Genomic DNA, 72,089 nt, shown 5'->3' on the forward strand with positions numbered 1-72,089 from the left:
ATGATGATGTTAATGGTGATTACGATGATGATGATGATGATGATGATGAGCAACATGATGATGATATATTGTAAAATTTATTTTTTATTTATTGTATTTGGACTTATTTTTAAGTGATGTAAGTTATGTTTGTATTGATGGTATTAATTAAAAATAATTATTTTGTTCATTTTTATTTTTTATTGTATTAATTAGTTCATATTCAATAATTAAAAATAATTCAGTTATATTTATTCTATAATGTTTATTGATTTTAATTTTTTATTCTAGTTCAGGTATCTAGCATGCCTCGACGTGGTTCTATATTAGGTTCCAGGAGTCATAGGACCATTTCATCTAGATCAAATGACCCTTCATCTGGGTCGAATAGCCAAGCATCCATTTCTCATCAACCTATTCATCATGAGTTGCATGATTGCTATAATCCTACTTGGAATGCACATCATACTCGGCAAAATTATGGGAGGAGGGATGATTATCAATCGTATAAGGGTTTTCTCTTTCAAGATTTACTTCAAACTCAAGAAGGTTTCCCTCAAGATCACCCATATACTTTTGGAGGATGTAATGTTGATGGGGGTTATTATGATTGGAGGGGCAAGGATGTTAGGAGAGGTGAGAGAGTTGAGGAAGGTAGAGGAGAACAATATGAGAGAGTAGATAGTGATAATGATGAAGATGAGGGAGATGATGTTAATGCAAAAGGATTGGGTGATGAGGGAGACGATTATAATATTAGAGATTCAGAGGATTGAGATGACATCCCATCAATCCACGGTTCAACATCTTCTCCATTTAATCATGAGCAACGGGTTCAAAACAAGGGTTTTGACACACATAAGGACCCAATTACAAAAAAAAAAAAAAAGAGTGCTTCATTTATATGAAACAACAGAGTAAGTTGAAATTTATAAGGTTATAGTGTTTCATAATTATTTTTTAAGCTTTATTAATTTCATGAATCTTTGTCATTTTTTTAAGCTTCAATAACTCATTGTGTGGGCATGAGATCGAACTTATTTTGAGGTCAAATTTTAAAGGACAATGGCATAATTGGGAAAACATTGATTCAACTTATAGGGATGAACTCTTTAAAGAGTTTAAGGTATGAGATTATACATTTTTATTTTAGACATAATTATATGCTGATGAAATCAACTAGCATTGTAGGAGTGGGCATATGTAATAGGACAATATGACTCTATGAACTCTTTAAAGAGTTTAAGGAATGAGATTATACATTTTTATTTTAGACATAATTATGTGCTGATGAAATCAACTAGCATTGTAGGACTGGACATATGTAATAGGACAATGTGACTCTTAATCTTAATATTGTATTCATTTAGTCTAAATGCATGTATGTAGTTAGTTAGCATTTATCACTCTTTAGTGATGAAATTGATTATCTTTCGAATTATTTTAGTAATACTTTTATGTTGACTTATTAATTGATATTATGAGACTTTTATATATTGATAAATATAAGTATTTAGATTGTTTAATGAATGGGATGTGATCCAGGATGATTGGATCAAGATGGAAGTTGTAATGACATATAATAAAAGTGTTGTCGATAACTTGGTACCAATAAAAATAGAGGAAACTCTGCCGAAATTCTAAAAAAAATATCATAATCTTAGACATATTATTCAATACTTGATATTAGTAAAGAAATATTTGAGATTTTATGACATTATATTTGAGGATGTTATATTCTTTTTTTTTATGCACACCATATCTTAGATGCAAGGAGTATTACTATAGTAAAAAATAGTTTTTTTATGGAAGTGAATACCAAAATGAAGTACGAACCTCTTAGATACAATTAATGTAAAGAATAATTTTTTAGGGAAGTGAAGACTGAAAAGAAGGAATTAAAGGAATTTCCAGCGTAGGCATTAAGTTAGTTTGACCATTTCATTGATTGAAAACATAAATTAATATATAATTGTTTTTGCATCTCTAACGACTTCAATTAGGTTAGAACATGTCATGTTACTATGATATAAGACAAATTAATTCTATTTTAGGAATATATTAAGAAATGGTAAGGTATATACCAAAAAAAATATTATAATAATTAGAATATAAAACATTAAATTCCATTTTATGATGTAGTTAAGAAGTTTTTATTTTAACAATATTTTTTGTTCATCTTTTTTACTACCGATTGTGTGATTGTAATTATAGAGGCTAGTTAAGAACTATGTTGAGCTTTGTTTGTTTTTTTTATAGGAAAAATATATATTTTCTGAGGATGATGAACCAATTGTTCGTAAGATTTCGGAAGATAAGGCTAGAATTGCTTTGAACCAGCAGTTGACACGAGCTCATAAAAGAGCTATATCAAACAGAAATACCACAAATATTATGGATTGCATTAATAAAGGTCCAGTTTGGATACACAATGATGATTGAAATAAAATTATTAAAGAAATTTGGTCCACCCCTGAATTTTAAAGGAGATCAAAATCTGCAAGAAATAATTGGCTAACTGAAACAGATGGTAAATTAAGCACTCATTCTGGAGGTACGGTGTCATTTGTATCATATCGAGCTAGCATGGTGAGGATTGTTTATATTTGTTATAATGGACTTTGAATTTTTATATTTATATTTTCTAATATTTTTTGTTTGTTGATAGCAAGAAAAAGCAGGTGGAAAAGAATCTCTATGAGATGATGTGTTTTCGGTGTTGCATCAGAGTGCCAAACAGCCTGAAACATTCAAAGATAACAAGTTTAAAAAAGTTGTTATAAGTATTTTTTATGTAATTTAATTATTATTTAAAATTAAAATGAATTTATAATTATATTTAATTTTATTGTAAGAGAATTGCAAAAGAGAGATGAGTTCAAGATATGGAACTGATCAGGAAAATCATCATTCATTTGATGGAGCAGCTTGGTGTGTGACTATAGGAGGAGTTACAAATGGTATAATATATGGTGCACCTGGTATGCCGAAATCCATGGTTAGTACGAGTGCTTCATCACAATCCTATACGATAGAGTCAACACCTCCTAGCTCATCAATTCAGACATTGAAAGAGCAAATAAAGGAAAGAGATGATTATATTTTATCACTACAATAGGAGATGACTTCAATCATAAAATTTCTTAGTAATATGGGATACCAAGCTTGGGCATCAAATATGGACCAAGGTATGTCGACACCTATGGCTTTATCTATGCCGTCATACGTGGCTCCACAGATGACGACACTTATGTATCCCCTGTCTAATCCAGTATATCGACCTAGGCCTTAACCACCATATATCGGTCCCACCTTATGATGGTCAGCATTGTTTTGGTTTGTTTCCACCACCACCCCAACCACCACCTTTATGATATAACATATTTATTAAATTGTGACTTATGTATTTTGATGTAAGTTTAACGAGATTTAGAAATTTATTATGAAATTATTTTTATTTGACTTATTATTTTTTATAAAATAATTTCTAGTATTAATTTATGTTCTTTATATATTTATCTATAATTTTTGAAATATCCACAAATAATTAAAAAAATTCAATAAATGGAAAAAATAATTTAAAAAGTTCATGTTTTAAAAAATAGTTATTGGACAAATCAACAACGGATCAACAACAAAATTTCCATTGCTATTTAGCAACGGATCAGTAACGCAATATCCGTTGCTGATCAGCAATGGAATATCCGTTGCTGATTTATACAATCAGCAACCGAATTTCAGCAATGGATAATTTGTTACTAAACAAATCAGCAATTGATAATCCGTTATTAAAAAATTAGCATCTATTATTTGCATATGAAATTATATGTTACTAATTCCGTTGCTGAGTTTTATCAGCAACATATTTTAATATTATCTGCAACGGACCAGTTAGTTGCTAATTGGCTCCTTTTTTAGTAGTGTATGGTATTGGACGCCATTAATGTATCTATTAAGGATGATGCTTTTATTTATGTTGTTCAAAGTTCCAGCTACAACTTATTCATTCAAACATTTGTGGCACAATGAAAGTGAAGGCAAGACATGGTGCAATTATTTCATCATATTTATAGATGATTTCACATGATTTGGTCATGTTTTTTTTGATCTCACAAAAGTCTGAAGCATTGGACTGCTTCATTTGATAAACCAAGTTGGTGGAGAATAAATTAAGCACAAAGATCAAAGCTTTGAGAACTAATTGAGGACGTGAATATTTATCTGAACAATTTTAAAAAAAATATGATGAAAATGGTATAACTAGACAGCTAATTATTCATTATACTTCGCAACAAAATGGTATAGCAGAAAGGAGAAATAAGACCCTATTTGACATGGTTAGGTCAATGATGGCGCATGTTAACTTACCAATTTCCTTTTGAGGAGATGCATTGTTGACTGCTGACTACATACTTAATCGTGTGCCCTTCAAATCGGTCTCATCCATCCCTTATGAACTAAGGAATAACAAAAAAACTTAATCTAGGTTATTTACATTCATAGGGGTGTGTAGCTTATATTCACAATAAATCTCATAAATATAGAAAACTTGGTTCTAGGGGGAAGAAATGTATCTTTATAAGATATTCTAAACATTCCAATGGATTTATATTTATTGGTGAAAAAACTGACTGAACAATGATGAAGATTGAGTCGCGTGATGTTGTTTTCTTAGAAAATGACTTTCCAACAATAGGTGAGGTTAATAAAATTTTCAATTATATGAAATAGAAGATCTAGACAATTGCGTAATAGTGGGAGTGACATTTTATCTATTCTTACACTCATGGCGTAAGATCAAGAGCAATCACAACCTCAAAAAAGCATTTATGAACCAATTTCTCGTTGTTAATTTGAAATTGAGGGGGAAGCGTTCATGATTGCTCCATAAGATGATAAAGAGCCTAAAACATTCAATTAGGCTCTATTTGATCCTAAAGCAAGAGAATGGATTAAAGCTATGGAAGAAGAAATGGAGTCGATAAAAACTAATCAAGTCTGGACTTGGTCGATTTGCTGACAAAATGAAAGTCCATTGGAAATAAATAGGTTCTTAAAATTAAACGTAAGACGAATGGGTCAATAGAACATTATAATGCTCGACTAGTATCACAAGACTACACTCAAGAAGAGGCAATTGATTATGAAGATACATTCTCACCGGTTATAAAGATTACTTCAGTTTGCCTCATTTTAGCTATAGTCACACATATGGGCCTAGAATTATACCAAATGGACGTTCAAATTGCATTTCTTAATGGAGAACTAAGTAAGGAGATCTATATGGATCAACCTTTAGGATTCGAGTTTAAAGGACAAGAGCGCAAAGTTTGCAAGCTCAAAAGATCCATGTATGGTCTTAAGCAAGCTTCTAGACAATGGAATGTCAAGTTTCATCAAGCTATCCTTAAGAATGGTTTTAAAATATTCTAACAATAATTTTATAATATTGTCCTTATATGTTGAAGACATCTTAATTGTAACACCCCAAACTTTTAAGGTAAAATTCACACAATCATCAAGTTAAAAATGAGAAAAAAATCCAATGAACTTATTCTTTTTTAAATTAAGAAATAACTATTAATTAACCATCATAATTGCATTCATACATTAACATAATGTAAATTCTAAATTTCAATTTATTACACTAATTTAAATTTCAATTCTTAACCACACATACACACATATACATATTGTTTTCATTGCCTTTATAAGTCAATATTTTGTAATAAAAAACAATTCAAAAAAAAAGTTACCAATTTACAAGTTTTAGGCGGTTCAACATAATGGATTTCAAACATTGTTTAGTAGTTTGAGTATAATCGGAGTTATATAACTCGGTTTTATGCGTGGTTTGTTTCTTTTGAATGCTAAAACATGGGTCTACAACTTTTATGAAGATGAATAAACCTAGTTTTTCATTTACATGCCTAAATTCATAAATTTCAGAAACCTAAAAATTTGTCCTGCTGATTCCCGGTTTTGACCTATCTTCAATGTTTCTTCCATATTTAGTATTTTTTCACTCCAATTTAAGCAAGGTTAATTTCATTTGAAAGGTAACATCCATGTCTACAACTTTCATAGAGGAAATTATCTCAAATTTTGTCATCTTAGCATTCAAATATTAGTAGAGAAATTGAGAGACAACCTGGGCAGTTTTGATTTGTATGTTGAACAAGTATAAATTTGTTTCCCATGCATTTTTCCATCATTTCCAGCCACTATAAACATAAAATACCTCTACCTATCATTATTTAACAAAGTTCTTAAACTTATACTAAGGTATTCTAAAATCTCAATTATTAAAGGAAAACACAAAACAAATTCAAGTAACTTAATAAGAGAGCTTGTTACTTTCTATTACAAAGAAAATGAGTTAAGAGATTGAGAACTTTCTTCTTCCCCGTCCTTCCTTCTTCTAACCCTTCCCTTTAGTAATTCTCTAGGTTTTCTCAAAGTTTTCTTCCTAAATCTTACTTGACACACTCATAACTCACTTACTCTCACTTTTCTTTGGATTTAAATGATGAATTTACAAGGTTTCCTCTTAATTTTTTTTTCTCTCCTCTTTCTTCCTCTCCTTTGCCGGCCATTACCGTAGGAATTTTTAGAGATTTCTTCTTATTTATAATTATGTTCTTTCCTTATTTGCATCTTACCCCCTCTTACTTTAGTTATTTACACCCTAGTCCTTCATGTTTTCCTTAATTCTCTTTTAACCCCTCATATTTACTTCTATTTCCACATTGACCCCACCATTTGTTTATTTAATACATTGACCCTACTACTTCTCTTTCTCTTTACTAACTCCTTACTCCTTTATTATTGTCTTCAATTTCACCCATCTCATTAAATAACTTCTCTTTTAATCCAATTAATTTGTTCAATTTAATCCTTTCTCCGTATCCATTGTATTGTATTTTATTTTATTTTACTAAATCAAGATGAGATTATTTTATCCGAGGTTTACATTAATAGCTGAAAATAGCAAAGAGATGATTGATACTACTAAAAAGTGGTTGTCATCAAACTTTGAAATGAAAGACATGAGTGAGGCCATCTATGTTCTTAGTGTGAAAATCATAAAAGATCGCGCTAAAAGGCTTTGGGTTTATCTCAAGAGACTTTACATCAAAAAGATATTATAACATTATCACATGCAAGATAGCAAACCGATGGACACCTATGTTGATAAGAGCTTAAGCCTGAGTCGTGATAAATGTCCCAAGACTCTAGGGGAAAAAAAGAAAATGTATAGAGTACCTTATGTTAGTGTCGTCAGTAATTTGATGTATGCAATGATGTGCAAACATCTCGATATATGTTATGCCATTGGATTGGTTAAGCGATATCAATCAAACCCTAGTCAGAAACACTAGATAGCAGTCAAAAGGATGCTATGATATCTGAAAGGAACTTCAAATTACATGCTATGTTATCAAGGAAAGAAAGTTTACAATTGATTGGTTACTCTGATGCTGATTTGGGAGGAGATGTCGACTAGTCCAAATCAACTTCAGGATATGTTTTCTTGCTTAATGATAGTGCAATACTATGGAGCAACAAGAAACAATCTTGCATAGCCTTATTTACAATGGAGGCTGAGTATGTAGCTTGTTCCACAACAACATAAGATGCTGTTTGGTTAAAGAGTTTCCTGCGTCACTTGAAAATTGTTAAACCTAGTGACAATTTATTGTGATAACACTGTTGTAGTAGCTATGGCCAAAGATCCAAAATACCATGAAAAGACCAAACACATTAAGATGAGATATCACAACATTAGAGATGTAATTACTGAATATGATGTGATCTTAAAACACATTTCTAAAAATTCTATGGTTACAGATCCACTCACAAAACCAATAGTAAGGGATGTATTTGTTAGACATGTGAGATCCATTGGCCTATGTAGAATGTAATTGATAATATAACTAGTTTTAAAGATCATAAGAATACTTACAATGATTGAATAATAAATAAATGTCATTAGTATATTATGTTATTTATTATTTGTTTTATGGAATATACTATGAGTATTGTATAGTATAATTTGTTAAAGTAAGTCGATAGACTAAAATTGACTCACTCACATGAACAATCACCTTTAATGCTCAATAAGCGTCTTCGGCATAGTAAGAGCAATTTTAACTTAAAATAATTATTAAGAAGTCGTATTAGTTAAGATAAAGATAAGGTTCTTGAATAAAAGAATTGACATGAATGAATCCCCACCTTTCATATGTCTATTATGATTGAAGCCGAGTATGAAATTATTCATCTGACATTAATGACAATGAGCAAATGAGATTTTCTAATTTGATGTCTATATTTTTTTACGACAAGACTAAGACTCATATGGTGTATTTCCTCTAACAATGAGAGCACACTATTTGTCTTTAGATAAGAAAAGAGTAAGGTCCACTATAGCATGTATTTCATACTACGTGTGCTAACGACCATTACAATAATAAAGAATGGATCCCTATTTCTTTACTATGTGAGTCTTGGAATAATAACAATTAATCACTTTGAATATGCTCATTACCTTGATTGGATAATGATTTAAGGAATGGTTTCAAGAAAAACCAATTTCTCTTTTCCTTCTCTTTCAAATCCTAGCTTATAAATCTTCCTTAAAACAACCCTCCTACACTAAATCACCTCTCTTGATTGACTAACTAGGTTTTAATCATCCCTAGTGTTGTGACATGCACAGTGTCACGTGATAGAGTTGCCTCCTAAAAATTAAAGGGGGTTTTGAGTTTAATCATAAAGTTATGATTATGGAGTTCAGGAGTCACCGCATAGTATTATGGTCACTAGAAAACCTAATGGTCTGCGAGAGTTTGGGTAAGGGGACTAGTTGTGCAAAAGAAAGATGCATCACCCCTGATACACCCTATTTAAAGTAAGCTGCATTGCTTGTCGATTGTTTTTCTAGATCATGTTTCTATTCGTTGGTCTCATCTAAGGTTCAAGGTAGATCTTCTTTCGTGAGGAAGTCTCTATCTTATTAGATAAAGTCCTAACTATTCTAAGGTCCATATTTAACATCACATTTATTTCTTAGATATAGTTAATTCCTAACGTTTAGAATAACAAACTAATTATTGTGGGATTTTTGGTATTTTGGTCAAACCCTAATAGATAATCATAAACCGGTTATGATCTCCATTTCATATTTAAAACATGATAAAAATGTGATTTTATTCTTTTTAGGAAATATGCATAAAAAACCTTTAGGATTTAGTTGTATGCACGAAAACAAAACATCTTTCTTTTGTTTTTTGAAAATTAAGTTGTTAAAGTTGTTTATCAAATGATGGGTAACTCCAATGTTAACATGCCATGCTTACTCCATCAAATGTTGGATCGGTTGGTTAAAGATAATGTTAGCTCAATGATTTAGTTGAGGAAGTTATGGAAGAAACTAACTATCAAATCTCTTGAAGCACTAAGGCATAATGTGACTAGGCTTATCACAGAACTAACCCCAAAGATTATTGTAGTTATTATTTAGACATGAATTATTTTGAAAAATTACCTCTACTATAAGAGTAAGATTAGCCATGACCCTTGCCTGGAGTTATTGTCATGACCATGATATCTAAAAAAAGTTATTGTTTGGTAGAAACATTAACTGAATGAGTAGAAAACAATAGATCTTGTTGATGATGTGCACATATACCTCTCAAGTGAGAAACATGGAGTACACCTTTTCTAAAATGACATTTTTATACTCGGGTCCTAGACCTGCAAGAAGATATATGATGATCTTATCATATTTTAGAGCTTGACTTGCCAGGGCGAGGTTATCAAAAAGCTTATTCACATCCATGAAATAGTTTGTTACAAACAATGTAAATTTTTGAGTAGTAGTAAGCTGCAAACAGTCATGGATGGCCTTGGTTTTGGACTGTATAGCAAAAATAGTGTGGAGAAATGTCTAGACAGCTTGAAAAGTATTATATTGCGCTACTTGTACAAACACCTCATCATTGAGAGAAGTAGTAACACAAATGAGAATAAGATTATCTTAGGTTTCCTAGAAATCAAAGTCTGGGTTAGGTTGCATAGCACTACAAAGGATTTCCTTCTAAGACATTTTAATGGTCCCACTAACATAGATAAAAACATTTTGACTCTTAAGATGAGGAAGCATAATAGCTCTTCAATTGGGAAAGTTGGTGTAAGTAATCTTAATAATATTGATTTTAGAAAAGGATTGAAAACATGTAGAAGATTGGTAGTGTTAATGGAAATAAAGGAAGAATTAAGGGAGATGGCCATGATGTATGTGTAAATGAAGGAGAAAGAAGTTTAGGAAAGCGTTATTATGGCTTAATCAAAGAAGAGGAATTTAGGAAAGGACGTAAGTCATTTTGACTCTGATACCATGTAAAATTTTAACACACATATAGGCTAGAATAATTTTTTGTTTTCAATAATAAAAACTGTGTATAAATTGTGTGAATATATAGTACAACTATAAGTAACGGACTCCAATAAAGGTTTTATAAAAAATTCAAAATTATGCTATAATGTGTGTAACAAAAACAAAGATAAAGGTTTAAGATTATTTGGCATCATTTTTAGTAATGGTAGAATCTCTTACTTGATCATTAGAACTTGATTCAATACATAGTTTTTAACATCTTTGTGTGTGCCTTCCTATCATGAATCTCTAGTACAGGACAATGAGAGATTTGAAGAGAATAAAAGAAGCAAAAGAAAGAAATGAAATAAGCATAAGAAAATGAGCTAGAGAAGAGAAGAGAAAAGTTAAATAAGAGAAAAATCTCTAAGGAATCAACTTTTTTAGACAAATTGGTCATTTGGGTTCATATAAGTTATAGTTCCCTTTGAATGACTATAATGATATCAATAAGGGTCGGGTCCATAATAATTGTAGACTTAAGGTTGGATATTAGATGACCATGACGTAAATATATGAAACATTAGCTTGGAGATGAAATTAAGATCATGAACGCATCTAACAAATAAAAAATAAATCTAATCCTATTATTTTAATGGAGATTAATCAAGACCATAATACACCAAAAGATTGTAAGCATGCATTGCTAGACCCTTAAGTGTAATCGTTTAATTAAATAAAAATCATAACTTTTCACTAGTTTCGACGAGCTTGGTGATTAACAAAAAAATAATAATAAAGTATGTTGATAAGAAAAATATAACTAATAAAATGAAATATGAGAGATTTTTATTATTTTTATTATTATTATTTTCTGAACATAAAATACTATTAATGATAACTTTGAATAATAAGTGTAAAACTAGAGAAGTAAAATTTAATGAATCAAAAGGTCAAGTAATTTACTGACCAAGACACTTAAAGGTTAAGTAATTTGAATTGTTGAATTCAATCACGGATGGACCTCTTTATATCAGCAAATTGCTAACTTGTCTATTGATGTTATTTTTTATACTTTTTTTACTTGACCTTTTTTTTATGCTTAGCTTTTTTTTTAATTTTTTACTTCATTTTTATATTAATCAACAATAATAAAAAGTTAGAAATAGAAGTACAAATATAAGAATTTTGGCAGAAAACACTCTACTCAATTTCCTTGCTCCTTCACGTATCTCTGATTTGTCACTAAGAAAAAATAAAATATTATATCTCTCTCTCAATTTAGCATTCTTATTCACATCTCTAATCTCTCAATGTGTTAAATTTTATTGGTACGACTTGATGTGGTAGTTGGTGGGTGAAATGGTGGTGTTTTGGTCGTTGGTTATTGCTACTATTTAAGGTATAAGTGGTGTTTTGGATAATGGATGTGGCTGAGATTGAAGATGATTGGTGGATAGGGCTATTATGTTTATCAAGTGTGCTGACGTGATGTGGTTGTATTGATTAAAGGTGATTGAGAATGTGGTTGTTGTAATTTAAGGATTAAGAGATTAAAGGCAATTGACGATGATGGTTTTGACTAAGGTTGTTGTGTTTTATAGGTATATTTGGGTCTGAGAAGTTGTTGTTGTGATGGATCTTTGGCGGTGTTGGGTGGTGATGTGTTGTAATTACTGCTCTATTAGGTTGAATTGTAATGGATAACTGATCTAATTATGGGTTAAGTGTTGTGGCCATCTATTTTAAGATGAGGTTAGTCTATGTGGTGGTTGGTGGGTTTGTTACTGATGTATGATGGCTGGAATGTGGTGGTTATTCTGTTGGCGTAGAAGATGAATAGATGGTAGGGTTTTAGGGTATAAAATGTTTAAGGATATGTTCGGCTAGTTTTTTTTATACCATTATACTTTTCTCACGTTACTACTAATCTTGCTTGGTTGATGTACTACTCTTTTTTTCTCTTTAGCTTGTTTTTGGTGGATCACGTGTTTTATAAGAATTGTAAAATTCTAGGGTTTATAAATTATTACTGAGTTTCAGGAACTTGACAAGTCCTTTGATAAATCATTTAGTTGTAGAAACAACTAAAAAGCCTTGCTTTGATACCAAAACTGGTGTAGGACAAAGAGAGGTTTAAAGAGAAGGAAAAAAGCAGAAGAAAGCAGAGAAAGAAAAAGCTAAGAAGCATAGAAAAAAAGAGCTGAAGAAAAAAAGGAAACCAAGAGAAAAAAAAAATAGGATGAGGAAAATCAAGTCTTAACTTTTTCAATTAATTCATCAAAATTGAATACAATGTCAAAAATTATGAATAAATAGTAAACCCCTAAAACAACCAACAATTATGCTTTTAGCTTATTAAATTAAATTTTCCAATTAAATAACATAAAGTCATAAATATAGCTTAATTAATAAACTCAAATAAAAATACAATAATTTGAGCTTGGACATGCTCAATCTCCCAACCAAAGAGTAATGGATTGGGCTAACCTCCATCATCTTTGTCCATACACATGCAAAACTTATGAGATGGATCCAGTGTCCCTATCAATCCTTGACACAACAACTTTATATGGGTCATCCCATCGTAGATATTTAATACAACACATTTGTATGAGTTGCCTTATCATAGGTCAATCATGAAGATTTACAATAACAATAATTAACAAAAACAAAAACAACACAATAGTTCTTGAACATCTTTTTACTAACAAAGAACCTCTTCATCCCTTCTTAAACAAACATGTAATGTTCTGCGATCTTTTCCAACCATGATTATTCAACACAAACATAACTTATCATTGGAAATCATTGAGCTTTGATATATTTTCTATACGACCTCTAATAAAAATAATTTGTAATCATTGGTTTTGATACCAACTGATACAGATGAAAGCGAAGGATAACATGATTTGTTATAAGTTAAAACCCTTAAAGACCAAGAATAACATAACAATAAAGAGACACCCAAAATACTCAAATTTTTTTCATCCCAATCTCATTTGACAAAAGGCTATTACAACATTAATATAGAAAAAAACTTGAAAACCTTATAAATACTAAATAGAAAAAATAAATTGGGAAAACTATTTTATTCAAATAGTAAAAAATAACTAGAAATGTATAACAATACAAAATAGGAAAAAATAAAATTAACTAAGAAAAATATCTATTTTTTAAAAAAACTTATCCACTAGTCTTCTCGAGTTGAAATGAACTTATCCTCGAATTCAAACCTCAATTAGAAATCATCCTCCACCATGAACATCTTTTTGTGTGTACCTTCATAACATAATATCTTTGTGTGGGTCGCCCCATCATTGATCCCTAACACAATACATTTATACGGGTTACCTCATCGTGGATCTCTAACACAACACTTTTATGTGGGATATCCCATCATCACTTCCATAACAAGATTTCTAATAACAAAAATTGATGCAAAAGGAAATAACACACTAGTTCGTGGATATTTTTTTTCCCGATAAGGGGGTGATGAATGAATCCCCTTTTACACAAGCACGTCCTGTTCTGTAACATATTTCAACCATAGTTATTCAACAACACACAACAACTAATTACTAAGAATTGTTGGGCTTTGATATACATACTTTATGATATCTAACCAAAATCACTAGAAATAGTTAGACTTTAATATCAATTGATTCAGACAAAAGTAAAGGACAATGAGCTTTGTTACAAGTTAAAACCCTTAAAGAACAATAACATCATAACATGAAAACTCCAAAAATACTTAATTTTTATTCATCTCAGACTTAATTGATAAAATTCAATTACAAACCTTAATATAGAAAAAAAAAACTAGAAAACCTTAGTAATACTAAATATAAAAAAGAATAGAAAAACTATTCCTTTCAAATAGTAAAAAAGAAAGAAAGAAAAACTAGAAATGCATGACAATTTAAATAGGAAAATAAAAATAGAAAAAAAATAAAATTAATTAAGAAAAATATCTATTTTTTTTTAGAAAAAAACTTTTGCATAAACTAATGACCTTCAAAATTTCTATTCCAAATTTAATTGAAAATCCATTAATTTATTCTTATACTTTCAAGTTAGCATTCAACTTATCTATAAATTACATAATTGGTGTTTGAATCCATGAAATTATAGTGAAAAATCTAATAAAACCTTCCATTTATAAAATCTATCAAATTCATAAATAGAGAGCTAACACCATACCATCAAACCTATAAGTAATGACATAATAACCTAGTTAAAATATCATCATCATGTTTTAACTATCAATATGAAGTCAACATGTGTGTGTGTAAGAAAGGTTATTTGATAATGGATGTTCTAAATAAAATAGTTCAAGTTCCATAAAAAGACATACGAGTTGTCACAACCCTAGACCTATAAATAAGTTACATTGTCACAAACATTCACAAATACCAACCTAGCTACCCAGGTTCTAGAAACAAAACAAAATACACATATTACCAAACATTTAACTCAATTAAATAAGTTAAGCATCAGAACCTCTACCACTATACCCTTCACCACCACCACCAAAACCACATTCACAACCACCTTCATAGATAGCCACTCTCGATACTCATAAAATAAGTGCTTGGGTAGTTGTTTTTGTATCAGTAACATAAATAAAAGTGATTTTAGGTTGATTCTCACTATAGTTTTAATTTTATGTTCGCAACAAAATCAATTCTATATTTATGTCCACAACAATAACAAAGGATGATAACAATGATATACAAAACAAGAGCTGATAAAACGCTCAAATGTTGACTAATGTTTTCTTTATTGTTTGTATATGTTCTTTGTTCTCTCTACATTGACTATTTCTCTCTTATAAATATGATACTATATAGTACAAACATAATCTAGTTTCTTACTGATATTAATTGAGAATAATGGGTATATCAATTTGTACCTTTATTGTTTCCTACGAGGATTGTTAGGATTTTGAGGGAGAGAGCTAGCAAAGACCTTTTGTTACAGGTCTAATTAAAATATGAAATGAACATGTTAGTTTTCTCAAATCAATTTTAATAAAAAAGAATATTTATATGTTATTTCTCATTGTTTTTATAATAATTGGTTGGTTCTTAATGAAAGATGCTATAGATTCAATATGTTCTTAATCATTTGATTTCAAAATGCCCTCTGTAGCCAATGCTCAAATGAGAATTTACAAGGAAATCATTAAATAATACAATTTTTTTTACATTTACCATATTAATATGCCAAAGGGGCAACACATGGAATTCAATTGGTAAAACAAAAAAATCAAAAACAATTCAGGCCAACTCTTCAACTTCCATCGATCGCGTGTGATTATTATTCAAAAGGAAAAAAAAAGAACAACATATCATTGAATACAAAAGCTTATGAACAACCTTTTTTCATTCCAAAATAAACATTAAATGAGTTTAATTTCTATATAATTAATGTTGTTAAATTATTTAAAACTATAGTTATTAGATCTAATTGAGTGTCCAAGTTGTCGGGCTAACCCTAGGTCATTAGTCAATTTCAAACCAATATTGTTTTAGGCAAATCTTTTTTTTTTATTCCTTAAATTTTACACGGTTAGGTCAACCAAATCTTAGATTAACCCATCAATGTCTAAAATGTTTTTTATATTTTTTCTTATCCCAATTCGTTAAGTTTTTTAGCCATAATATGGTGATAAAAAAGATTCTTCATGCTATCAATGCGTTCCTTCTCACAATAGGGGTTTCTTTATAGTGTTTTTTTTCCCCCTGGTCTTAATGAAAAATCTTATCTGTTATTTTCATTTTTGGAGAGCTTAGAGTTGGATATTAGGTAATGGATAGATTTATTAACACAAGGGGTTTTTTAGGTAATTTTAGGTGAGTAAAGGTTTGGAAAATGAGTTTCTTGAGTCATAAGGGTCAAAGCCTTCCATTCTGGCCGTCTAGGGTGGCCAACAATCATACATGTTGTCTTCTTTTTTCTTTTATTTTTGAGGAAACAAGAAATTATATCTTAAAATTACTTTTTGCAATTGAGTTTAGATTATCAGTTTTCTTAAAAAAAATAATTTTATTGTTGCATAATTAAAAAGAAATTAAAGAGCTCCTTATTTCATAAGATTAGTTATTCTAATATGCATACTCTTCTCAGCTTCCCGGTTCAATTCTTATTTAATGTTAAAAAAAATTAATATTTATTGACAAATATAATTCTCAATTTAACATTTATTAAATACACACATCAACTTTTCATTTCTAGATTAGATTTTGTATACCAACATTTAACTTTGTTTTTCTAAAAAAAAAAATAGCAAAGAAACACGAGCACGTTTAAGCCCTATTTGATATTGCAGCTCAACTATGTTTTTGAAAAATTTTAAAACTTTTTAGTACTCTTGGATAATATGGTGATATAAAAATTAAATTTTAAAAATAATAAAAAAATATTATTTTAATATATTTTTTAAAAAATAAAACACTTTGAAATAGCTTAAAGAAAACTTATTTATTCTTATTACCCTAGAAACTCAATGAGAAGCCCAAACACGCCAAGTCGATAAAATCAAAACCCGACCCGCCCCGCTTAACTTCCTGTTTCCATTTCCAAAACCCGTAAAAAGTAAAAACACTCCTCCTACAGGCACCTTTCACCTTTCACTCAATTTCCTCTCTCCGAACTGCCGTAGCCACTAACAATGACATCCACCACCATGGGCCCTCCTCCTCCAAGAAACCCCAATCCCACCACCTCAACCGAAGCTGCCTCCATCACAGAACCCGAATCCGAACCCGAATCTAAAACTTCAGTTGTCGACGAACCACAGAAAATCTCCTCAACAACAACAGCTGCAAAACCCTCCATGGCCCCGCCACCTCCCACAAACCCTATTCCCACCCCACCAGAAACTTCTACAGAGCAAGAGAAAATAAAATCAAAGGATCCGTCAGTGCCGTACACAATTCCTGAATGGAGTGGGCCACCTTGCCATAAATTCTCCCTCGAGATTCTCAAAGATGGCTCCATTATCGACCAATTCGAAGTGTAAGTCTTGTTCTGGTCTTCTTTTTTTGGTTCTAATTGTTATTAACTAATGGCAGTGTTAATGGCCTTCGTTTGTTCAGTTGTGAGAAAGGGGCTTACATGTTTGGCCGTGTGGAGCTCTGCGATTTCATTCTCGAGCACCCTACCATCTCTCGCTTCCATGCCGGTACTTGCTGTGCTATCTCTCTCTAATTCTGGATGTTGAGAATTGTTTGATGAAATTAAGTTAGTTAACGAAGTAAATGATTCAGTTCAATTTTGTAATCAGTTTCGATCCAGGCATTAATTGAAATCGAGCTAAAAATTGTGATTATGTGTATTGTAGCATGTGCTATTTTTTTGGGGTTAGTACTTTTGAAACATCTGACTGTCCCATAAATGTCAAGATCAGACAGAAAAAAGCCGTGAACTTGGTTGCTGACAGGAACTTTTCTGTTTCTGTTGGTATTTAGCTAACCTCCTCCACTTTTCTAGCATGTAGACTCGTGTATCACCCTAGCTGAATGCAGTTAGTAACTTGCTGTTTTTTTTACAACCTGCTGCTAATTTCCCATTCCAATAGCTGCAAGCTGCTCGGTGATTGTAGTCGTTATGCTTTCTCTTGGGAGACTGCTATCGGTAAAAGTATGATAAATATCTTCCTAGTAGTAGTTTTTTTTTCCTTCCGGCCAAGTGCATTGTTGTTTGACATGAAGATTACGTAAGCAGATTATTTTGCATCCAAAACATGCACAACATTTGTGAAGCTTATTTTCTCAGAGAATTATATTAATTTTCTTTTTGTTTGTAGTGGTGTAATGTCAGTTATTATCTCCAGCTTTCCATGTCATAGAACCTGTTCATCGAAAGATGGGTTAAGAAACTCTTATTCATTGGGACTTCAAACATAGAGTTGTCGAAAGTTTCCTTAATTGTAGATGCTGGGGTCATTATATAACAAGTTGCTTCTCTTTGCTAGTTCTCCAGTTCAAAAGAAATGGAGATGCGTATCTTTATGATCTTGGCAGCACTCATGGCACCTTTGTTAACAAGAGTCAGGTAAGCATTATTTATGTTATGCTTCTTATATTTAAAATATATGCATTACTTGAAGGTCTGATGTAAGTGATACATTGATATTGTCAATGGAATTTGTGGTGTGTGGTTCATTACATGTTAATCTAATATATACCCAGCTATATAAGTCATTTTTTTACACTGACGCCTTCAATTTATGGTGTGTTTGAATGATATTTCTGAACTAAAGGAGTATCTGGTCGGGTACGTGGGACGTGTTCTATTCCAAGTAAACTTATTGATACCAAGGAAATCATCAAGGACTAAAATATAAGCACAAAGAAAAAGGACAGGTAGATCCAAGTTAACCAACTTGGTGGAAATGTAATGCACTTTAAATCAGACATGAGGTCTGGTTCATGTCAACAGCAAATGTCCTGGATCCTGAGGAAGAAATTAAAAGAAAAGCGAACTAAAATGATTGTTTAGAGAAACTTTCCAAGAATTAATTGATTTTATAGCTGCTAAAGGTTATAGGGTACAAAATAAATGCTAGCCTCTCCAATTTGTACAATCACAATCTAGTTTCAAGAGGCAGAAAATATATTGTAATTGGGAATCTGATTACATTAATTACTAAAACAAAAGAAATCCTAATAAATATGAAATACACTGCATTGATCTACTACATTGGATACCCTAAACACTAGTGCCTTATTGGAGACGGATTCCTACACTAAGCAAACATTAATAGCAACCAACCAACATTTTTTCCATGTTAACACAGTCTTGCAGTCAGAAGAATTTTTTCTTGTCATGTCTGATCAGATCTAGAATCTTCCAGAGGAAAAAATCCTTCCTTGATAGGAAAATCTGAGTCTAATTGGCCTCACCATCATCCATCTGATCGACCATGTCATCAAATATCTATGTGCAATTAATTCCAAGCCAGCTTTGAGTCTATTCATGCTGTTGACACAAATGAAAGAAGTAGCTCTGGTTTATCATCAACCAAACTAGCAAAATTTATGGTTTTCAACTTTCCTCAATTTAGCATTTTGTGGGTTGAGACCGTAACATGAATATTTATTAGCTGATTATCTGGTAGAAGAAAGCCTTGCTCTCAGGTGGTAAAGGGGTGAGGCAGAGTTATGGTGGCTTCTTTGTTTGAAATTTGCCACTGAAAAGTTTTTGTAGAGTACCTTTGTATTTTAATGATGTGCTACTGGTTTGACTTTTTTGTCAGTGTTTTTTCCTCTTTTTCTTAAGTGTGTTTTCCCATACAGTGGGAGATGGTTTTTGTTGCATTCTTAACTGCTTTTCCCTTTCTGTTTATCAGGTGGAGAAGGGTGTTTATGTGGCCTTACATGTTGGTGATGTTATTCGATTTGGACAGTGAGTAACTTTCATAGTTGATTCCTTGACTTATCCCATTCTTCCGTATCTTTCATGCCTATAGCATTAGTTTAGTTCAACACTCTTTTTTTTATTGTTATCACCTGGCATCATTGCCTGCATAACTTAACATCACTGTAACTTGTGATGTTAAGCCACAATACATAATGCATAAGGGGCCATTGGCCAAAGACTGTAAGATTCATGGTCAAAGCCTTTAACAAGCTTTGTTTCACATATTCCTTGTCCTATACATACTGAGATTGTTTCGATCTGTCTTGCATTTGGTCTTATATTATGAGAGTGTTATGTTTAGAAAGGCATGAATTGGGAATGAATGTTGCTGTTTCTACATGATTGTCCTTGCATATTTCTGATTTTTACCTGTTCTTTCCTTGCACAGTTCATCTCGATTGTATATTTTTCAAGGACCACCTGACTTGATGCCACCGGTAAGATTGCTGTCACTATATACACACACATAATAAGTGCTTGATTGATGTCTGAGATTTTGTGTGTTGGACATTACTTCTTGTTTCTTTCCTCTTTTCAAGGACCACCTAACACATGCACGTATCACCTTATGTTCAAAGTGTTCTATAAATTGTTCACGTGGTGTTGACATGTATGCTGGTGCACCAGGTTTAAAAGAATAAACAATGCTAAGACTTTTTAGTTTGTAAGATTAAATGAATATAATTTTATGTCACAGGTATACCTCTGTTGTAGATTTAGTTCTATATCTCTTGCATAGATTTGTTAGTAGCCAGTTATGTTATCTCGCTTAAACAGCAGGGATGCATCAATTGTTTTAATGTATCACGTGTTGTAGGAAGCTGACAGGAAAATTCGTAGAAATGCTAAGATCCGGCAAGAGATGCAAGATCAGGAAGCCTCACTTCAACGAGCAAGGCTGGAAGCATCTCTTGCTGATGGTATCTCATGGGGCATGGGAGAAGATGCTATTCAAGAAGTTGAGGTTAGTGTCACTCAATATTTTTCTGGATGTAATCTTGCGAGAATTATTGTTGTGGACTTTTTACAACTTTTCTGCTGCCAACACTTTTCCATAAGCTGCTTTGCAAAAAATATAGTAATATGAGATTATGTTTGTGTGCCCTTTTATGTGAGGAGGATTGCTTAAACTATTATTTGTTCAATATGAAGTATGCGTGCTGGACAACAGTAGTGTTTGTTTATAGCTGTCTACACTCTGTCATTCTTACCTCCTTGTTTCATGCTTATACAGAATTCTTGCATTTTTAGTAATCCAAAAAAGAAAAAGAAAAAGGACAATTCATTATGAACTTGTTTCTGTCTCAACTAGGAACTTGAAGACTAACATATGTACTCCTGTCAAATTTACCTTCGTTTACCAATTTTTTTCCATAACTCTTTTGCTGTATAGTTGAAAGCTGACGATCATCTTCTCTGTTTGTCTTATTGGATTTCTAGGATGATTGTGATGAAGTAACATGGCAAACCTACAAAGGACAGCTTACAGAGAAGCAGGAGAAAACCCGTGATAAAGTGATAAAACGAACAGAAAAGGTAAGTGGTTTTCATTTTTGCACTCCGAGATCCTCATTCTAGATATTTAATGTCTGATATAATGATGATTTGCTTACCTTGAACATGAGACTAATCTGTATCCACCATTTTTTAAATCTCCTTCAGATTTATTTCCAGCTTCTTTTAAAATGTTCATCTTGTTACCTTTAGACCACTTTAAGTACTATTTTTGAGATGACCCCTTTCCTTTTTTTGTTTCTTTTTACTGTCCTGCCATTCAATTTTTGTGGTATTAGAAGTGCTAAATCTAAATGGTTTATATGCTATATTGGTGCATGCTTTATTGATTGGAGAAGTGAAAACTTCATTTTTGCATTTTAACTGTTTTTGTTGCTTTTTCTTACGTTCTTTTGAATATGTAGAAACTCTGCCTCTCCCCCATTCCTCATGTTAATTTTAGTGCTCATTTTGCTTATTCAACTGAATTCTGGCTGTAGATTGCTCATATGAAGAAGGAAATAGATGCCATTCGTGCTAAAGACATTGCACAAGGTGGATTAACACAAGGTCAGCAAACTCAGATTGCACGCAATGAACAAAGAATGACACAGGTAAAAAATCTATGAAGATAAATGTAAGCTGGTCTTTTCTCCCTACATGTTGTGTGATTACACTTTCTTATGATAGAAAGCAAAATCTCTTTTGAATTTCTCCCCACCTTTACATTATATTCTCTCATATCTTTTGTCAGATAATGGAAGAACTGGAAAACTTGGAAGAGACTCTTAATGAAAGTATCCGGGAAAGTATTGGGGCACGTTCTGGAAGGATATCTCGTGGTAAAGGAAAAGGAACAGCAGAAGATGGTGAGGATTTTTCAAGGTACATTATCTTGCAGAATTCTCTCCAAACCAAAAACTTGGAACTTTCATCAAATAAGAAAATAAAAATGTCATACTATGATTTATTTACACTACTGAGTTATTGTTTGTGAGTTATTCTCATGGCCTGATATTTTATAAACTAGAGTAATGATTTTGCATGATTGGTCATCCAGTCATCTTTTTATTTTTCTTTCATTTTTCCTTTTTTTTTCTTTCATAGAAATCATGATCATGCAAATTGTATAACTAATGCTTACTACTTCATTTAGTGATGATGATGAATTCTATGACCGTACAAAGAAACCATCAGTGCAAAAAGCTGGTGAAAATCTATCGGTTGAAACTGCCGATACCCTTCTTGACAAGAGAGATGCTATCATGAAACAAATGGAAGACAAAAAAGAAGTGCTTTTGATCGAGAAGAATAAAATGGCACCAGAAACTGCAGTTGAGAACGGAGCTGGAGATGCACTTGATACCTACATGTCAGGGTTATCGTCTCAGCTAGGTAGTGTGATATAAATTACTTATATTTATGCCATATTATATGCTTGAGAAACATTTTTGCCTCTTTGTGGTTTTGTTTCCCTTACCTGTCAGTGCTACTGCTGTGTCCTGTGTTGTGTGTGTGTGTGTGTGTGTGATTGGCAATTGCTTTGCAAACATTTCATCATTGCTGCATTAGTTGCTTATTTCTTAATTTTCTTGTCAGTTCTGGATAAAACCATGCAACTCGAAAAGGAACTATCCTCTCTGCAATCTGAACTAGACAGGACCTTGTTCCTATTAAAGATTGCTGACCCATCAGGAGATGCTGCTCGGAAAAGGGATTCAAAAGTGCAGGTTATGAAACCTGACAAAGCAGAGGTGCCTGTTTCTGCCACCAAAAGCCAACCACCCACAGAACCAAAGAAAAGTAGTGCATTGGGAAAACCGACCAATGTCTCCATGCAGAAACAGAAAGCTGAAGATGCTGTGGTTGCTGAAATGGTATCGAATGATGCAGCAGAAACTGACAAAAATGTCATTGATGCACCTGATGGTAAGCCTACTGTTTATACTGCTGTAAAACCCCAATGGCTAGGTGCCATAGACAAAAGGAAAATGAAGGAGACCCAACAAGAAGAGGTGCTGGTCATGGATGAGTCTGATCAGTTTGTGGATTATAAAGATAGACAGAAAATCCTGAGTAGTGTTGATGGTGCAGAGGTTAACGTGGATTCAGAGATTGAAAGTGCTGCTCCTGGTCTGATAATAAGGAAACGGAAGGGAGCTGAGGGACCTGGAGCTAATGATAATGAAGCTCCTGAACAGTTGACATCATCATCTGTGGGAGCAGAGCTCTTGGCAGAAGATGCTGTTGCACTGTTATTGAAACATAAAAGAGGATACCATGCAGAAGATGAAGAAGGAAATCATCAAAGCCAAGAGATATCAGGCACAAATCAACGTGGCAAGGAAAAGAAAAGACCGAAAAGAGTGCTGGGCCCTGAGAAACCCTCATTTCTCAATAGCAACCCAGATTATGAAACCTGGGTGCCACCTGAAGGTAAAAGCTCTCTCTGAAAACCTTGAATTTGGTTGTAAAACCAGTGCCTTGATTCACAATTAACATACATTGAAAGTGCGGTATTCTCCTCGTCTTATAACTTCTATACCTCATGCAGGGCAATCAGGTGATGGACGAACCTCTCTAAATGATCGTTTTGGATACTGAACTGATATTCTAGTAGTTTCCTATGTTTGAGCTCACCACCTTCTCAGAGAAATATGGTTCATAGGAAAGCTACCAGAGTCTTAAATGTACTGAGAGACTGACGCAAACTTAGCCCCTTGGTCTTTCGTGATGAACGAATCCGTCTTCTCATAGTTTATGGCGTGCCTCAAAATTTATGCTTGAACTTGCAGGCCATTTTTAAGACACACGGACACTGGTGGCTGAAGGCCATTCATTGTGATTTGGTTGCTTCAAATTTTCAAGACATCTAAGGACGGAGATGACCTCTGGGGTCAATTTCTAAATGGAGACATAAAATGTTGTGATTGGTCAAATCTTGGCTGACACAAGGCACTTTGGCACAATCATGTATAGCAGTTAAAGGACCACAGTTTGTATTACCGACTGCAAAACTTTGTTATGAGTTCTCTCAGAAGAAAAAAAGCAACGAGTCTCCTGGTGTTGCAGAGCAATGATCAAAGTCTCCAGTGCACATCCGTAGTAATTAAAAGCAGTTTTTCAATTTAAATAATTGAACTCTTATAATTTGGTACTTGATCAGTAGAGGTCTGCCTATTTATAGTCTCTTTGTTTTTTGTTAATCTTGACATGTAAAGATACGAAGGGACACATGTTAGTTTTTTTTTATTGGTTCCAATTAAAAAAATTGATTAAAAATTAAAAGAAAGACAAAAATAATAAACAAACTGTTATTTATTTATTATTATTATTATTATTATTATTATTAAATATACTAAAAAAAGCTAAGGTTGGTTTTTTTAATCATTATCCCTTGTCTTTTTTTATTGAATTCTTGTGATCTAATTCCATCAAATAAAGTTTTAAATTAGAAGTTTTAAATTATAATAGAAATACAAGAGGAAGAAAACATGTTGCAATCTAAGTTTATAAAATTTTAATTTAAATGTTATTTTGTTCATCTCAAAAAATAAACATTTTTATAAAGAACTTTTTAAAAAATATTTTAATTAAATAAAGATCATTTTTATTTTTATTTTGGATAGTTAAGAGTCTTTTGGATATTTATTCTAATTGTCTTTGATTTTTATTTTTGGATATTTATTCTAATTGTCTTTGATTTTTATTAAATGAAGTACATTACTAAAAAAAGACTATATTTTTTAGTTGATAAAAATAGATTAATAAAAAAATAAGGGTTATGCTAATTTAAATTATTATGTTTTTTATAAAAATAATTATTGACATAATTAAACAAAAAAGTTTGAATAGCTCCCTCAAGATCAAATATTTTTTAATTCAACCTTCGACGAGGTCAATTATCTAGCATGGAAATACAAAAATTAAAACTACAACCATGCCTTTGTCAGAAGGGTTTCTAGTGCCCAGAAACCAGTTAAAACGGGGAAAAAAAAAAAGGAAGGGAAAAATTGAAAACTGCTCCACTATGATGGAATTACCTTCACAACAAAAACTAAAAGATGATACGAGTGGAGAGTATAGATTTCATTTGAATCATAAATTGACAAACTTTCACCAAATGAACTTTAAGGGTAGTTTAGCATCAAATGGTGGTTTCCAAACCACCCTGGTTTTTTGTTGAAATATTTCTTGTGCCTCTGCTTCATTTCTGTACACCCGAAAGCCAGTTTTTCGCTGGTCAAAAAAACCTTTCATCCCAAGTTGCCAATCATTACATAGAAACTACAATAATATTATTATTCACATTACATTTTCAGTGTGGGCGACAAGGATCAATGGCGGTATAATAACATACCAATCCGTCAAGGCAGAAACATATGCATCCAGCATTTCGTAGCACATAACCATGGGCCCTCATACTCTCTCTCTCTCTCTCTCTGTCTCCCCATTCCTGGAGTCAAGGGATGTTTCAAAATCACGAAGCTCTGAATCATTCTCAAAAATCAATGAAGCCACCTTGTCATAAGCCCCTATAATCTTGCTATCTCTTCATTCACTCTTTGTTCAATGCAAGAACCCCAGAGAAGCCTATACCCACCACAAAATATCTGTGCTTGCTATACAACAGCATTCAGAGCTGAGTCAATGGAAAAGAGACTTAACGAAGATCTCCCATGCCTGATGACCTCTTTCAAGATATTATATACAATAGTGAGGCTAGTCTCTTGCAGGAAGTTTTCATTAGATCACACCTTTCCATAATCATGCTTGACAAGAAACAAAGAATGAATGACACCCATTAAAGATTGGTGTCATGTTAGTGTAGCAATGTGAGGACCCGTTGCACTGAATCAGTTGAAGAAATAAGGTGATTCCAACACTTGCCTCAACTCAAAGTCTCCCCATTCAGGCAAAGGCGGAAAAGACAGTGTAGGAAAGGACTTTTGGAAGCTCTCCAACAACTGCATTCAGAACAGAAGGTATAAATGATGGATTTGACACCACACAGTTATTTCAAGTGCAAATCCAAGTAGAAATTATAGGCATCTTTTTATCCCAAAACACAGTCGAAACTGCGGTTGAGAGCAAATTATAAAGGATGTTTTAATAAACGGCAGCAAGTGTTGTTTATTTAAACATAATGCCATATATCTCTTCATCCTTCTCTCCGCACCAAGACAATCACAATCGATTAAAGTGTAAGAAAATTAACTTGCCTCTTGTCGGCTCTACCAAAAAAACTTCAAAAATATTGTATTGGGGGGCTTTTCCCTTGTACAAATACATAATGATGCTAGGCAATGGATGGGCCATTTATCTTTCCAGTTTGTAGAGCAATATAGCAGTGCTAATACTTACATTTTTTAATATAGGTGTTTCATAGAGTTCAACAAACTTTTCCCTCAGTATCCTGTTCATTTCATCCACATCACATGCATGCGTCCAATATGAATCGTGAACTCCTGTAATGGTATGCCATATACAGTAATAAGAAATCAAAACTAGGAATAGGTCAACATTTAAGACAAAATCCAGTTACAAGTGAAAAAAACCTGCAAATTTTAAGCCTGCCCTTTTGCAGGCAACTGCAGTCATCATCATATGAGAACCATCAAGGGAATGAACAAAATTTGGTGGGAAAGCTGTTCTCTGTCGTTTGACCATAACCTGTAACAGTAAAAGAACCACCAAATTTGAGATCCAAGACCCGGAAGGTTCAACATTTTTTCCCTTTCTTTTAGTATTTTGATTAGTCCAGACCGAACTAAAAAAACAAAAGCAGGAAAATTTAGCTGGACAAAAAACTTAGGCACCTGCTAAAGTCTACCAGAAATTCAGTATATTAGGAAACAGTTTACAGAATGTACCCATGTAAGATAACTATGATCCTAGAACAATATTTTCAGCCATAAAAACAGGTTATTTCAGACCTTTCACAATTAGATGCGCTATCAACATCCTAGCAGAGACTCACAAGCCACAATAGATAATATGGAATCTCTATTAACTAGAGCAGAAAACAGAAACATTACCTTGTCAGTTTCCTTTTGTAGTGTTAAAAACTGCAGGGAGGTTTTGATCTGCAAAAATTGTATGAAAGGAAGATAAGAGAATTCAAAATGCCATTTCTATCAACGTAACAAAATGCCAATCAATTTCTTTTCTTTACTTTTTTTTTGTCCAGTAAGTACAATTAATGATCTACTATGCTTCTGCAAATGTTATAGAACTCACAACATGCTTCCCTAATTTACGGTAAGGCTGTACAACAGGAAGTCCTAGTGGAGTTGTCCATCGCACTGGCTCATTTTCAGATGCAATAATCTGGTCATGTTAAACAGTCAACAGTCATATGGACAACAAAAAGAAAAAAGGTAAACAGAATGTCAGTTGATGGTTTAGAAACAATAACAAAAAAAATCAATACAAAGGAAAAAACAAATAAATAGATGAGACAGAATCACCTTTGCACATTCCCCAAGCCAGTTCATGATACTTCGTGCAGCTTCAAACATCTCTCCTAAGGCAGTTAAGGTCACCTGATAAAGCAATAAAATAAAATATTGTCAGTGACCTGTTTTATGAAAGAGTGAGGCTAAGGAATTATCAATCCTCCTTGTCAGGATGCTCCTTTCACACCTTTGCAGCATAGCAAGAACAACCGAAGATCTCTGAATTGTCTGTGAGACCACGTTCCTTTAACCTCCTTTCAATTTGGTCTCTAGCACCAATGTAAGTCACACCATACACAGATGTCATCACTGTCTGCTTCACCAATTTCCTATCCACCTAGATTATGTCAAATTACTATTAGTTCGAAAGCATAAGAACTTACCCTCTATGAAAAGCACACCCTATTCTTTGAATGAGTTGGAAAAAAAGAAGAAGGAAAGCATGGTGCAGTTTTGACCCAGTTGTAACCAAGCCATCCCTTAGTGACAGAAGACCACTATAATCGAGAATGAAAGCTTGAAGAAAACCTGACTGATTAATCTTCTTGCACGCAAAGCGTCAGGAAAAACTTCTGGATCTTCCTGTGCATCACTCCGCATGATGTCAAGTACTCTGCATTACAAAAGTTCACATTCATCACGTTCTTTTTGCAGATATCTGCTTGCTTCACAACCAGCAATGCATGATCACAAAAAGAGGATGGAAAAAGAAAGATTCTTGTAAAGGCTATACAAATTTGGCTCCAACCAAACACATCCAATGGATACCACAGGAATTTGACTTCATGGATCTGGTCATAGGCCATGAAATATGCACTTAGCTGATTGAAGTTTTTCTTTGATTGAATTGAAACAAATTAGGAGTTCCTAATTTAAACAGAAATATTGATCTTTGATTGGATGTTACTTCTTAATTACATATACCTACATTTCCAAGAACGCCAGAAAACTCAGCCAGTTAAATACATTCTTCTTTGGCTTTGAGATAGTAATGCTTCCAAACTCTTAGGCTTTGAGACAATAATGCTTATTGCAGAATTTAATCGAACCAATACATGCTGGTGTGTTGCAAAAAAAGCTCCTAATTAGGAGGCGTTTTGGCTTATATTCCAAAGATCATATTTGTGGCTGTCCTCTCAAGAGTTGGTCAGAAGTCTAAAATTCAGATTATGTCTTCTTGTGATTTGGAACTTCAGAATTAAAAAGGGAATCCCTTAATTAAGCTAACTACCCAAGAGTTGCCTCAATTTTCAGCATATTTTTTTTAGTTTTTCAAATCTCTGGATTTTCAAGTTTTAGATCTAATCTTTAAATCAGTGGAGTAGAAAACCATCATCTCCATTGATTTGCTTCAACAAAAGCACATCTGAGTTCCAATCTTTTCAACGGTATCATGAGAAAACCACTTACCTAGCAGCTATTCCTGAGTAGACATCTGTGGGCTTCTCTCCAGCAACTAGATTAACAGCAGCTGCTCCCAACTGTTCAAGACTCCAATGATTTAACAACACAGAGGGGTTCAAAGTATAATCACAGGCATTTTTTTTCCCAAAAACAAAAACAAAGTTCAAAAAAAGAAAGTTTGCATGAAAAGGCAACTTGAATTCAACAAGGATTGGCATCAGCATATGAAAATCAGACAAGCAGATTGCGGGTATCGGGTTTTGTATATCAGCAGTAATCATATAGAAAAGTAAAACTTAATACCATCTTCCAATTCAAGTTAGGGACACTACCTTGTCTCTTCCAAGTGCAGCATAGTGTTGCAGACCATTGCAGGAACCATCCTACAGAGAACCATAACAGGGAAGGGGTACCTCAGAAGGCAGTACAAGTTATGACAAAATACAGAAATATCAGAGTAAAATAAATTACTAGGCCAGAAGAGCAAACATAAGCCCAGGGAAAAGAAAGAGAACAGTCTGGCATTAGTGTTTAAGTTGAGTGTCCCACATAGTTTGACTTTTTTTTAGCAATAGTGCCAATAGAAGCAACCTAAGCTTATCATTTCTTTCATTTTCCAAAAGCAATTGGAGCAAGGTACAATAACAAAGAATCTTGACTCTCCTTCTTCCATTCATCTTACTAATACCTCTGCTTCTCTCAATCCATTCCCTATAATTTCAGTAAAACTGTGCTCAACTGAGAAGGATGCTTTATAATCCTTCTAAACAATGTCTACAAGAAGTTCATATGAGCACAAAGCAATGACATTGATAAGATATACCTGATGAATAGGAATATGTGAAAGGCATGTTTCTGGAGAGGAGCTTCTCAAAGCTTCAGTGAGGTTAATGCACACAGCCAAGCACTGAAACGGATCTTCTGCGTGCAACCACCAACGCTTTCCTTCAAGTGGTTTGTCCGCAGAATCAAATATATCATCAAGGTGATTCTCAGTAAAAGCTATTCGTCCCTCATGGGATAACTTGTCTACACCACAAGCAAACAGATTTGCAAGGTGTATCTTCAGCCAGCGTAAGCCTGACTTTCCAAGAGGACGTCCCTCTGCAAACTCCAAAATACCCCGGCATAGATCTGAGCCGAGATGGTTTAAATATGGGTGCATGGGGTAGGCACGGCCACGAAAGTCAAGATTGTGTGGATAATAGAAACCTTCTTCATTTTTCATCTTCCGTGCTACCTGGAGCCCATTAAGAACATTGACATAAACCCCAAGGAAATTGAAAGTGTACTATCTAAAATAAAGTCAAATGAATTTTACAGCAATTTTAAGTTCTGTGTCGCAACGGCGTGAATGTCTTTCCCTATTCTCTTTTTTCACACTTTTGACTTTCCACTTCCACTTCTTTAGCAGTGCTTCATCTTCTGTTTCCGGCTTCTCAGGTAAAGGAACCTGAAATGAAGCCATTAAATGAGAGGTTTTCTAGTTGCTACAAAAATCATAATCAACTATTAGAACACAAAGAAAAAGTAAAAGAGTTTCTAAAAAAAACTGGAGTTACTAGGAGCAAAATTAGAAAAGATACTCACATCACTGCGGTCTACCAAATCAGCAAGACGACCTCCATTATTCCATATCCTATCAACAACACTAAGTACCCTCTTATTTACCCTCCATTTGGTATTTCCTAATGTATCCAGGGCCTGGAAAATTTATTCAAACAAACGATTAGCTTCTTGAAAAATCTACATACATGTGATAGCACATACACGATTCTCAGTTTTCACATGTAGTACCATATAAGATTTTGTTCAAACAACACAATATGCAGCAGTAACCATGCAATGCATCTAATATGTACAGACCTCAAAAACTAGCTGTAGCTGCTTCTTAGGTGTCCTCTTAACTGCTTCACGTTGCTGTTTAGCACCATGTATCCGCATGACATAGGATGGTAAGAACAGGTGTGCACCTTTATCATAACTGCAAAGGGCATGAAGGTTATGGTTGACACAAGTCAGAGAGTTAAATATCACAAGCTATTATGCAATTATGTAAGAAGTGCATAGAACTCAAAAATGCTACTTAAATGCAAGGTCCTGATTTATTACTAGAAGCAATAGTGGTGTTAAGAGTTGCAATAACTACATGGGAACCAGAATCCATCCACCAAGTCAAAACATCCAGATTGAAGTAACGTGTGTGAGGAACCTGTAAGAAACATTTGCATCTTCCAGATTTGTATAGGAGGATCTAAAATGAATTATAGTAGGGACTATGCTTATGTGCCTCCAGCGATGGTTTTGGCCTGATGCTCGATCTAATCAAATGGAAGTTATTCAGAGTGCAATCTCTGGTATAATCTATCTTTGCTTTTTGTTGATTGACAGTTCTTCCTGGAATCCACTCCTAATGGATACAACCAAAAGTGCTAGGGATCTTATCAGATTTCAAGGCAACAGGTTGAATGGCACAAGCTGCTCTAGAGGCCACTTCATATTCCAAAGCAATGTGTACTTTTTCCAATGAGGATTGATCACCTATTCATTTCCTGTCATATAAACCAAGAATGTTTGGCAACTGGTTCTTTCCTTGTGTGATTACCAGGCTAAATGGTAATTGGTGATTGGTGATTGGTGATCGGTGATCGAGATAAAGAATTCTGGTGGGCCAAAAAGTTTGCATGGAAGAATTTTCAGGCCATTCTGTTGCATATTGATTGGTGTGCATACATCTATTTGGTTTGGAAAGCAAGAAATCACATGATTCACAACAATGCAGATGAGCAGCAGTTCATATTTTGAAGTCTATTATTCAATCTGTACAGTCCAGATCCAAAAGAACAGAGGACCTGAAACCTCTTGGAAGACCCAAATGGATCATGATTTGACAACTTTGGAACTACTGTAGCTAACTTTAGCTATTAATTTCTTTATTGTTTTTCAGCTAGTTCGGTTTTCCTTCAGCTTTTGGTGACTATTAGTCAGGACATCTCCTGTTTCAGTTGCTTTTGATCAGTAAAATTCTCATTTATCAGAAGAGCAATTCATTTGATAGTGGATAAAATGGACACCAATCAAAATGTAATGACATGATGCCTTATTTATACACATGCGCGTGCACGCGCATATATTGAGAGAGAGGGAGGGAGGGAGAGTGTCAGAAAGGAGAAAGTTTAGAATATCAAGATATTTATCCCTATGAACCCAATGTTGTCGCATCAAAAAATCAAAACACTTCATTTTTGCATATTGACAGTCAAGGTCATCAGAATAATTTCTCATATTACATTTAAATAAACAACCACTCTTGAGTACAAATTGACCATCATTAAGTAAACACATCACTCATGTTTCCGCAATAATATTTAATGAAAGTAATCTACTGATTTAACTGGTTACTCACTGCTTTTCCTTCTTTATCCTTATCCATGGAGCTTCCTTCATCTGTCTTCTTACAATTTTGTTTTACAAAAAAATCAACCTACATCAAGAAAAACTTAACCACACTCCATGAAATCCTAACCAACTCAGAAAACAACAAAGTTCAAACAACTCGGTTTGAATGCAGAGATCCATCTGTGCCATTTCTCTCATGAAATCATCTGTTGTCTCCATGCCCTTCTGGCACATTTGAAATAAATAATGTTTTCCTATGTATGGCCCATTTACAAGTCCTCACCTGAACTAAAGCACTTCAATTGAGTTCTCCATGTACTATCCTAATCTTAAATTAACTCCATACAATAATTTGACACTGTAACTTTTCTTGTACCAGAATCATCCACCACAGAATCCTTGTAGAAAACATAGTACCTTTCCTTTTTCTATATTTTATCTCTAACTGCCAATCATTCTTTTCCGGAAGCATACCTTTCCCTTTAACATAAATAAACATTTACAGTAAAGAATTCCATATCAATCTCTAAAATTTGCTGCCCAATAATGTTAATTTTCCCTTCTTGAACATGATAGTAATTTGCAAATGCTCATCAATGTTTTAAAACAGTGCTCTCAATTATCTTGAGAATCCTAGACAAACTCTTCCATCTCATATCTCATATCTCATATTCACCATTTCAATAAACACTTGCAAGACAATTAGTCGTTCTTCCACCGAAGGTTTAGGAAATGGAAAGGCAGGGCCGTGAAATATGCTAGGATGCTAATTTAAAATCGGAATTCCAGACTTTAATTTCAGAAATCCATCAATTCATCAATCACACCATTTTAAGAGATTAACTTGACCAAAAAAAAAAAAACTGAAAACAACTCCAGGCATCAAGCAGAAGTAACTGAAACAAGGTGAATATTTTGGAACTTGGAAATTATATCCAACTAGAAAAGATCAAATTAAAGCAAGACAAACATGGCAAAACTGTAAATATAAAATCAAAATTTACCGTACCCTCTCCATCGAAGCGGTGGCACCAACATTGGCATATAAGGAATCACTATGTGCCTATCCTGTTTGGAGAAATAACACTTTTTATGGCTCCTTGTACAAGAAAAAAGAACAAAAACTTCTGCGACTTAAAAGGCACCAAGGAAATTGTCTGCAGATCATATTTGTTTCAGCTGTAAAATCTAGAAACTACCTATCTGCTCTGAAATAGATGGCATACCCCATGCAAGTTCAATGTTATAAAGGACAATAAAATATGAAAACTGGATTTCATTAAAAGAACGAAATATAACAAGGTTACTCACAGTTTGCTCAAGGCCTTTGAGGACTAGCGAGTCACATTGAATAACACCATATTTTCTGGAAGTCTTCCTGTTAAGAAAAGGCCAATGTGTGCATCAGTTTGAAGCAATTACAGGGGAGATAAATAAATTGAGCTCATCGAGCTGAAAAAAGAATGGCTCCGTACTTATTTTCATATGACACAGTTCTGAACGTGTGTACAAATGCAGGTCGAAGATCAGGTGGACTATCAGCTAACTGATCAGGAGGAGGCTGTATATAAGCTGTTTGTAACAGCAATTCAATTAGACGGCTGCCGACCTGCAAAGTGCAAGGACAGAATCAAATTTGAATATGGTACATTAGTTCAAGAAAATTAGCTTTCACCTATGATTACATGCACACAAACCTTGGCCTTAGCATCCGTGCTCCATGATTTTGAATCATCGTGTCCCTTCACAATCTTCCTCACTGCTGGCAGCTTTTGTTTTTTAATCAAATCAGTAACCTTTTTTCTTAGCTTCTCTTCTTCATTCATGACAGCAGGGGATTCACCTTCTACACTATTCTTGCTATTATCAGCGTTTTCCTTTTTCTTCCTTGTTTTCTCCAAGAAATTGTGTATCCTAATCTGTTTTATCACAGAAACAGTCACAGATTCAGCCCTCAGCTGAAAGAAAGAGAACAAGGCTGGAGAGTTAGGGGGTCCAATATATTGATTAAGAATGGTATTCCTAAATATTTCTGCATTGTATAGTTTTTTTATTTAAAAAAAAAGAAGGAACTCCCAAAGTCAGAGGAGACACTGGAGTAAAGTGTCACATGTGCCTTTAAGGTCTAAACTAGGTAAAAAACTTAAAAAAAAATTATTAAACAAAGGCACAAACAAAAACTTGCATAATTGAAATGCTAAAGATAATTGTTGTCTCCAACAGGGATATGCAATAGTACAAATCCATAGTGACATGGAGTGTCCTAACATGAGATGTGTTCTAACAAAGGGAAGTTGAAATCTCACTCTTATTGGTCCACCATGTTCAGAATTTGAAGAAAGTGTAGCTCAATAAAGAAAGGTGGAATAGAGTATTCAGCTTAATAAGGCCCATGACATGAAAAGTTTAATGTATAATGACAAAGTTGTAAGAACTTGGTATCTAAAAGATGTTACATTACACTACATTGTCATGCCCTGCCTAAATTTAATGTCTTCACTGGAACTATTAAACAACACAAGAACTTGAATTCATGCGGAATCAAAATAAAGCTGAAGGTGAAAACTATAGATATATAGGAAAAGAAATTCAGAAAAAACCTCCTTCAACATTGGACACACAAAATTTTACAGACGTAAAGGAAAAATCTAATTTTACAGGCATTACTGAGGTTTCATAATCTAAGTTCCATAGCTGATTTTTATCGATGGTAACTCCACCTTTCTTCCAAGTTCATCACCTCAGATGAAGGCTGTCTAAATGCAATTTTAAGGACCTTTATGTTTCCCCTCATCTTACTATATTTTATCCGGGCACTCATTAACCTCTGTCTATAAATCAAACAGCAACCATAAAATAAGCAAATAAAACAGGTTAAAATCACTTACCTCCTGCTCAATTGCATCACCAATCATACAAGCAGCAGCCACAACTCTTGCACATCCATGTTCCCCACCTATCATCACCATTGCTGTGAGCTTATGCATAGTAATAACAGACATCATATCAGCTGGCAACAGATCAAAATACGGAGAATAATCCGGTCTGGTCTTCCCTCTTCTAATCGACTCCTGCTCTTTCGCAATTGCATCTCTCAAAGGCTCAAACCAACCAAGAAACAAACCCTTCATATATGGCAAATTAGGAGCCAACTTATGCTCACACATATCCTTTAGAAGTTCCTTATATTCTTTCGCTGCCTGTTCCCATGCTTCAGCCTCAATCTTCACTTGCCTTCTCCTTAAGGCCTTATACTTCCCTGACCCCATTCCACGGTTAGCATGTAGCCTCCTTCTCCTCCTAAAGTCCTTCTCTTTCTCCTCTTCTTTCCTCGTGTCTTGCAGCAATTCTTGCAATTCCTCATCAACAACCACATTATCTTCAACGTCTGTTGATGACACTGCCTCAGCTACACTCACATATCCTCTTGGACACAACCCACTACACAGATTCCCATTACTACTATCACCATTTCTCAAAAAACCAAAACTAGGTTTTCCCATATAATCCTTATGGGTTGATATTTCGCCAATTCGGCGAAAACACAGCTGTGGACTTGAGTTATTAACTGAATGGAACTTGGATTTCTCAAAAAAGATGGGTTCTTGAGGGGCTCCTAAAAAGCTGTGAGTTTTTGGAAATGAAGGGAAATTGAGAGACTTTGATTGGGGTTTCAAAATGGCTTGTTTTGCAACGTTTCTCCACATAACTGTGGATGGTTTTGAATTGATTAGGGATAGAATTGAGGGTTTCTTATCAAAAGCAATCAAAGGATCAATTTTTTTGGTAGAGAATATATGGGGGTTGGCACTGGACATCAAATTTTTATGTTAAGAATTTTCAAGGAAATGAAAAAAAAATGGAATTGAAGTGATTGAGAGATGAATTGAAATGTATTGGTAATGGAATTCGAGAAAATAATTGAATTCATAGAGGCGAGGGCATGCTATAGTGGCCGCCTTAAACCCTGCTTGAACCTTCTTTGGGGTTTTAGCTAAATCGTCTTTGTTTATTTTTGTCCATTGAATTCAATTCCGCAGTAATTTAAATTGAATTCAATTCATAATTTTTTATAATTTGTTATATTTAAAATAAAAATTAAATTTATATATTATTAAAATATCTGTGAAAATAAATTAAATAGCAATGTTAATTATTTTATTTTTAATTCAAAATTGTTTTTTTTTCAATGTAAAAATAAAGTCCAGACTTAACAGCCGCAAAAACCAATCATTTTACAATGTAATATGGAAAGTAGTTCTCAACGTTGCGTGAAATCCATATGGTCACCCATTTTCACCTATATATCTAGGGCCAATATCAAATTACTTTCGGTTGAATACTAGATTTTTATTTTTCACACTACATTACAGTTCGAATCAAATTTTATCTAATGTGAAAAAAAAAATTCAAGTGATGATAATCTGAGTCAACTCGAGTTACCTTAACTAATATATAAAATATAAGATCAGAATGACTTGTAAAATGGAAAGCAGAAAAAACCACAAAACTTAAAGCCCAATAATTTAATCTCAAATGATAAAATTTTAAAAAAAACATTAAAAAAAAAAAACCTGAGTCAACTCGGGTTAACTCAACTAACCCGCTACCCGCGACATAAGATTGGGATAAAAAAATTAATTTTTTTTTGAAAATGACCTAAAAATAAGGATTGAAGTTAAATATAAAAAAAAAACCATTGAAAAAAACTTGAGTCACCCCAGGTTAACTTAACTAACTCGCTACCCAGAATAACCTAATAGAAAGGAAAAACATAAACAATAAAAAAAGATCAAGACCCAATAGTCTAATATCAAATGATGAAATTGAAAAAACAATAAAGAAAATCTTAAACAATTCAGGTTAACTTGACTAACCCACAACCTAGGATAACCCCATAAAATAAAATAAATGATTAAAAAAAACAATTAAAAGAACAAGGACTAAAATTGAATAAAAAATGAATAAAATAAAATGTTGAGGGATAAAATTAAAAAAATAAATAAATAAAATAAAATGTTGAGGGATAAAATTAAAAAAAAAACAAATCAAGAAAAGAATTTAAAAAAATAAAAAAAAGAGTATCATATTTGATATAAAAATTAAATAAAACCAAATGGAAAATGATGAAATTGAAAAAAAATCCAAAAAAAAATTCAAAACAAATAAAGACTAATCAAAAGAAGAATAACCACAATTGAAAGAAGAAATAAATGGGAGGAAAACTCTAAATTTTGGCTAACCCAGCATGGATTTCAAGGAGAGAAGAGAGAAAAAAAGGGAGATGAGCAAAAAATCTCAATGCCACAAATTTCATTACACGTGTCGCCCTATCCTCTGTGTCGCTACCGGATGCTGAGATTGGATTGAACCATAAAAGGCAAACCCAAAAAAATTATGAAGTCAAATTCATACATGTAGAAGTAGCAAATATCTCCTAATCTGTTTGCCCCCTTTCATGCATGCAAGACATAGATGTCTGTACAAGCATGTCGAAACAGCAAATCCCTAGCTATATCCAGGGATGATGTCAAAATCATCTAGAAGTGTTAGATAAATTAAAAGCACATATCTTCCTATAGGTCCGTGAATAATACTAATGTTCATCAATCTAACACCTCCAAGTTATTTTAACATCAATATCATTATAATTTCATTCAAGTCCATAACAAATGGTTTCTTTTATTTATGCAGATGACATGTCTAAATTACATTTTAACAACAAATTGTTCCACCATTGTATATGATATTATTGTTCACATCATAAACAATAGTGTCACTATAATGACATAACATAAATATGTTACAAGACATTATGTAAAAAATAAATAAATTGGATTCTGATTGATTGGACGTAATTATAACTAAATTGCATTATCTTAACACTAATTGAAAAAATTCATATCAAATACAATCAAATTCCCAAAATTTAATGTTGCAAATTCAACATAAATTCAACATAATTCATGATATGAAATCTATTTGATATTTTCATGCTTAATTTCATTAGATCAAACCCAAATTAATAGGAAATTAATATAATTCAAAGAAAATACTAAATTCATCAACTTATCAAGAATTCAATTAAACATGTAAATCATCATAATTCTACCGCATTCATGCTCTCGTCCATGAAATCATCAAGCATAGTTAATTACATTTTTAGCTTATTCCAACAATACACACAAAATCTCTAATTCGACAACTTAACATCAATTAAATGCAACGCATAATTAATTGAAGTTATTATTTCATAATTAATTTAACTTATTTTCATGTTCAACTATATCAAATTAACCCTAATTGATGATATTCTTAATTAATTCCATATTAATTCAAGAAACCTTAAATTTACCATAAACCATAAATTCAACCTAAACAAGTATTTGATTTCAACCAAACAAAACATAAATTCATAGCAATGTAGTATATTTACCTTGTTTGTAAAACTAGAAAAAAAGTTGGGGTGGTGGCGACAACAAAGAGAACATTCGATTTTGCACACAAAACATCCAATAATGCTTATAGACTAGGATGAGTTTGATTTTTGGTTATTTTAAAGGTAAAATGAAGGTGTTTGGTGGGTTTTTTAGAGAGATAGTGAGGGTGTTGGTCATTTGGTCGAGAGAGGTTGTGTTTGTGTCTGCCAAGGTTGTTAAAATCGCGATTTTAACACGGCACGGAAAATACAATACAAACTCGGATCGTAAAAACGGATCGTAAATCGTAAAATCGTAAGGAATTTTAAAATACATTAACAAAAAATTCATGTTTCAAATAAAAATTCATATATAGTTCAAACATCTTAAAATACATGGTTCAAATAAAAATTCATACATAATTTAAATAATTTTTCATTATCAATTGTAACAAAACAACTCCATAATCAAATACATCAACTTTAGGCATCAATGAGTCTGTGGCAAGTCTAGCCATTGAGAAATTTGTTATTTTCGCCCAAAATGTGGAATCGAGAAGAATATTTGTTGTTCGAATATCCTTGTGAACGATGCTTGGTTGAGTGTGTTCATGCATGTATTGCAGGCCATTGGCCACATCTAGTGCTACATGTAGCCTTTGACTCCCAGTACAGAAATGAAATAAAGCTACCATCATCCTTTGCTGGTGACGCTGGGTCAGTGTCCCAACCCAAGGGTTCTAAGAGGAAAGTCTATGCCACACCAGCAGGGTAGTTGCCGCCTATCAAGAATAGAATTCTTTCTTCACTCGACTCGGAGTTCTAGCTTTCTTATGACTTCAAGCATCTCTCAATCATGTTGCTAAAAGAAATTCTCTGCCCCACTCTGGAAACGGGGGGAAGTCTGCTTTGCATTGCTATAGGGCTATGATTCAAAGTGAGGAAACCTGCAGAGCTTGAGGAAGATTCAGAGGTGGGATGCAACCACTTTTCCAGCGACCCATTTTCTGCAAATTCATAGACCAAGAAGCGATTTCCTTCTCTGTCAAATCCAGATGACATCCCCATTAGTTTAACCAGATTTGCATGACTGACTTTCTGCAAAATCTTTAGTTCTTCTGTGACGTCATCCTTGGTTTTCTTCATTGCCAAGACCCGACCATTGATTTTGGCCCTATATACTGATCCTCTTATCTTATAATGTTCATTTAGATCCATCGTTCCCTCCATGATCTCTTTAGCCTCATAAATGATCGGCTTGCCCAGATAGCCTGAAACCCCTGGAAGCAACTTATCTGGTGTGATCGGTGCCCGGTTGGTTAATTAGAAAAGGGGATTAGAGATTTGTTCGGTGAAAAAAAAGGAGTGAAGACTGAAGACTCTTTTGTGACTGAAGGCTGAAGAGTGAAGACCGCGTGGCGTGACTGTGTATTTCCACAGCCAATAAGCGTCTGACAGCTGGACCAGGGGGGACATTTTGTTTCAGTGCATGCATTTTGTTACAATTGTAAAATCGGTTCTGAAATCGCGATTTTGCGCGATTTCATCCGATTTTAACGATTTCACCCGATTTCAACTCGATTTCACTCATTTTCGATTTTTTCAAACGATTCGACACGTAAAGCATGTTTTGACTCGTAAAATCGTACGATTTTACGAGTCAAAACGCGATTTTAATTGGTGTCTGCTCTACGTGTTCTTCAATCTGAGTTTAAATTTTAATTGATGTCGCACTTCAGAAGCACAACATTCTAAGTTGTTGTACCTCTGAAACATACCATTACATTATCGTGCTTTTGAAATGCGATAACTACCTTATCAGGCTTCTTAATAGCGATATTTACTAAATATTGCATTTTGAAAGCGCGATAATGTCAAAGTGTGTTATTTTACCAAAAAAAATTTCAAACGGTATTATTCTGCCAAAACTTTAAGTTTATTGTGCTAACGTTTTTTTAAAAAAAAAAAGTTTTAAAATTTTTTTTTCTTTTTTATCTAAAATGGTAGTCTCTCTAATTTGGAAAAGAAAAAAAAAGTAATTATAAGAAGATTTTAGAACAATATTTATTTGGTTTAAAATTTTGAAATAATCCTAATTTCGTAAATTGGCTTTTTCTAGTAATCTACTAGGCTAGATGGGATAATGAAAAAAACTAGGCAATGATATCTATAAATTAGATCACAATATTCTAGCTCTTAATTTTATTTTATTTTCTAATATTCTTTTTACTCTTCATTTTTATTTTTATTTTTATTTTTCACTTTATACTTTCACAAATCTTCTACTTCTTCTTTTTTTCTATTTGCTCGAAATTAAAATAAAACATGCAAAAATATATATATTTTTAGAAAATAACTAAGTTTTGAAAAATTAGATAAAGTTTACTGAAAATGCATTTCTTTATATATTTTTATATTTTTCTAAAAAATATTTTTTAAAAACTAAAAGTAAAAACAATTTATGACAAACATTATGCATAATCACAAGTATATAAAATCTATGATTAATGTAATTGAATTGAATTTTAAGCAACCGCTTGACGCAGCTGTTGAATTAATGTTTTATTAAATTTTGATTTTTTATGTTAAAAATAAAATTTCAAAAATAATAAAATATAATATTTTAATATTAAACAAAAAGCAAGAATAATCTAACGCCTTGTTTGTTTCAAGGAAAATGAATTCCTAGAATTCATTTTCCTTACTTTCCCATGTTTGGCAACAATATAGAAAAGTAGTCAATGGAAACTTAATTTCGGTCAACGTAAAAAAGCCGATTTATTAAAGGAAAGTGTTTTCCTTCTAATAAAGAAAGGAAAACACTTTTCTTTTTTTCAATACACCTATTTTCACAAATCACGATCTCTCTCTCGTCAAAAACGATTGGAAGCAGGAACAATTACAGAAGCATTCTCTGGACAATTGAAGCATTTCGCTTGAACAATTTCAGGTATTTTTTTCCTCTTGTTCTTATCTTCTTCGTAGATCTGTAAAAATTATGGCATTCCATTTCCATAAATCTGTTACCTATCAGATGTTTTCCATAACATTTCCATAACACAGCTAAAATTTATCAAGCAAGCCACAAAAAACACAATTTTTCCATTACAGTTTTCTTCAAAAATCACTCACATTCGACAGTTTTATTCTAACCAAACAAACCAATTCAAGGCACTTGAAAATCCCCAAACTGTGTTAATCAATCTTCCCCAGCAAAAAGCAGCCCCTCCCTGTTACCCCATCCCCGGATCCAGCCACCATATCCCGGGTGGAAGCGTTGAAAATCAACCCTTGCTCTCTTTTTTTTTGAACAATAGCCGGGGGAGAGAGGGAGGAGAACTGGGAAGGAGGAGCCCCGTTGCCCCTTGAATCTTTGTCCTGCTTCTTTGTCTTGAATATTTGCTTCTTTGTGCACAAATGGCGAGAGAAACAGAGAGGGAACACGGGGAAACCGACAGGGGAATTTATGGGTCTTTTCATGGCTGATTGCTGGGCTTTGTAGATTGAGCCGTTGAAGGTAGCCATTGAATTTAGTCTCGTGAGCACCTGCAAAACATGGGGCAGGCTGCGTGTTTGTAAGGGAAATGCAACATGGCAACCGGAAATTATGTCAAATCATATGCTGATGTTAACATGGAAGAGAACACTGAAGGGCAATCAATTTCAATTGAAAATGAAGGGGAATATGAAGAAACTTCTAAGGGAAAAGAGACATCTTCCTCTAGTACACAAAAGAGACAACATAGGAAGAGAAATCGCATGTATGAAGATGATGGTGTTGAAAAGTTGTCTAAACAGATTGGAGATGTAGCACTTGCAATTCAAAGCCTCAGCAAAAATCAACTTGATGTTAATGCGTTGTATGCGGAAGTGATGAAAATTGAAGGCTTTGATGAGATCACTCTTGGGGAGGCATTTGATCATTTGGTCCAAAATGAAATGTTGGCAAAAACATTTATAGCAAAAAATGCTAATTTGAGGAAAATTTGGGTTCAAAATTTTGTGAACCAACACTTCTACAGGCCTGCTTGCTAAGATGGTTTAACTATGTTTAAAATTTGGGTTCAGACTATGTTTGTTATTTGACAAGTATGTTTACTTGTTTAATTCGGTCTAGCATGTTTATGTTTGTAATTTGAACTAATATGTATGTATATGACATCGAAACTTAATATTTATGCATGACTTTGTTTGATGTTAGATATTTATATTTATTTCTTTATGCTTATTCGATATATATTAAAGGGATATTAAAGGGATAATTGCCTTTACCCGTAAAAAAAATATTTATCCAAAAAACCCATCAAAATATTTTTTGAATCTATTTATCTTTTAAAAAAAACTTCATACCAAAAAAAAAAAACCCAAATATATAACTCTTACCATAAACTAATTTGGCTTTCTTCATATGAAAAAAAAACTTATTTTAAGCTTTTAAAATTGAAAAAAAATATAGTAATAGGTTTTACTTAAAAAAATATTTCACAAGTTTATTTCTATATAATATGATATGACATATATAGTTATATTTTATAAAATAAGCTATGTATGAATATATATTATAATAAAAAAAATTCATCATTATACTTTTTAGATTTCATTCTTTTATTATAAGTGATTAAATATTTTATATATATTAGATAAATTTGAAAAAAAAATTAATTCATTAATAAATTATTTTCCAGTTCATTTTCCATAACATAACTAAATACTGGAAAGTGTTTTCCAGTTCATTTTCCATAACACTACCAAACATCGGAAAATACTTTCTCGGAATTCACTTTTTCCGGAATTCACTTTCCAAAAAGAAACAACTTTCCTACAAACAAACGGAGGATAAGATTGATCTTGTAGACCTTGTCATGGAGCTCGTCTCGTGGCCCTTCGGTTAGGTAGTGTGTACAAGAAGAAAAGGAGGAACAAGACAACTCTAGTAGAAAAAATGAGCACAACCTTAGTATAATCAGAAATTAACTCCTTAAGCTCAAAAGTTAACAACCACATTGCACTGTTAATAAAACAGCAAAAAAACTGGCGTCAAGACCATCCAAGTGAAGACGATCAAGATCGTAACACTGGACAGTTAATCCTAAATTGAACAGAAAATAAGCAATTAATCCTACGACATATCAGGGTCCCTAACGAGTGAAAAAAGAATCAGCCCGTAGGCAGCTTAGAGCGACACATAGGGCACGTAGTACTCTTCAGCAACCACTTGACAATGCAATGAGGATGGTAGACATGAGAGCAGGTGGTGGTAGCAGCTTCAGACGCAGCAGAGAAATCTTGTAAGCAAATTGCACAGCACGAGGCTTCATTAGAACCCACATTATCCTCGTCAATCTTCACCTTCTTCAAGCATGGGATGGGCGGTTTGCAGGCTTGTAACACATGAAGAAGAGGGTTTTCCACGGTATCCCAAGAAACCTCCTTATCTTCGTCAACATGAATTCCAGTCACGACATTAAACTTGGCATAATGGCTTGGTTCGGAGGTAATAATGCACACAAATATATGGTCAGCGTGACTAGGCAACGAATAGGCAACGCGGGATACGAGTTCAATTAGGTCAGCTTTTACCGTCGGAGATAACCTGATGCCTATGCTCCTGAGCAAACGCCTGTATGTGCGTTCTTTCAAACGATCCCACACCAATTCCCCACGCTTTACCGGGAATGACTGTCTAGATTTGACCGGCGAGGAGCCGTCGCATGATTCCTTGACAATGATGAACTCTACTGTGATTTCTTTAGCAGAAAATTCACAAGAATTGAGAGAATGTTTGGAGGGCTTCATGATTTCGCCTGAGCTTATTGCTCGAGTTGAAGGAAATATTTATGTAGTAGATAGTGAGAAACTGTCGGGGTTAAGGTAGGGTTTTATATGGAATAGGGTTCTTACCAGACGGTTCAAGGAATCAATCCATGTCTGTTTTGAATTCGGAATTGCAAGAGCAAGCTGTCCAAAATAGCCGTTATTACATGGGCAACTGTTTAACCGTTCTCCGGCTCTGGCTTCCCTTTTCAGACAAGGAAACCCAGTAAAATAAATCCTGATTTCAAAAGGAAAAGAAGATAAAAAGGAAGGTAGAAAAATACTGCTACTGTAAAATCCTAGCATTATTTTTCTTTAATGACGTTTTGGCTAGGAATCAATACCTCAAAACAAAATTAAATATTTTGATTCCCAAATCTCAGCCCAATCAATAATAATAATAATTAGATATTTTTTTATTTCCTAATTTTACCACTTTGAAATATATTTTAACCTTCCAAAACCCTGAACTTGCCAAGTTTAGCCGATTAAAACTATCTAGATCCAACACGATTCCTTCTGATAGAAGCTTAAGACTAAATCAGGTGGGAGGAATTAATAATCCCCCAGAAAGCAATATATCTTACAATTAACAATCATTTAATACACAATCATAACTCGACCCTCGAGCATCAAACTATAATGTCCAAGTAAATATGAATCAATCTAAATCCATTGCATGACAAGACCTGATAGAACTGTAATTTTAATAATAAAAAACAATATTGCTAAAATTTAACTTGTGATCTCCAAGCCACAATGATGGAGAGAACAGAATATACTACGTAAATTGATTGGCATCCCTCTAGTTTTACTATTCTATTGGCCAAATTATATTCCAAGTAGAAGTTCAAAATACTTTTCATTTAGAAATGTATCAAAATAAAACAATTTTACTTTTTAAAAATCATTTTAACATCAACAGATCAAAATGATCTGAAAACATTTAAAAAAAATTCATTTTAAGTTAAAAAAAAAAACATTTTCAAAATTTTTAAGAACACGATTTGCACCGTATTCCCAAACAGATTATAAGACTACCGAAAGAGTTTTATCTAAAAAGAATTTGGAGGCTTTAGGTTAGTAGATCTTCAACTGGAATGGCTATGCCATTACCAGTAAAGACCAAAAATCAGTCATGATGTCTCGTGCCAAAGGCATCAGTACCAGAAAGATAACTACTGCAATGTTGTCTACGTCTGGCAATATTAAATAATGGTGTCTATCAGCTACCATACTGTTCTACTCTGAGAAACGAAAGAGTACTTGATTTTGCACTAGAAGTAATGGTCATCCAGGATGCATGCTGGATTACACAGAATGACAATGGATAAAGCTGTTTGAATTATGCATTGTAAACATTAACAAAAAACGGACCCTCTCCGACTTATAAAATGTTGTCTTTTAGTTTCTTTTCGGCAATATCCAAACAACTCCACCAACTTTATTCTAGCAGATAACAGAAAATACCCACCACCTATGTTGGTATAAGAGTAACAATCAAGTCCTCAGTAGAGCAGAAGACAGATAATAACTTCTCATTCCTTGGCAGTCGTGTCCTTCAGAAATCCTCACCATATAAATAACAATGGAGATTTCTCATTCATTGGCAGTTGCATCCTCAGATGAAGCACTCCCTGCATCTGCATATGAAGAAAAGGATAGTTGAGTTTCCTTGGCCCTTTGAGAGAAAATCAGACCGAGAAAAGAGATCTATAGCTTTTGTGTAACATAATGATGATTGAAAATACCTTCACCATCTGCTGGGGCATAAGGAGACTTCCGGTATCGCGTTTGCTGTTGTGTGGGCTGGAAAACAGAGAGATAATACACAAATAAGCACCCAGTACAAAATATGCTAGCATTATAGCACTAACACAATGGCCAGCAGGGAAAAAAAATACTTCTCACTCATAAATATAAACTAATACGTGGAAAATCCAAAACCATTTAGGATGGCTGCCAATCTCCATTTTTCTTCAAAGAAACTAAGCAAAAAAGGTAGGGAGGAAATCACAAGCATAACAGGAGTAATTCATTCATGGTTCTTTCAAATTCACTGGCATTATATCTGCATCATGCCTCGAAGGAAAAATACCTATGTGCTTGTTATGTTGCCTTTCCCTTTAAATAAATTAAATAAGGATTTAAAGAAAACGTCAAAACCATAGTTCAAAGTTATTGAGGAACTTTGCTTCGAGCAATAAGGAGACGACTTCAGTTCTGTTGATCAGAATAAAATGGAAAAATCAATCTTATATCTTTGCAACTGTTTCCTCGGCCAAAATAGAAATACTCCAAAAACAGTAGGAGTGAAGAGACTTTAATTTTAGTATGGAAACACCCTCCAACTGAAATATCCAACACACTACCTCATCCAATTTATGATAGTTTCCAGGTGATTTTAGAAGGTAGAGATCTTAGAAGCAGCACGGAAAGCCCCCTTTCCACTTTGAGTTGTGTGGATTGAGGTAGATTGTTTCTTTTATCAAGCTTCGACTCTGAAGCATTATTTTATCAGGGGACCTCACTTTTTTCAGCCAAGAAGTTACCAGGTTTGGAGTGAGATCTTATGGGGTGCAATAGAGTGGTGCTCTGAAACCCATTAGTGTGAAGCAGAAAGGTTAGTGGGAACATAATCTCCGGAAATTGTTTTCAGGGGACCATGAATGAGACAGCACTGAGCTGGGAAGGTGATGCCTAAAGCTTTATAGATTTGCAAAGGAAATAGCACAACCAAATCTTTCCACATGATGACTACTTAGAGGAATAATCTTATTGGAACATTAATGATTGATAAACTCAGTGATGAGAGACAGTTTACTTCTGTAGGAACAAATCCATTATCATCCAAAACCTTATCAAGGAACTACAAAAGGAATCGCTTTAGAAAACACTGGAAGCACCTAAACCAAAAGAGTGAACAATCATTAATAATGTCTAAAATGGTAATAAATCAAGTTGCACATGCCAATAGTTATTATTGTAAAGAACGTATGAGCTTTATGCAGTATTGTCAGTCAGAAAATTAAAAGAAACACCTATTTTCAATTTATAAAACTTTGTTTGAACAAACATCCTAGAATTGGCTCAAAATAAATGCTTGCTTTTTCTCGGTAATCTCTGCTTGGTGAAGAAGTCCTTTTTTCTATTTCCTGGCTTATCAAGGGGAGTACATCCAAGAAAATATAACATAACACAATTTCTCCTTTGTATAGTTGATCCATTTCACCTGATTCCACGTTTATATACATATATGGTGGCACAGAACCCCTCCCTCAGAATTTTCATTTCCATTCATCTGTTTTTTTTTTTTTTTTTTTGAGCCTACAAGTTGTGGAAGAACACTGGCAGAAGTCACAGACCATTGACAATTTTCATTTGTTCACCTATATCCCATTGCAAGCTCAAGAAAAACCTAAAACTAACTTCAATTGAGCATGAGCAGACCAATTATCTCAAGGTAACATTAACATTCTCATACTCCATAAATTTAATGCATCTTTTGATAGAAATGACTTAATTCAAATGATTTCCTTCTTTTAAACAGGCTTCCAGATTTCGAAATAAATGAATACCTAACACCTTCAGCTTTCGAAATAAATGAGTACCTAGATTACTTATATTTTTTTTATCACCAAAAGCTCATAACACATAAGTAGTTGTTTACTTTTGCATGCAGATCCTCAACTCAGCCAACATAATCTAGGAAAATGTCTGGCTTCTATCATCACTCATTTTTCAGGTTTACAATAATTTGTTTGAAAATCACCAAAGTGGGGCAATGCAAATCTAGTACAAGGGGAGTATAGAATAGAGCACAAAAGGAGGACAGACTGACTAGGAGAAAAAACAATTCTAAAGAACCAGAGCATGTAAAGACATATTCAACAAAGACCAAAACAAATAACTAGTCCTTTTTATAAGGGACACGCAGAAAATGAACTTCTTAGAGTCCCAAACTTGATTTTTCTTACAGGTCCAGTACCTCAAGAGCCCAGGCAATCCTCTCCGCTCCTACAACCTTTCTAGCTCTACCATTTTATCAACTCTTACTTCAACGTCGTAATATAGTTTCCAGCTTCATTTAACTCTATTTGGTTACCTATCTAGTAGACCCTTAGAGAAAACTTCCAATGAGACCACCAGCTCTCTACCGTCATTAGAAATCAACAGCCACTTATTCAGTCTAGTTTATCTTGTATCACCCACTGACAGTTGAACATAAGCACAACAAGCATTCACATGATTTCTTCTTAGGAGAAAGAAGACAAAAAGGAGTCAAAGAATGGATCGACGAATATCATTCACATATATACCTGTAATTTAGGCCGAAGAGCTTCGAGTGGTCCTTTAGGCTTATCAACACCTTGCTGTTATAGTTCAATATCATCAAATGATATCAGGTAACCATCTTAATGCAGTCAGTTTTAAGTAAAATAACAGAAACAATCCGTGAAACCAGTACCTTTCCAAGTGCCCAATCAGCAGAATCAAAGTAGGCACGTTCATGGTCCTAACATCCAAATCATAAATTTAGACACAAACCAGCACAGAGCACAATATGTATCAAGAGTTGAGACTCGGTAATATGGAGTCACCTTAGAAATGAGAGGTGGTTTCTTAGGCAAAATTCCTCCGTATTTCTTCTTTACAACTTCCTCCTACATACAAGTGTATACAAAGAAATAGATGAATGAGTGAAAAATTCTTCCAATATAAAGTTTTTTAATCATGTCTTCAATAAATCGCATGGAGCTTTTATCCTCGGAAAACAAAACACCTCTTGTTTTGATGAAGGCATGGAGCTTTTATCCTCGGAAAGATTTCCGTCAACCTGATCTTGCTTGTTATCCTCCATACCTGAACCAACCGTAACGGTATAACAGTTGTCATCATGAATAAACATCTTACTCACATTAATAGATGCTCCTTCCACGCATACAAACTTTTAACCAAATCCGGAGAGAGCAAATCTTAGAAAACTTGAAAACTACTTAACAAGATGCTTGCTACTACAATACTAACCAAATACAGCAACTCCAAATCTAACCTATTGTTATGAATTCCAAACATTCCTTCATCATACCATCAAAGTATCCTAATCATTCCAAACTCTTATACGCACGTGCAACATTTATAAATGATTCTATAAAATCGTGCTAAATTACATTATAATTGTCAAATTTTATTTACTTTCTTTGCTCTTCTCGCATGAACAAAGAGAGAAGAATCATAAAATAAGCACAGCACTTAATGAATTATTTGATCCAGGAACCTTTAAAAAAATCCAAAGCAAATTAACCACGACAATAAACACAATCAAGACCTATAACGCATAATAATTTAAACAACTTAAGTAGAATAATTGAATAAAGAAAAACAAATAATGAGAAAAAATATCTCTCTCTATTAAACATCAAATCTGCCTAATTAAGATCTATTTAGCACGAAATTGATAAAAAGACAAACATAAGAGAGATCTGTTTTATCAAATAACAAACAAAAATTGTATGCAGCTAAATAAAAATAAAAGTAAAAGATTTTAGACACAAAAAAGAAGCGAAATGAGAATTCAAAATTCTTATTACCAATTACGAGCTTCGTGCGCCGGTTTCAAATGTAGAGAGATAAGGAAGACAAAGAGAAAGAGAGGATTATTCACACAAGGATAATATTGTGATGTTGAGATCTAGAACACGATCTTGATGAGGTAAGCTATATTTTACACCTGATAGATTTCTCCATATTTCGTTATGGTCCTACTTGTCTCTAAGTTTTCAATTCTATTCCCTGTTTATTAGTTTGTTGGCAAATGCTTCGCTGCGGTTGGATCAATTTTAAAAAAAAAAAACCTTAAAAAAGAAAGTCAAGAGCGAGAGGAATTCTTGAGCATGTGGGTTAATCTCGAAATCTTCTATCCTAGCTCCATGTCTTAGCTTTGAGGTTCTAGTTAAATTATATTATATGGAGCTGAATCAACATGAATCAGTCAATTTTATAAGTTTAAAAATAATTTAAATAATCAATAAAAATATGGTTTAATTTTACCTCAAAATGATAATTTAAAAAAAAATATTGAGACAACATTGATCCTAATCACTTCGCGACCCGGTCACAAATTCCACTGGGTTTAGTAATCTTGTTGCTTTTTAATCTATTTTTATTTAATTATATAAAAAAATAAATGCTTACAAAATCAAGCATCAATTTTAAAATAAATGTTTTATTTAAGATTATGATAACCCTGTAGAAAATTGACAAAAATAAATTATGAAGTTCATTTTTCATTCAATCCAATATTGAAAAAAAGTGAAATAAAAAAAATCAATTACAAAAATTAAAGACAAAAACTTAAAAAAATATCATGATCGATGGGTAAACACGTCAAGCTCGTGAATTAGGTAACCCGGATTAATACGACAAACTTGTGAATCGAGTTATAGATTCCACTAGGATTAGTAACTTGTTTGTTTTTTTAAAAAATATATATTATTTATTTAACTATATGATAATAAAAATAGACAATCATAAAATCAAGCATTAATCCAATATTGGAATATCTTTTTAAGACTATAATAATCTTAAAGAAAGAGAAATAAAAAAAATTATAAAATCTAATTTTCAGTCAGCTCAATATCGAAGGATAAAATTAAAAAAAAAATTATAAAAAGAAAAAAAATAAAAGTTAAACATGTCAAACCTGTAAACAAGTTTATGGACTTTCTAAAATTTAATAACATGGTTTTTTTTCAAAACTAATTTTTTTTCACTATTTTATAAAAAATAAAAGATCACAAAATTGATTTCAATAATAAAAAAGAAAAAAAAAGTACCATGCCAAACCATGAACTGAGGTAACTCAGGTTACCTTGTCAAACTCATCTATTTTTTTATTTAACTATTTTTTTAAAAATAGATCATACTATGATGCCGATATAATTTTTTATATCAACCTAATGCTGAAATATTTCTCTGATACCATTATAATTATATAAAAGACAAATAAAAATAAACTATCAATCTAAATTCCAATAAACATATAATATAAGGACTAAATTAAAAATAAAAAAAATTCAATAATAAAAAAAATCAAAACACAAAAATAAATAATAAAAATATGATGTGATGTAATAGTATTTTTCCAATACTTTTTAGCTTTTATTGCAATGTAATGCATGAAACAAATATTTTGTAACGAAATTTTCATAAATTATCACAAGTAAAAACTGCTAAAAGGTTGGATAAAATCATAATGGAAAAATAACCCTGGATTTCCTATAATTTATTATATTTTACACTTTATCTCTATTATTTTCATAATTAAAATTTACATTCTAATCAACTTAATTTTTAAATTTAAATAAACTCCCATATATAATATAACCTAAACAACCATCATTTTCTATTAAAAAAAAAACTTCAATGGAAGACCAGCCCCATTTCTCCCTCACTCCACGTCCTCCTTCAGACCTTCTCTCCCCGGTAAACATCACACCAAAAAATTCCACGAATTCCAGCCAGAAAATTGCTTTGCCCAATAGAGCAAGGGCAAATACCTCTTTGACCAACCAACTGTCGCCCTCAATTGGAGCCAAAGATTTAGAGTCATCAAAGGCGTAGCTTTAGGGCTGTTTTATCTGCATAAAGAATGGGAGTAAGTTGTGATTCATAGAGATGTCAAGGCTAGTAACGTCTTGCTAGATGGTGAATTGAATGGAAGATTAGGGGATTTTGGCCTTGCAAGATTGTATGAGAATGGATCCTCAAACGACCCATATTATCAGAAACTCTTGGGTATCTTGCACTTGAGCATGCACGAACTGGACAAGTACTGATGTGTTTGCTTTTGGGGCTGTCTTGCTTGAGGTTGCTTCTGGTAGAAGGCCAATGCAGCCAACTAAGGATTTAATCTTGGTTGATTGGGTGTTTACACAATAGCCTGGAGATGAAATTCTAGAGGCCAGGGATTCAAATTTGGTTACAAAATATATTGTAGATCTGATTTTGAAGTTGATGCATGGCAAGATCGAGATTAGGTATTCAAGATTGTTGAGCTCGGTGAGATTATTTGATTGCCTCTGTTTCTATGATATGACTAAATTCAAGATGGTGGCTTGGCCAGGGTTTCATGTTTGCCAATGTTTTCCAAAGAGAGGGAGAAATTTTTTGAAAGGCAATTTTGTTATTTCAAGGCAATATGAGTTTTTAGTAATTAGATTGTATATGATTATCATAATTTATTTTTGAGTTATTCTTTAAATTTATTTTTTTTTCTAAAAAATCAAAAAATATTCGAACTAAAAACAAAAAAATAATCCAAAAACTAATAGCAGTGAGAAAAGGATGTCAGAGCGGCTTGAAAATGGTTAGAATTTAGTTAATGAGGTTAAAAAATATAAAGATTGAAATTTGACAGTATTTTATTAACCGGTGAGAGCCCTGTTGATAAAGAAAATTCATTTTTGAGAGAGAAAAGTCCAAAATCAGATGTTTATGGACTCAATTAAATTTTATTGAATGTTTAATTGAATTTATGGAGGGCTTAATTGCAAGAAAAATTGATTTTTAAGTCAATTTGGGTTTTAATTGGAAGAAATTAAAGTTCTGAGGTTGAATTATAATTTTTTAGAGTTGATTTGGTCAAATCAGGGACTTAATTGCATAAATATTGAAGTCTGATGGCCAATTAGGGACTTGATTGAAGAAATCCAAAACCAATGACCAAGATGAAAAGGCACGCAAATTGAAGGCCTGATTTTGAATCTGACACGTTTTGGCGCCAGTTTCCATTTAAATGAAACGACGCGTTTTGGGAAAAACGACGTTGTTTCATACAGTTCATTGGAAAAAAAAAAAGAAGCAAAAACAGTGTCATTTTGAACGGCACCATATGTCTTCTTCTTCCCTTGGACGCGCAGAGAACAGGGGAAGAAGAAGCATTTGTCCCATGCTTTTCTCCTCTCCCTCTTTCTTTGAAAGCCCCAAAAAGACGCCAACAAAGATCCACTTGCCTAAGCTCTGACCCATGGCCTACCATGGGGTGAAAAACAGAGGGGACATGCCCCTCGGGCGGCCCTAAGGCTATTACACAGTGGCCGCCCCGGCCACCCTACCCCTGTGCCACGACTGGACAGGGGTAGTAGCCCTCTCTCCCTTTTTTTCCTCCTTGTAAATACCAGGGGAGAGAGATGAGATGGGAAGGGGGAGAATTCTTTGAGTGACCGGAAAAAAAACATAGGCGAATAGAGAGAAAGAACAGAGGAGAGAAACCGAACAGAACAAAGAGGAAGAAGAAACAGGGAGAAACAGAGAAGAGAAGAAGAACAGCCACCGCAACGCCACCATCCGCGGCCACCACAGCACCATCATCGACAGAAATAGAAGAAAAAACAGAGAAGCGGGAGAACATAAACAGGGAGAAGAAGAAATGCAAATAAACAGAGGAGGAACCGCTGCCATCGCCACCAGCAACACCGCCAGGAGAAGTCACCCGGTTTGTTTTCCCCGACCCCTCTCTTCCTCCTTCTTCTTCTTTTGCTCCCCGTCTCCACTGTTCATGTGAACAGTGGAGAGCCACTATTCCTGGGCCGGATCAGCGCCGGCCTAGACCAAAATGATTAGGCCGAGTTCGGCCCAGTCAAAAAACAAAATGAAGAAATCAAAAAATATTTTTGAAAATTTATGATTTTCTCTTGTGTTTTTCTATCCATTTTGATTACTATCAGTTTGTATTTTTATACCGTAAAGATAAGAATCTGGTATTAAAATACTCGGTTTTCGTCAAAACATTGCAAAAAAAACCAAAAAAAACAAAAACAAATGGGTTTGTTTTTTATGCATACTGTCAAGTCTAAAAAAAAATCTTATTGTATTTTCATACAATAAAATTTTAGCATGCATTTTTTGCTTTAATAATCAGTTTATTAAAGTCACAAAAACTTGGCCAATATTTCAAAAAAATCCTAAAAATATTTTGTTTGTTTTTTATGCATACTGTCAAGTCTAAAAAAAATAATATTGTATTTTCATACAATAAAATTTTAGCATGTATTTTTGGCTTTAATGATCAGTTTATTAAAGTCACGAAAACTTGGCCAATATTTCAAAAAAATCCTAAAAATATTTTGTTTGTTTTTAGTATCTGAGATTATGAATTTATATGTAAACGTATTCTTGATATTAAAAAAAGATAGATTTTTTTATTAACATAGAACATTTAGGTTTTTACCCGATAAGATAAGGATCTCCTTATCAAGGAGAACTTTTCTTAAACCCTAAACAGACCAACAATTAGAAACCACAACAAGACCTTAGATTTTATCAGATAATAAAACAATGCAGCTTACCTTAGGTAGGGCGTATTTGGGGTGTTAATACCTTCCCTTTACGCAACCAGTCTCCGTACCCGATCTCTGAGACCAGTTAGGGTTCCTAGTAACAAAAAAAAAACTAGGTGGCGACTCCCATTTCTTTTACCAGATAGATACACTTACACCTTGAGAGTGGAATGATCGCCGCGACGCTGCACACGTGCGACAATAATGGTAAACATTTAATAATACAATATTTTTTATTGATATTTTTTTTTAGTGTAGTATCATTTAAAGTGCTATGAACTTCTAAAGTTCATGATATATTTTTATAATTTTCAAAACAATGAAAAAATATAAAATAAAGTAAACTATAAGATACTTAGAATAATTTTCTCAATTATAATAACTATCAGCGTATCAAGGTTGTCGCACTCGATATCGCAACGACTTTTAAAAATTAAAATGTGAAAGAATATATTTGTGGCATCTTTTTCTTAAACAGGAAATAGGTTTAATTTAAGAAGTCGTCACCTGGTATTATGATCACTAGGAATACATGACATTCTCTGGCTTTATAAAAACCAGAGAAAGGCCACAAAAAGAGGGAGACAGAGAGAACGAAAAGGGGGGATAAAAGAGAAGAACAAGAACAAAGAGAGAACATAGAAAGTGAAAACAGGGAGGGAACGAATAGATGAGGAAGAAAAACTAAGAAGGTGAATGTAAACAGAGAAGTAACAGAAAAAAAATACAGAGAGAGAGACAGAGATAACAGGAGAGTCACTATTCCCACTAGATTATTTTCCTTGGGCATCATCAATCTCAATACTCCTAATGTCATCATGTCTTCCACATCAGAATGAAACTCTTCACAATAGTTTATATCATGTCCAAACTGCTGATGATATTTACAGTATTCATTCGCATCTCTTACAACTTGTGTTCTGACTGGTGTTTTAAAATACCTAGCTTGTCTCATCATCCCATACAATCTATCCATTGTCACCCTCAGAATTGCTTTACTTTTTTTTCCTATCTCCAAGCTGTTAACCCCTCCATTTCCAGAAGCATAGTTTGGTTGAGGGTTCAAACTCACATTCAAAGATTTATTAAAGGATATCCACTCGGCTTTGATGAGTTGAAGGATTTTTCTTTGAATGCAACACATCCATCAATATTGTGACTAACGACACCAGCATGGTATTTACATTTTTTATCGGGTTTATACCAATTAGGAAATGGTGGTTGCAAAGGTGTTAAAGGAACAAGCGCTACCTGACCAATACTAAGCAGCCTTTGGTACATTTCGGTGAGAGGTATGGGTAGCGGTGGAAGTTGCTCTGACTATTCTATCAGCTTTGTAAACTCTTCAATGTCTTCCTCCTCACATTATTTCCCATCCATTGCGATTATATTTTTATCAAAGTTAGGCCAATTATTCTCAATGTAGTGAGTTTGTGAGTTTATCAATGATCCTTCTTATCTTGCTCGACCATTTTAATCTGATTATGCTCAGAGAAATCATCCATAAATGAGTAGGTAGAACTCTTAGCAGCATTATCCACGAGTACATCTATATGGGGTAAAGGGAAATCATCCTTTAGGATTGCCTTATTCAATTATCAGAAACCCACGCTTACTTTGATCTTATTGTCTTTCTTGGGTACTGCTACAATGTTGGACACCTATTGAGAATATTCAACTACTTCTAGGAATCCAACACCCAATTATCAAGCCTTGTCCTCCTTGACTTTTGCTTAACCGGTTTGCAACCTTCTATCAAGGGTAGCTTATGTACCACAATATCAGTATCCAAACCAAGCATGTCAGCGTATGACCAGGCAAAAACATCAACATATTCTTGCAAAAGAGTAACAACTCATTTCTCATGTGAGCGGTGATTAGCTTCCCTATTAAAGAATAACTTATCAATTCGTCCAAATTTTGACCAAATTAACTCCCAAATTTATAATTTCACCCTTATTAGTCCTTAAACTCAATTTGTGTTGTCTTGACCCAATTTTCAAATTATTTCCATTCATTCATTTTTTATTATTTTTTATTTTTTTAAAAAGGTAAAAATTAGATTATGACAAAGGTCAAGTGCTCAACATCAACATTGAGGTCGCGGTTAATGTTGGGCTTAGTTTTCATTAAAGGTGTTGAAAAAAATCTACCAACAAAAAAAACAAAAAAAAAACAATTGAAAATACCAAACCAGGACAAAAAAACCAATTTTAAAAAAAGAAAAAAAATATTTAGTCTGGTTTGGTTTTGATTTTAGAAAGATAAAACTAATTAAACCAGATCAAACTAAACTAGTTTGAATGAAACTAAATCATTTGTAAAAGAAGGTAAAAAAAACAAATGTTTTCACCTAACCCTAAATCACTACTAAGCATTGTAGTTGGTCCCCCCACTCTAATTCTCCCCTATGGCCCTATTTGTTAAGCTTGATAGTTGTCGTTGCAAGTAAATTAGGTTGCTTTTTTGGTGTGGTACCAAATCAATATCTCATTTTTCTAGTTAGTCAAGGGCTTTATCATGATCCACCTCTAAATTTGATTCGCCCAATTCCAAAAACACCAAGAAAGTTTTGTTTTTTTTCTATGTGGGATATGGTTATTTTAGCGGGTTTTTGGGTTTCACCAAAACATGTCAACTAGGAGTTTTTTTAGATCAATTTTCCATTCACCCACAATTATTTAAATCATGTTACAGTTTGTTTGTAATCAATTCACATATGGAATTGAATTCACTTTCATATGTGATTTGTCAATTGATAACATATTATAATTTTTATGTTTAGAATAAAATACGAAATTACATAATTGAATTTAATTATATTATTTGAAATACCTATGAAATTGAATTGAATTAGCAATATTAACTACTTTACCTTTAAATCAAAATTGCAATGTACATCTTCTCAGTGAATAATTTGTTTATAAACAAAATATTATGTTGAGCTCGCTCATGCTCAGAACAACAAAAAGCATCCACCATTCTCTATTTACCCACGGAGAAAAAGTGATTTCATAAAATATAAGAGTAGTTACCTATTAAATACAATGTAAATAGGAAAAGGTAGCGTAGTAAAGAGAAGTTTTTGTTGAAGCAAAGAAATAGGATATTTTTTAAATAATATTTTCAATATTGCAAATCATAGGGTCTCGTATCTGATTTACTTTAATCTATTTATTATGATTTGAATTTCTTTTGAATTCAAATCAATATCCTTAAAAAATTATAAACATAAAAATTAATTTAAATGTTGAAATTAAACTTAATTTCAAAAGTTTCAAACAGCCTATTAATATTTCAGGTTAAAGATCTTATATTGAAGATTAAATTACAACAAAGTTTAACTCAAAAAAAAAGTAAACCTTGCTTTTAATTTAATCTTAAATGTGCTCACTATCCATGTTTCAACAAGTTTTCCAACAATTTTTTACTCACAGTGATCTTCTAAAGTTTCTTTTGCTCTGTTCTTCTTCTTCTTCTTCTTTAACACAGTATTCTTTCTCCTCTTTTTTTTTTTTTTTTTGTCAAAACTAGCGTCCCCTCCTTAATACATGATTTCTTCATCTATTTATAGGTGGGAATGTTCTTCAAAACCTTTCAAGGATCGTGCAAAATTTTAGCTTAGAAGATTCCATGCGCCTGGTATTGAAACTAGGTTGGGTACTGCATTTTACCAAGCTAGCGATTGTTAGTTTGTTACTACTTTGCATTATTCGTCGGAGAAGATGAGGGCATGAAAACTAGATCCATAGCCCCTGGATGATGTTGAAGAACAAAAACACGTGTTTTTTTTTTTTTTTTTTTTTAGTTTAACGTGGGTGTCCGGGCCAGCTTGCGCGCACCTCGACTAATCCCACGGGCCCTGAAGTTAACGACCATGTAAGCCTCCAGTGGCCATTATATGAGCAACCACAGGGCTCGAACCTCAGACCACAGAGAGAGCAAACCTCTTGATCCCAAACAAAAACACGAGTTTTAGTCCCATGGGAAGTGTCGTTCATGGCCAGAAATTATAGCTAAGGATCACATGAAGATCAACTATTCCCAACGTGTTTGAAGCCTAGAAACTAGCCTTAGGAATAAGAACAAAACCACGTCGCTTTCTTGTTCTTAAACACTCTGTTTCACTCCCTTAACTGATTTAAAAAGATGTAGTTTTTTTCAGCTCAATTTGGGATAAGGTTTTCTAATTAAATTAAGAAAAAACTAAAACTGCTCAGTGTTTCACTGTGCAAGTCCACAGTGAAATGCCGAGCAGTCCTCTTCTTTTTCTTTTTTTTATTATTTTTTCCCTTTTTTTTTGTTTTCTTCTTTTTCTTTTTTTTTTCTTTTTTTTGTTTTTATTTTTTTCCCATTTTTTCTGTTTTTATTTTTTATTTTTTTTTGGTTTTTTTTTGCTTTTTTCTTTGTGTATTTTTCTTTTAATGAATTTTTTTTGTTTAATTTAGTTTGTTAATGTTAATTTTTTTATTTAGTTATCAAATTTTCATAACACGGATCCCGGGTTTGACGGGTTAACCTGATTTGACGAGTTAACCCGAATTTTTTTTTTCTTTTTAATTAATTGTAACATATACTAAAACGGATCAGTGTTTTATTGTGGACTACACAGTGCAGTCCACAGTAAAACACTAATCTGTTTTTGGTTTTTTTTTTTTTAAGTTGTCTTATTTTTTTAGCTGTTTTTTATGCCTTTCAGGATTTTTTTTTGCTTCTTTCTTTATTTTTTTTCTTCTAACAAAAGTTTTTTGTTTAATTTGGTTTATTAATGTTAAATTTTTTTTATTTAGTTATCAGACTTTCATGACACGTTTTCCGGATTTAACGGGTTAACCTGATTTGACAAGTTAACCCAGAAATATATTTTTTTTGCTTTTTTTCTTTTTAATTAATTTTTTTCATTTAGTTTAGTTTGTTAATGTTAAATTTCTTTCTATTTAGTTATCCGACTTTCATGACACATATCTCGAGTTTCACGGGTTAACCTGGTTTCACGGGTGAACCCAGTTACTTCTGGGTTGACCCGTCAATTTTTTTTTTTGTTTTTTATTTTCATAATTTTTTTTTATTAATTTAGTTTGTTAATGTTAAATTTTTTTTATTTAATTATCAGACTTTCATGACACAGATCCTAGGTTTAACGGGTTAATATGGTTTGACGAGTTAACCCGGATTTTTTTTAATTTTTTTTGATTAATTTTTTTCGTTTAGTTTAGTTTCTTAATGCTCACTTTTTTTTATTTAGTTACCAGACATTCATGACATGGATCCCGGGTTTAACGGGTTAACCTGGTTTGACGAGTTAACCTGGAATTTTTTTTTTTGCTTTTTTTTTTTGCTTTTTAATTATTTTTTTCGTTTAGTTTAGTTTGTTAATGTTAAATTTCTTTTTATTTAGTTTTTTTTCTTCTTAGAGGTTTTTTTTTCTTTTATTTTTTCTATTTAATTAATTTTATTTAATTAATTTAGTTTATTAATATTAAATTTTTTTCTAAGTAGTTCTCGGCTGATGCCTTTGACTATGGATTGCACAATGCAGTCCATAGTGAAAAGGCTCATTCTTTTGTTTTTTTTTTTCATTAATTTTTTTTGTTTAATTTAAATTGTTAATGTTAATTTTTTTTCTATTTAGTTATCAAACTTTCATGACACGGATTCCGGGTTTGACAGGTTAACCTGGTTTGACGAGTTAGCCCTGTTAATTATGGGTTAACCCATTAGTTTGTTTTTTTTCCTTTTTAATTATCAAACTTTCACGATGCGAATTCAAGGTATGACAGGTTAACCTGGTTTGAAGGGTTAACCCAGTTAATTCATATTTTTTTTCTTTTTCTTCATTAGTTTTTATTTTCCTGTTGGTTTTTTTTTCTTTGTTTTTTTCTTTTTAACTAATCTATTTAATTATCACACATTTTATGACACCACCTTGCAGCTAGACCCACGTCCAATGCTATTGGGTCTGGTATTGCAGTCAAACCCACTTAAATTTAGGTCATGCAAGTTTAATGTTATTATTAATATTATAAATATTACTCTTGGATTAGGCGTTGCAATTAAACCTAAGACTCTTGGGTATAACTTTGCAAAAAAAACCTAATACTTTTAGATCTTAGCTTTTTATGAAATGCAAAAAATAATTGACCCGCGGCATCGCGCGGGGCATGTAACTAGTAATTCTCTAGAAGGCGCGGGGAAAGCACTGTAGCTTTCCCCACGCCTGTACTTATAATTATACTTATAACTTATATAATTATAATTATAATAATATAACTTATATATTATAATTATACTTATAATAATATAATAATAACATATACTAAAATACTCTTAGTTGTCTTTCTTTTTCTTTTTCTTTTTCTTTTTCTTTTTCTTCTTCTTTTTTGTTTTTTTTTTTGCTGTTTTTTTTTAATTTTTTTTTGCTTTTTTCTTTGTGTTTTTTTCTTTTAATAATTTTTTTTAATTTAGTTTGTTAATGTTAAATTTTTTTATTTAGTTATCAAATTTTCATGACACGGATCCCTAGTTGACGGGTTAACCCAGATTTTTTTTTTCTTTTTAATTAATTTTTTTCATTTAGTTTAGTTTGTTAATGTTAAATTTATTTCTATTTAATTATCAGACTTTCATGACACGTATCCCGGGCTTGACGGGTTAACCTGATTTGACGGTTTAAGTAATACTCTAAAAGGCGTGGGAAAACTACTGTAGCTTTCCCACACCTTTCACTTTCCCATCTTTAATATATTATATTATTATCATTATTATATTATAATAATAATTATTATTATATTATATTATATACTAAAACTTAAATGATACACTAAATTGTTTTTTTTAATGAATTTTTTTGTTTGATCCCGGGTTTGATCGATTAGTCTGGTTTGACGAGTTAACCCGGATTTTTTTTAATTAATTTTTTTCATTTAGTTTAGTTTGTTAATGTTAAATTTTTTTATATTTAATTATCAGACTTTCATGACACGTATCCCGGACTTGACGGGTTAACTCAGTTAATTTTGGATAAACCCGTCAATTGTTTTTTTCTATTTAGTTATCAAACTTTCATGACACGAATCTCAGGTTTGATGGGTTAACCTGGTTTGAAGAGTTAACCCAGTTAATTCAAATTTTTTTTCTTTTTCTTTATTAGTTTTTTTCTTCCTGTTGGTTTTTTTTCCTTTGTTTTTTTCTTTTTAATTAATCTATTTAATTATCACACTTTTATGACACGACCTTATAGCCAGACCCACATCCAATGCTCTAGGGTCCGGTATTGCAGCCAAACTCACTTAAACTTAAGTCATGTAAGTTTAATGTTATTATTAATATTATAAATAGTATTCTTGGGTCAAGCGTTGCAGCTAGACCCAAGGCTTTTGGGTATATATTCGCAAAAAGACCTAACACTCTTAGATCTTAGCATTTTTTGATATTTTTTATGCAAGAAAAAAATTAACCCGTGGCGTATGCCTTTGTTTTTTTTTCCCCCTTTTTAAGCCTTTTACTTTGAATAGCACGATGCAATCCACAGTGAAAAAGCTTATGCCTTTAGTTTATTTTTTTTTGTCTATAGTTTCTTAATATTAAATTTTTTCTGTTTAATTATCAGGCTTTCATGACACGGATCCCAGGTTTGATGGTTTAACCCAGTTGATTCAGATTTTTTTTCTTTTTCTTCATTAGTTTTTTCCTTCCTGTAGGTATTTTTCTCTTTGCTTTTTCCTTTTTAATTAATCTTTTTTTTTTAAATTTAGTTCATTAATATTAAATCTTTTTTCTATTTAGTTATCACACTTTCATGACACGAATCCCTAGTTTGATGGGTTAACCTGATTTGACGAGTTAACCCAATTGATTCAGATTTTTTTTCTTTTTTCTCATTAGTTTTTTTTTATTTTTTCCTTTTTAATTAATCTATTTAATTATTACACATTTTATGACACGACCTTGCAGCCAGACCCACATCCAATGCTATTGGGTCTGGTATTGCAGCCAAACCCACTTAAACTTGGACCATGCAAGTTTAATGTTATTATTAATATTATAAATATTACTCTTAGGTCAGACGTTGCAGCCAAACCCAAGACTCTTGGGTATAGCTTTGCAGAAAGACCTAACACTTTTAAATTTTTTTTTTTGATATTTTTTATGTAAAACAAATTGACCAGCGACATCGCGCGGGTCAGTTTAAACCTAAACAGTGTTATTTTTAGATTGGTCATGTTCAAATTAAATCCTTTCATTCTCACATCTTTTCTATTTTAGTCATTGTTCTTTCTTTTTCTCAATTTTAGGCCAATTTTGATTTTTTTTCCCCTCAATGTCCTTCAATTTTGCCTCTGATCAAATTGAAATGGGTCTCTTAATTTCATCCCCTTTTATATTTCAGTCCTTAGCTTCCAAATTCCTCTAATTTGGTCCAATTTCATACATTTTCTTAATTTTTCTTTTCAATTGTCCCTAATTGTAACCCAGACTATTTCTGAATTTTTTTAATTTAATTCTTGGCTATTGAATTCAATTATTTGTCCAATTTTGCCTCTCCCTGTATCTTTTAACCTTCTCCTTTATTATTATTGTTATTTTAATTTTTATCATTTGTTTTAAATTTCCGTGTATTTCTTGATGAATAATAACTAGAATTGAAGAGGCTTTTTTTTTTTTTTTTTTTTTTGGGGGGGGGGGAGTTTATTTTTTTTATTTTTTTTTTGGTTCATCTTTTATTTTTTTTATTTTTTGTTATAATAATACCTAATAACTTTATAACCTAAACATTTTGTTTTTAGATTTTAATTTTTTTTTATTCAATTTGTAGCGGAGGGATCCGAAAAGTAGTCTTACTTAACCACAAAACACAAAACATGATTCAAAACCATCGATTCTCCATTATGTGCAATAAATAAATAAATAAAATGGGAAGAAGGAATCAAATTGGTGGCCGACAATTTTGATACTGTTGATGGTGGACACCATTTTACCATCCTCATAAAATTTATTCTCAATTAAATACCTGTACTGCAAAAAAATAAAAATAAATAAAAATGAAAGGAAGATGAATAAATAAAAAGATAAAAATATTTCTTATATTTTTAAACACCACAGTATATTAAAAAAAAAGAGGAAAAAAAGCAGAGGGTAGATCCGATATTGTGCTATAGGATATTCTATCCTCCACGATGACCGACCTACATATGATTTATAGATCCGACAATTCCAGAAGAAAAAATCCACATCACAATTATGAGAAAAATTGCAAATTTCTAATTATTATCGAATCTCAAAAATATATATATTAAAATTTCACCCCTTCAAAATAAAAATTATAACTTTTTGAGAATGAAAAGAAAAAATTGTTGGTTATTGAGTTAGACCTGATTTATCAATGAGAAATATACATGGTCTAAATATTTAAAAAAAATTACTAAAAAAAAATAATTATACAGAAAGACATAACTTATATTAAAAAGTAGTTTTTTATTTTTTTTTTATTTTGAAAGATAATTGTTCTTCCTTTTTTTTCCATATTTTTGACTCTCTGAATTAACTTGATAAGATTTACAAAAGAATTTATACAATAAAATATTTTTTTAATTCTAGTAATTAAAATAGCATTGAAAAAATTAATCCATGAATAAGAAAATAAATTATTAAATCACCAGTAAATTTTCTTTAAATCTACAAAATCAAACCTAACTTATTATGAAATTATAAGATACACCTGGACTAGACTAATAGCTTAGATTATTAAATCACCAAGTAAATTATTTTTATTAAAATATGATATTTATTTTTATTTTTTTTAATTTTTTTAAAATTGACTTGAATAAATTTAAATCAAGTTTAATTTAGTAATTTAACTAATCATAAATCAACCTGTTAAGTTACTAGAATTTTACTGAGTTAATGTGTTTTTGGCTGAATTTAAACCTTGATCCAAATCAAATAGCAAGTTTACTGTGTCAATATATTTATTTTAGGATGAAAAAAAATCAGAACCTGACTGTTTCTATACATATCATTGTTAATTTTTTTTTTAAAAAAATAGGGAAAACGGTGTGTACAATCAGGAAAAGAAAAAAAAACAACTCACAGCTCATTCCGTCAAAAATCAAAGGGTCTAGATAAGAAGTCAAAACCGTGATGATCAAACAAACGCGTATAACATACATCATAAAACACCCAATACTTCCCTCTCAACTCTAACCCTATATATATACACACACACACACAAACACACGCTCACACAAGCAATTAAGTCCGCCTCTCGTCCTCCACAACACGAGAAAACACAGATGCGCCTCCCCTTTTCTCTATCTACAAGCTAACACGGTTTTATCTCTCTAGAAACAAACTTGGATTTCATTAGCTCCGCCGCTTAAAGGTATGCTGCTGCTGCTAAGGCTTCTTGGATCAATCGATCGATCTATTTATTTTCTGAATTTGAATTTGTTTCTCCATATGAGATATTTATCTTTCTGGCTTTAGATCTAGTGTAATGAATCGTAACCTACTTGTGCTGTTGTTTTAGATTATTATGCAGATTAATCAATAAAAAAATTGGTTATAATTTGATATAGTAATTTGTTCACTGTGATTCGTCATTGTTCAATGTTGATTGCGATTCGATGCCACCGTAGCTTACGATTGACTTGATTGCTCGCTGTTATGATTTGATGATTTCCAACGATGGTTTTCTTGAGTTTTTGTTCGCCGATTTTTTTTTAGTTAGATGTTTCAATCTTGACGCATGAGATGTTCCTTAACTGTGTTTTTGGGTTTTAATTAGGGTTACTTGTGTTATTAATAACTCCTTTTCCTATAAGGAGTCTGATTTAATGAGTACTTTTCCTTTTAGGAGTAGGATTTAGTAAGTCTTTTTCCTACAAGGAGTAGGATTAGTGTAAATAGGACGTGGGGGCTATTAGCAAAACATGTTTTGTTTTTATCAATTAATTTGAGGTTTTTCCGCAAACCCTGAACTTTATTCTATTGCTTCTACTTAAAGGTTCTTCAAGTTTTACCTCTTTGTATATGCTTTTGATTATAGCATGTATTGTTTTGGGCAATTGAAGTTCATGATTTTTTATTTGTTGTGTTTTTTTTTGTTTTAATATCCTGCTTAATGGAGCAGCTCTATTTGATTGAACCAGGATTGAGGTTTGCTCCATGTCTTTATAGTGTTGTGAGGATCATGACTTTGGTTCTTTGATGTTAACTAATTCTATCTCTCCTTGCTTTGATTGATGCTACTTATTTAGTTTGGCAAAGCTTGGTGCAAGTTTTTTATACTTAATGTGCTTTTTGGTTGCATGTTTGATTATTGTTTTTTCTGTTGTGGTATTTTACTGTCTAGTTTGCGGTTCCTTGTGTTGTTGAAATTTCTTTGTTGCTAAAATTCTTGTCCTGTTCTTTTCAGGAGACTAGCAGGTGTTGTTGCTGCTGTCTGCAGATTTTCAGAGTGAAGTCTGTCAAAGTTGAGGTTTTTTTATGTCCGTGCTGGCTATTTCGTTTTTGGGAGCCATTGGATTACTTGGAGAGTATAGTCCTTCGTCACGGAAAAAGGGTGGACCCTTGTTTGACACAATAAGCTATATGCATTTCGGACTATTTGACGAATACCCAGAGTTTCGAGGTTGTAGCTGGATTCAACCTTTTCTGACTAAACAAGAACGGTCTTTTCTTGCTAAAGAATCTCTAGAAGACAACATAGCTGCTGCCCAATTTTTGAATTCCAGCATTTGCGTTCAGTGACATTACTGAATTTGTTGTGTGATTGATTTACTGTGATCAAGATGGCGTTGCAGAATATTGGTGCTGCAAACAGTGATGATGCCTTCTACAGGTACAAGATGCCTAAGATGATTACCAAAATTGAGGGCCGAGGAAATGGCATCAAGACAAACATTGTCAACATGGTTGATATTGCAAAGGCTTTGGCAAGGCCAGCTTCTTACACTACGAAGTACTTTGGTTGTGAGCTTGGTGCACAATCCAAATTTGATGAGAAAACAGGGACTTCCCATGTGAATGGCTCTCATGACACTGCCAAACTTGCAGGCCTTCTTGAGAACTTTATCAAGAAATATGTCCAGTGTTATGGCTGTGGAAACCCTGAGACTGAGGTAATCATCACCAAAAGCCAGATGATCCAGCTGAAATGTGCTGCTTGTGGTTTTGTGTCGGATGTTGATATGAGGGACAAGCTCACCACTTTCATTGTGAAGAATCCACCAGAAACAAAGAAGGGATCAAAGGACAAGAAGGCAATGAGGAGGGCTGAGAAGGAGCGACTGAAGGAAGGTGAAGCTGCCGATGAGGAGCAGAAGAAACTGAAGAATGGTAAGAAGAAGGGATCTTCTACAAAGGATGGCCATGCAAAAGCTAGCTCTATTAAGAAGAAAGCAAACAGCTCTGATGAGGAACGCGGGTCACCAACTCATAGCCAGGTTGATGAGAAGGAAGAGGCTGATGATGAAGATGATGTCCAGTGGCAAACTGATACATCTCTGGAGGCTGCTCGCCAACGCATTCAGGAGCAGTTGAGTGCTGCGACAGCTGATATGGTCATGCTCGCCGCAGATGAGACAGAGAAGAATTCAAAGACAGCCAGCAAAGAAAATGGCAGTCCTCGAGAGGAGGAACCAAAAGCTGGTTGCGGGAATTCAAGTGCATATGAAACTCTCGTGGAGGAGGTGAAGGCAAACCTGAAGAAGGGAGTATCTGCAAGCAAAATACAGTCTGTTCTCGGTTCACTTGATGGGTCTGCTCAGGAAAAGATGAATGGTCTGTTTGAGGCATTGTTTGAGGGTGTTGAGAAAGGATTTGCGAAGGAGGTTGGCAAGAAGAAGAAGTATCTGGCTGCCGCTGTTGCTCAGGATGAGGGATCACAGTTGCTTCTGCTCCGAGCAATCGGGGCATTCTGTGGGAAGTCGAGCTCAAGTGCACTGAAGGAAGTGGCTCTTGTCATGAAAGACCTGTATGATGCTGATGTCCTGGAGGAAGAGTACATCGTGCAGTGGTATCAGGAAGGGCTAGAGGGACCAAGCAAGGATTCTCAGATTTGGAAGAATGCTAAGCCCTTCATTGAATGGCTTCAGAATGCTGAGTCTGAGTCGGAGGAAGAATGACGGGCTCTCTTATTTTAGTAGTTCAAATCTCGAGTCTGAAGCCCTCATGGTAATTTGTGTCATGAATAAAAGAGTGTGCCCTTTGCTTTAGTGTCCTTGGTTTGGAGTTGAGTGGAACCTCTTAGGTGGTGCTATTTATCTTGAAATCTGTGCCTTTTGTTTTATTTTGGAGTTGAGTGGAACCTGTTTGAGTCTTTTGGTTGTTTTTCTTGCTTTCATTTTCGTATTGTTTGGCTTTGCTGTTATTGAGCGTGGTCATTTTAGGCTTCTTGGGTGAATAACGTTGTTACCACCTCTCTGCTAGAAATTCAGATCAATAAACGTTCCTCTAACTGTGATATGTTTATGTTTTTTTTCAAATGATAAACATTCCATTCATATAATCAATTGATTTTGGGAAAGATGACGACAGTTTTTTTAAGGAATCAAGAAAAAAACAATACTTGAGTAATCAAAAATAATAACGTGAAGTTTAATATTCAGATTTAACCCATAGGAAATGATAGTAAACAAACTGTAAAAAAAATTATTTCTCAACAATTTATTAAAATAAATGAGCCATCAATATTATGTTATGAATCAAAACTGTGATAGGAAGAAACACAACAAAACTGGAAAAATAACTTACCATATTGAATAAGAACTTTGGTTAATATATAGCCTTACAAGAATTAACATCAGAAGAACAAGTCACCCTATTTAACAGGGATTTATTTGAAACAAAAAAACAAACCTAATCAGTAGGGGATCCTAAACAATAAACCCCGGTACTTGTCATTCCCTCCCTTAAACTAATGCAGACAACAATTAGTTTACAGCAGGGACTTCTCGAACACCAAGTAGCTCCCTCATTTTTAGGAAAGACTCAAGCTTCAATGGCTTAGTGATCACATCTGCAACTTGATCCCGTGTCCCACAATAAATCAACTCCATAATTCTCTCCTTAGTAAGATCACGTAGAAAGTGAAAACACACATCTATGTGCTTGCTCCATCCATGCATCACTGGATTCTTTGACAATTTAGTTGTAGAACTATTATCACAAAAAAGTGTAGTACTATCACCGTGTGCATTACCAAGTTTCTCCAAAATTCTTCTCATCCACACAACTTAGCATGCACAGGATGCAGCGTCTACAAATTTAGCTTCAGTTGTTAAGAGTATGATAACAGGTTGTTTTTTAGAGGACCACGACAGTGCACCAGAACTCAACATGAAAATATATCCTGAAGTGCTTTTTCTATTCTCCAAATCACCATCATAATCACTGTCAGTAAATGCAATTAGTTCATCACTCCCTCCCTTCTTGTAGAATATCCCAAGATTTGTTGTGCCTCTCAAGTACCTCAATACTCACTTTGCAGCTTGCAAATGAAGCTCTGTTGGTTGCCTTGCATATCTACTGATTAAACTAACCACAAACATCAAGTCGGTCTCGTTGCTATGAGATACATAAGACTCCCTACCACTTGCTTAAGGAATGTTGTATCAACCTTCACACCATCTTTATCTTTGAAAAATTTAACACCTGGAACCATCAGGTTTTTAGCAGAATTGCTCTCCTCCATCCCGACCTTTTAAACACATCCAAGGAATATTTCTTTTGACTAATATAGATTCCATCAGCCATTTGCAAAACTTCAATTCCAAGAAAGTACCTCATCTTTCCCAAATCTGTCATATCAAACTCACGCACCATTGAACTCTTGAACTCATTAAACATTGCTTCATCATTTCCTGTAAAAATTAAATCATCAACATACAAGCTAACAATTAGAATTTTACCTTCTTTGCTTGTTTTAACGAACAATGTATGCTCATTGTGACACTTCTCGAACCCTTCATTTAAAAAATGAGCTTCTATATGACTGAACCAAGCTCGTAGAGCTTGTTTGAGTCCGTATAGAGCTTTTCTTCAGCTCGTAGACTTTGTGTGGATTTTTGTGCAGCTCATAACCTCTTGGTTGCTCAACATACACCTCCTCGCTTAGTTCTCCATGTAGAAAAGTTGATTTTACGTCAAGTTGATAAACTATCCAGCCCTTTATAGCTGCAAATGCAACAATCAACCGAACTGTATCCAACCTTGCCACAGGAGCAAAAACTTCCGTGTAATCAATCCCATGTTGTTGCACGTACCCGTTAGCTACAAGACGAGCATTGTATTTATCACTTTCTCCATGCTCATTAAGCTTCGTTTTGTAAACCCACTTTACTCCTATCTTCTTTGCACCTACAGGTAGATCTATTAGCACCCATGTTTCATTCTTTTAGATGGCTTTTATCTCAGAATCCATCGTATCCCTCTATTTTGAACTTTTCACATCCTCTTCAAAATAAAAAAGATCATCAGAAGTAAATAAAGCCATACTAGCTTCATTTTCTTCTTCAGACATTCCCTCTCCAGTATTATAATTATTCATCCAAACAGGTTGCCTTCGAAGCCTTCCTTAATCCACTGTATCTGGAGAAACATCCTCAACCTTTTCTGCAATATCACCATCTTTACTCTCGATTTCATTACTCACAACAACCTCTTCATCATTGTCTCCTCATTCCAATACAGCCACCACCTGTTTTTTGTCCCATTCCCATGGTTTGTTTTCTTCAAAAACTACATCTCTGCTGGTAATGATTTTCTTGGCTATTGGATTATAAAGCCTATATGCTTTAGACTCCTCACTGACCCCCAACAACACACAAGCAATACGTTTTTCCTCCAACTTGGTTCTCTTGGCATCAGGTACATGAACATGTGCAAGGCAACCAAACACTAAAAAATGTTCAATTGAAGGTTTTATCCCACTTCAAGCCTCATCTGGAGTTATATTTTTTACTTCCAAAATGGGACTTCGGTTCAGAATATTTACTGTCCAATTCACTGCTTCTGGCCAAAACATCTTCGGTATCTTTTTCTCTAAGAGCATACTTCATACCAAGTTCATAATGGTCCGATTCTTTCTTTCTATAACTCTGTTCTGTTGTGGAGTATAGGCTGCTGTCAACTGCCTTTTGATTCCATTTTCTTTGCAAAAATCATTGAAATCTTGTGAGGTAAATTCACCTCCACGATCAGTATGTAAGCATTTAATATAAGCATCCATCTCTTTCTCAATAGATTTTTTAAAGTACTTGAAAGTAACTAATGCTTTAGATTTTTCAACCAAAAAATACGTCCATGTCTTTCTACTAAAATCATCAATGAAGCAAATTAGGTACCTTTTCTTGCTATTTGACATAGGCGAGATAGGACCACATATGTCAATATGGATTAGTTGAAGCTTTTGTGATGCTCTCCAAGTACTTCTCTTCGGGATTGGATCTCGGTGTTGTTTTCCAATCATGCAATCAGTACAAATAGTTGTTGAAACTTCTAATTATGGTAGTTCATGCACCATTTTCTTAAACTGAAGAGTTCTTAAGCCTTTGTGACTCAAGTGCCCTTACCTGTAGTGCCAGAGGTGTGACAAGTTTTGCGTAGCTGTGTGAAAACAAGTTGGCTTACTCGGTTATGACGCAACCAACAAGATAAACAGTTTGTTGGCAGACATCGCAGTTTGAATGAACAAACCTTTCGTAGGATGATAAAACTTACACAAGCCATGCTTAATAAGAATTGCTAAGCCTTTTTCCTATAATTGCCCGATGCTCAGCAAATTATTCTTCAAATCAGGAACAAGGAACACTTCAGTCACCACATGAGTTAATCCATTCACTTTCAGTCTTACATTTCCCTTCCCTATTATTGTCATCCTTGAGTTATTCCCTAGCTTCACCATCTGTCTAAAATTCTCATTTAGGTCACATAAAAAGTTTTTATCTCCACACATATGATTACTGCATCCT

The 72,089-nt window shown here is 33.2% G+C and overlaps 6 protein-coding genes across 7 annotated transcripts; 2 read left to right on the top strand and 4 right to left on the bottom strand.

Moving 5' to 3' along the window:
• Nucleotides 1-16,939: 16,939 nt before the first annotated feature.
• Nucleotides 16,940-24,611, top strand: LOC18097653 (uncharacterized). The gene is made up of 12 exons (XM_024599872.2): nt 16,940-17,383; nt 17,464-17,549; nt 18,342-18,421; nt 19,719-19,774; nt 20,178-20,226; nt 20,607-20,753; nt 21,230-21,325; nt 21,784-21,897; nt 22,038-22,168; nt 22,440-22,678; nt 22,883-23,719; nt 23,838-24,611. The coding sequence occupies exons 1-12, from the start codon at nt 17,037-17,039 to the stop codon at nt 23,885-23,887; spliced, it is 2,232 nt and encodes a 743-aa protein (XP_024455640.2). The 5' UTR covers nt 16,940-17,036; the 3' UTR covers nt 23,888-24,611.
• A 740-nt stretch (nt 24,612-25,351) lies between these two features.
• On the bottom strand, nt 25,352-36,564 carry LOC18097654 (DNA-directed RNA polymerase 2B, chloroplastic/mitochondrial). Of its 2 annotated transcripts, none has more exons than XM_006384187.3 (19): nt 35,433-36,564; nt 34,242-34,502; nt 34,020-34,153; nt 33,856-33,922; nt 33,554-33,612; nt 31,012-31,129; nt 30,736-30,849; nt 30,467-30,598; nt 29,969-30,385; nt 29,478-29,528; nt 29,152-29,222; nt 28,270-28,354; nt 27,929-28,078; nt 27,754-27,828; nt 27,524-27,613; nt 27,322-27,369; nt 26,842-26,956; nt 26,648-26,751; nt 25,352-26,250 (listed from the first exon to the last, which is right to left on the bottom strand). In XM_006384187.3, exons 1-19 carry the CDS (start codon nt 36,360-36,362, stop codon nt 26,140-26,142), a joined length of 3,132 nt encoding a protein of 1,043 aa, XP_006384249.3. In that variant the 5' UTR covers nt 36,363-36,564; the 3' UTR covers nt 25,352-26,139. The 2 variants fall into 2 exon arrangements, with proteins under 2 accessions (XP_006384249.3, XP_024455991.2); XM_024600223.2 differs by having other exon boundaries at nt 34,242-34,463; nt 35,433-36,563.
• Nucleotides 36,565-39,793: 3,229 nt separating this feature from the next.
• LOC127905219 (serine/threonine receptor-like kinase NFP) lies at nt 39,794-40,180 on the bottom strand. Its single transcript, XM_052452291.1, has one exon. It carries the CDS (start codon nt 40,178-40,180, stop codon nt 39,794-39,796), a length of 387 nt encoding a protein of 128 aa, XP_052308251.1.
• Nucleotides 40,181-44,119: 3,939 nt separating this feature from the next.
• On the bottom strand, nt 44,120-44,758 carry LOC18097656 (uncharacterized). Its single transcript, XM_006384190.2, has one exon. The coding sequence runs from the start codon at nt 44,756-44,758 to the stop codon at nt 44,120-44,122; it is 639 nt and encodes a 212-aa protein (XP_006384252.1).
• Nucleotides 44,759-46,024: 1,266 nt separating this feature from the next.
• LOC18097658 (uncharacterized) lies at nt 46,025-50,690 on the bottom strand. Its single transcript, XM_006384192.3, has 7 exons — nt 50,368-50,690; nt 49,560-49,639; nt 49,378-49,440; nt 49,245-49,292; nt 49,096-49,149; nt 46,528-46,585; nt 46,025-46,419 (listed from the first exon to the last, which is right to left on the bottom strand). The coding sequence occupies exons 2-7, from the start codon at nt 49,635-49,637 to the stop codon at nt 46,376-46,378; spliced, it is 345 nt and encodes a 114-aa protein (XP_006384254.2). The 5' UTR covers nt 49,638-49,639; nt 50,368-50,690; the 3' UTR covers nt 46,025-46,375.
• A 14,662-nt stretch (nt 50,691-65,352) lies between these two features.
• On the top strand, nt 65,353-68,581 carry LOC18097660 (eukaryotic translation initiation factor 5). Its single transcript, XM_006384194.3, has 2 exons — nt 65,353-65,497; nt 66,533-68,581. The coding sequence occupies exon 2, from the start codon at nt 66,909-66,911 to the stop codon at nt 68,241-68,243; it is 1,335 nt and encodes a 444-aa protein (XP_006384256.2). The 5' UTR covers nt 65,353-65,497; nt 66,533-66,908; the 3' UTR covers nt 68,244-68,581.
• The last annotated feature ends 3,508 nt before the right edge of the window (nt 68,582-72,089 follow it).

The sequence above is a fragment of the Populus trichocarpa genome, chromosome 4, assembly GCF_000002775.5.
Source record: "Populus trichocarpa isolate Nisqually-1 chromosome 4, P.trichocarpa_v4.1, whole genome shotgun sequence".
In the NCBI taxonomy this organism is placed as follows: domain Eukaryota; kingdom Viridiplantae; phylum Streptophyta; class Magnoliopsida; order Malpighiales; family Salicaceae; genus Populus; species Populus trichocarpa.

Coding starts and splice junctions, on each gene's coding strand:
- LOC18097658 (XM_006384192.3), bottom strand. CDS start 49,637: ATGGAGGATAACAAGCAAGATCAGGTTGACGGAAATCTTTCCGAGGAT. Junction 49,441..49,559: donor TGCCTTCATCAAAACAAGAG/GTGTTTTGTTTT, acceptor ACTTGTATGTAG/GAGGAAGTTGTAAAGAAGAA. Junction 46,586..49,095: donor CTCTTCGGCCTAAATTACAG/GTATATATGTGA, acceptor TCTGTTTTCCAG/CCCACACAACAGCAAACGCG.
- LOC127905219 (XM_052452291.1), bottom strand. CDS start 40,180: ATGGATCTAAATGAACATTATAAGATAAGAGGATCAGTATATAGGGCC.
- LOC18097654 (XM_006384187.3), bottom strand. CDS start 36,362: ATGTCCAGTGCCAACCCCCATATATTCTCTACCAAAAAAATTGATCCT. Junction 33,613..33,855: donor TCAAAGGCCTTGAGCAAACT/GTGAGTAACCTT, acceptor TTCTCCAAACAG/GATAGGCACATAGTGATTCC. Junction 28,355..29,151: donor TACTCAGGAATAGCTGCTAG/GTAAGTGGTTTT, acceptor TTTGTAATGCAG/AGTACTTGACATCATGCGGA.
- LOC18097653 (XM_024599872.2), top strand. CDS start 17,037: ATGACATCCACCACCATGGGCCCTCCTCCTCCAAGAAACCCCAATCCC. Junction 19,775..20,177: donor GATGTTATTCGATTTGGACA/GTGAGTAACTTT, acceptor TTCCTTGCACAG/TTCATCTCGATTGTATATTT. Junction 22,169..22,439: donor GATGGTGAGGATTTTTCAAG/GTACATTATCTT, acceptor TACTTCATTTAG/TGATGATGATGAATTCTATG.
- LOC18097656 (XM_006384190.2), bottom strand. CDS start 44,758: ATGAAGCCCTCCAAACATTCTCTCAATTCTTGTGAATTTTCTGCTAAA.
- LOC18097660 (XM_006384194.3), top strand. CDS start 66,909: ATGGCGTTGCAGAATATTGGTGCTGCAAACAGTGATGATGCCTTCTAC.